The 72,089-nt window shown below is 39.8% G+C and overlaps 1 protein-coding gene and 1 pseudogene across 1 annotated transcript; both read left to right on the top strand.

Moving 5' to 3' along the window:
- Positions 1-4,275: 4,275 nt before the first annotated feature.
- LOC149501177 (uncharacterized) lies at positions 4,276-4,923 on the top strand. Its single transcript, XM_089734473.1, has one exon. It carries the CDS (start codon positions 4,276-4,278, stop codon positions 4,921-4,923), a length of 648 nt encoding a protein of 215 aa, XP_089590599.1.
- Positions 4,924-32,337: 27,414 nt separating this feature from the next.
- LOC149501176 (uncharacterized) lies at positions 32,338-71,882 on the top strand (annotated as a pseudogene).
- Positions 71,883-72,089: the final 207 nt, after the last annotated feature.

Here is a 72,089-nt window from a genome sequence, read left to right as displayed (position 1 = left end):
TGTTAAATGAAGACTTAGGGCTTCGGGCATATCGAAGAAAAACAGGTCATCGTTTGAATGCTCATCTAATGGACCTGAGACTGAAGAGATGCCCCGCTTTGTTGAAGCGGTACGCGGGAAAAAAATATCGGGAAATTCTTTTATCGGATGAAAAAAATTTTACCGTAGAAGAGAGCTACAACAAACAAAATGATAAGGTGTACGCACACAGTAGTGAAGAAGCGAGCAACCGTATTCCGCGTGTCCAACGAGGTCATTTTCCATCATCGCTCATGGTATGGTTGGGAGTTTCTTATTGGGGCTTAACAGAGGTACATTTTTGTGAGATAAGTGTAAAAACGAATGCAGTTGTGTATCAAAATACAGTCCTGACGAACCTTGTGGAACCTGTTTCTCATACCATGTTCAATAACAGGTACTGGGTATTCCCACAAGATTCGGCGCCAGCTCATAGAGCGAAGAGCACACAAGACTGGCTGGCGGCGCGTGAAATCGACTTCATCCGGCACGAAGACTGGCCCTCCTCCAGTCCAGATTTGAATCCGTTAGATTACAAGATATGGCAACACTTGGAGGAAAAGGCGTGCTCAAAGCCTCATCCCAATTTGGAGTCACTCAAGACATCCTTGATTAAGGCGGCCGCCGATATTGACATGGACCTCGTTCGTGCTGCGATAGACGACTGGCCGCGCAGATTGAAGGCCTGTATTCAAAATCAGTGAGGTCATTTTGAATAAACTTTAGTGTCATAAGAATCTATGTTTTGTTAAGTTCATTTTGGTATATGAATGGTTACATAATGAATAAACTTGTTTCAATTATTTTACATTAAACATGTGACAGAATTTATGACCTGACTAGGTATATTTTAAACTGGTGGTAGGACCACTTGTGAGTCCGCACGGGTAGGTACCACCACCCTGCCTATTTCTGCCGTGAAGCAGTAATGCGTTTCGGTTTGAAGGGTGGGGTAGCCGTTGTAACTATACTGAGACTTTAGAACTTGTATCTCAAGGTGGGTGGCGCGTCTACGTTGTAGATGTCTATGGGCTCCAGTAACCACTTAACATCAGGTGGGCTGTGAGCTCGTCCACCCATCTAAGCAATAAAAAATAAATAAAAAATATATTTTTAAAGTGATTACATTTTTTAGTATTTCTACATAATGGTTGGAGATTAGCTGCGTCATTATTTGAACCCCATGGAAGCCCAATGGCTGACGTAAGGGAGACAAGTTTTAAATTCAAAAGATTCTTGAATATCAAGCTCATCGTACCACAAATAAGTTTTAAATTATATATTTGCAAAATTCGATTTGCTGAGTATGATTTGTGTGATTTTCATATAAATAAGTTATTCGAAACATCTCGTTCAGAATTTTGTGGTTGGTTTTATTTTGTCTTAAAACGTTCAGAATAAAGTCTTTTGAATTTAAAAGGCGTTTGTCGTCGCAAATATAATAATAGTTACCGGCATTTTTGCATTATAAAATGAGGTTATAAAATTAGATGGTACAGTATTCCATTGTTGACGATTATCATTATGGTCGTCTGTGAGCTTTGACAAATTGTAAGGTATTCGAAATGTCCGATTTGTTTAAATTTTTTTATTGCCCTTGAAGGCAGACGAGCATACGGCCCACCTGATGGTGCGTGGTTACCATCGCCCATGGACTTCAGCAATGCCAGGGGCAGAGCCGAGCCGCTGCCTACCGCTTAATACTCTCCACAAGCCTCTGTTAAAGAAAGACATGACAAATAGTAACAAGAACGCAATAACCCAACGTAAACAGACATTTTGGAATAATGAACTGAGCTGGAATAAAGTCTGCTCTGTCCGCAGATGTGATCAAGTACATATCTGGTCGTTAATTGTGTCACAGGACATATGGACTACGATTAATGCTTGTAGCTGTATGAAAAAAGAGTTAATAAAACCCCACTTTAATAGAACTCATATTTGAGAACAATAAGAGATTAAAGTGACAAGGATTTTATTTGCGTATCGTCGTTGTCAAATCAAAATCTGCTATGTGCACTTTTTGAGATTTTTATTTTTTTTGTGACCTTTTCGTATAGTTCACAGCCCTATCTATCTACCGTATAAAAAAACTGTTATGTGTCTATAGCTTTAATATTTATCTACAGCTGTCATTTGTTATAGTTCTTAAAAATTTCCCTTCATATATATATTTTTTTATTGCTTAGATGGTTGGACGAGCTCACAGCCCACCTGGTGTTAAGTGGTTACTGGAGCCCATACTCGTAGACATCCACAACGTAAATGTGCCACCCACCTTGAGATATAAGTTCTAAGGTCTCAGTATAGTTACAACGGCTAACCCACCCTTCAAACCGAAACGCATTACTGCTTCAAGGCAGAAATAGGCAGGGCGGTGGTACCTACCCGCGCGGACTCACAAGAGGTCCTACCACCAGTAAAAAAAATGTCATATCATATAAAATTTGATACGAAAATGTTTTTACTCGTTAATTCAAAACAGAGTTTTGCACCTAGCAGATTTTGGTTTGACAGCGACGATATTTTATATTCTATTCTATAGCAATGATTTTTTATACAGCAGATATGTTATCTTCATAGTAACTGACTCTTCAAATCTGATCGCGCCATATATGTACCTATATATCTACATACCTACCGATATAGTGCACACACATGTTGACAAGTAGCATTAATGAAAAGTACAAAAGATGGGATAAGCGCGTGAGTAAAAAAGATAACTATAATTGGAACGATTGCACTTGTTATATTATTATTGCATTTGTTTAGACGCGACTAAAGACGAAACGTCCCAATTGGCCTGTTTTCGAGTCTTCACTTGACGTGTGCTTGAAACATATCTGCTTCTTTTTACATATAAAATATCATTGTTCTATAGCTATATATTAAAACAAATTGTCATTACATCAAAAGTTTTCACTCACTACTAGGCAATTAGTTGTAAGTTACTAGCTTCATAATTTCCACTTGAAGTGAAGTAGCGGTAATGGTACTGAGCTCCGAACTAGCTCCAGACTAAAAGCAGGCTAGAGTGCTTTATGTTTCAAGAAAGGTAAGTTTATATTCACTTACTAAAAGTTCTGTTTGGTGTTGTATAAATTGAATTGAGCCTTACAAATTGTAATGCAGGTATTGTTACTAACATCGCCTGCATGCGGAGATCACCAAACATTTCGAATCAATTAATGAGATTATCTAAAACTACAGTAAATGCGGGAAAGGTTAATGTTGCTATCCTTTACTATGTGAATCAGAAAGTCCTGGATTTAACACACAAATAAGTAAATCTGTCTAGGTAATGAAAAAAAAACACCTATTCAGAAAGCAGTTTCACCAGGGACATGCATTGGCAAGAAATTAACTTCTTTCCATATACATAAATGTACATTGTAACACATCATTTATAATACATTATTAAATCTTTACATATAATAAAATTAAGATGACATAGACAAGACGAAATAGGTTTTTTTTTGTTGTTTAGATGGGTGGACGAGCTCACAGTCCACCTGGTGTTAAGTGGTTACTGGAGCCCATAGACATCTACAACGTAAATGCGCCACCCACCTTGAGATTTAGGTTCTAAGATCTCAGTATAGTTACAACGACTGCCCCACCCTTCAAACCGAAACGCATTACTGCTTCACGGCAGAAACAGGCAGGGCGGTGGTACCCACCCACGCGGACTCACAAGAGGTCCTACCACCAATAAAATGCATTATCTCGTGCTTTTCCTATGAACGAGGATCTAATGCCACGATCTGTTGCCACTTCGAGCCCAAATTTGAGTCCATCAGTATTAAATTTGATTTATGTGGATACACTAAACTGCATGATACACAGTTTGGATTTTGTGCTGGGCTATCTACTGAGAGTGCCATTTTTGCACTGAAGCATGCTGTCAAATACTACACTGATAGGAAAACACCAGTGTGTGCCTGTTTCCTGGACCTATCAAAAGCCTTTGACCTTGTTTCCTATAATATCTTGTGGGAAAAGCTACTGGGAGAGGGTGTACCTCCTTCATTAGTAAATATATTATCTTTGTGGTATGAGAAGCAGAGGAACTTTGTACGGTGGTCCAATGTACTGTCGGACCCTTACAAACTAGAATGTGGTGTAAGGTAGGGTGGTTTGACCTCCCCGAGGCTCTTTAATATATATATAAATAAGCTACTTGAGGGGCTCAGTAGCACACACGTTGGTTGTCATATAGATGATTTGTGTCTTAATAACATTAGCTATGCGGATGACATGGTGCTGCTGAGCCCATCAATATGTGGGTTAAGAAAGTTGCTTTCCATATGTGAATCCTATGCTGAGGATCATGGCTTAGAGTATAACCCTAGTAAAAGTGAGCTGTTGGTGTTCAGAGGTGTAAACAAAAGTCCACCTCATGTCCCGCCACTAATGCTCGATGGCTTACCTGTACAAAGAGTAACACACTTCAAATATCTAGGGCATATTGTAAATGAGGAATTAAAAGATGATATGGACATGGAAAGGGAACGCAGGGCATTGGCTGTCAGAGGGAATGTAGTGGCACAAAGATTTGCAGGTTGTTCAGTGCCGGTCAAAATTACCCTCTTCAAGGCTTACTGCCAAACCTTTTACACAAGCGGTCTTTGGGCTACTCATACCCAAAAAACGGATAATGCCCTGCGCATACAATATAATAATGCCTTCAGGGCGTTGTTGAGGCTTCCACCTTATTGTAGTGCATCAGGCATGTTCGCCGATGCGCACGCGGATGACTACTTCGCGATAATGCGCAAAAAGGCGGCATCCATTATGCGTAGAGTAGGAGGAAGCACCAACAACGTCTTGAGGGTACTAGCTGAAAGACTGGATGGACCGACCCTGGGTAGGTTCATCAAGTTGCATGTTCTACATGCTGCTTGATGGGGCTGCCAGGGACGGAGTTGATTGATTTATTTAAATACTAACATAGTTCGTAAGTTATTTGTAATACTAACACAATATGAGACTTTTGTCTTGAAATAAAAGTTTTTATTTATTATTTATTTATTAAAGGGGCTGTAAGTACAGATCACGAACAATACACGACAGTTGGCGCACGAATATGCAAAAATGAATTGCTGTTCGTTAGTCTCGCTAAAACTCGAGAACGGCTGAACCGATTTGGCTAATTTTGGTCTTGAACTATTTGTGGAAGTCCAGAGAAGGTTTAAAAGGTAGATAAATATGAATCGGAATTCAATAAAAATAACAATTGCCCCCGTCGGACGGATTCCTTTTTTTATACGAAAGTTTAGATCTTTTATTTATCGATTGAGGCATTACGAAGTCTGCCGGGACAGCTAGTAGTTTATAAAAATAACGTTTTTATACAAGGACAGCCGTTTGATTAAACTGTAGCTATGGGTGATTTAAAACAAGTAACAATCGACTCCCTAATATGTTAAGGATGAATACGTGCGTCAATGAACTTTACGATTCGCCCACATGTTCTTCAGACATCACTTACTTGAAGTATTTTCATTTGCGCCTGTGTGTATTCATAGAAACACAAAACGTAAGCCTCACCCGCTAATTGTTTTTTATCAAACAAAGAGCCCCCCGGTGGAAATTTTAACGTAATTCAATATGACGTAAGCCACGTGAAATGTATAGATTAGACTTTGAACAAAAAAAAACAATTCCACGTAGCATCTGACCACGTAGCGTTTTAACGAAAATATCTACACATTCTATTGAATTGTATCAAAGCACGTTTAGTATCGGACGTGTTGTATTAACAAACCTTCAAATGTTTAGGTGGTTACGTGAAAAAAAAAACAGTTTTCTGAAGAACTCGCGTTACCTCATATTTTCGTGACATGAATTGGCAAACCACGACGTCTTTAACGCTGCGACGGACTCTGATTATAGTTTCTTCTAAGATTTAGTAGAGATTCTTCTTATACTTGGTTTGGTTCAGGATCAAATATCAAACGATTCAAAACTGTCAGGACCGTAACAGTAGCTTTTGCCTCTTATAATGTATTAATTTTTTTTTTTTTTCCCCACAGGAGAAAATCGCCGGATCCCCACCCGCGCGGCAGGTGGGGTATGTGGGAGTTGAACCTCACTAAAAATTCCTGCCGCTCACAACCGGCACCCTACCTCGGACCGGGCCGGAGCCCAGTCGGGGCTATTGAGACGGCGGGACAGGGTTGACGCAGAGCACATTACACCGTCCCACGGACGCCGGACCGGCGGCCGCCAGCGACACGACCACCGGTTCCCTCGTTCAGCGGGCCGAGAGCCCGCTTTGATGGCACCGCGTTACACCTTCCCCCAGAGCGGTCGGGCGAACGCGGTCTACCATCACCCGGCTTCCTACTGCGGGTGAGCGTAATAATATAATAATGTATTACATGATGCATCTTAAAAACAGATAAGTCATTGCACCTTTTTGTATTAGGGTTTTGGTGGTAGGACCTCTTGTGAGTCCGCACGGGTAGGTACCACCACCTTGTCTATTTCTGCCGTGAAGCAGTAATGCGTTTCGGTTTGAAGGGTGGGGCAGCCGTTGTAACTATACTTGAGACCTTAGAACTTACACCTCAAGATGGGTGGCGTATTTACGTCGTAGATGTCTATGGGCTCCAGTAATCACTTAACACCAGGTGGGCTGTAAGCTCGTCCACCCATCTAAGCAATAAAAAAAGGCGTAAATACATTTTTACATAATTTTTAATCGTTTATTTAATCGTCAACATAGCTATTTGGTCGATGTAAAAGCTTCATAAACTTCATTCGTAATCATTTTAATTACTAAATTAGGTTATAAAGGATAAAAAAGATATTAATGTCGTCAATATCAGCTATCTCGAATTCTGAATTACCCTAAATAGCGTTCGAAAGCTCCCACAGAAATCTATCCGGAGCTTTAGATAGAGCATTAAGTTCAGTTCGCGGTTAGAGGCCGCAAATTGCATCCCAGTCCCGCGGAGGGTAACTGGTTAATTGGTTACTAATTGGCACCCGATGCAATTTGAATAGAGCTTTCCAAAGCTTGATGAATTCAAAGCTTGCGTGTCGTTTTGTGAATTACGCTTAGTCAGGACTTTTAAAGCTTGACGTTTGAAGTTTAAACTGTAAGGTGGCCAACTAAAGGTAACTCAGTGGTAATTAAAAAGTTTCATTACTCTTAATCAGTGATTTTAGTTTTGATATCAGAGCTGGCTTCTTCGCTGCCCTACTGGGGCCCATAGACAGCATATGATGCCCATCTTAAGACATATTATAAAGGTTAATTTACACTTTGAATCGGACTGTTTGATGTCTTTATAACATGAACAGATAGACGATTTGGATTCTGCATAAATAGAAGTTACTTATACTACATAAGAGAGAAAAAAACGAAATGCGGAGAAATATTCGTTGTAGACGCATTGTAGACTGACTCACTGACTTGGAATGACACAGACAATCTGTCATGACTATAAACACATCGATATACAGGCTATTTGTTGTGCACGAGTGGATTTATAAAACTACCCCGAAAATGATCGTAGTTAAAATATTCGGATCAAAAATTTCAATTTTCAAGTATTTACTTTGAATTGAATCAAATATTTACATTAGCAAAACTCTTAAAAGCCATTGTAAACAGTCAATAATGGATCCGTATAATTGATATCGTTCAATTTAGTTTGCCTATTGAAACTAGATGAGAGATTTACTTGTGGCAGGACCTCTTGTGAGTCCGCACGGGTAGGTGTTAACACCCCGCCTGTTTCTGCCGTGAAGCAGTAATGCGTTTCGGCTTGAAGGGTGGGGCAGCCGTTGTAACTATACTGAGACCTTAGAACTTACAACTTTTTTTTTATTGCCCTTTTAGACAGACGAGCATACGGCCCACCTGAGATGAGTGAGTGGCTACCGTCGTCCATGGACTTCACCAATGCCAGGGGCAGAGCCAAGCCGCTGCCTACTGCTTAATGCTCTCCACAAGCCTCGTTTGAAGAAGGACATCTCAAAGTGGGTGGCGCATTTACATTGTAAATGTCTATGGGCTCCGGTAACCACTTAATAGTATGACGTAATTCTAATCAGAGTAAAGTGATTGAGGAGTTGACCGTTGTATGATGCAATCGTATCCCCAATACAGGCTTTTATATATAGCCTTCGGTATTAAGGTACTTTTCATTCTTATTTGAATTGTAAACCAGTAAATCCGATTGATCCCGTTGTGGAGTCACTTCGATCGTGGACACAGCCTCTACTAGAAGCACGCTGAAAAACAACATAATAATATCACTCTCTGTGTTCTCGAGCAATTGAAAATAGTAACGATGCCGCGAAATTAATCAAGCCTACTCTTGTATTTACTGCTTATTTGTGAGGACTCTTCTTCAAACTTTATATATTTTCAATTAATTTGCAAACGTAGAGCCCTTAGAAATGCTTGAAACAATTTATTAATCTTTGCGCGTGTTATGAGTCTGGAAAATCGGAGCCGTTTCCCGTCTATTTCTGCGGCACAGCAATAAAGCCTACTGGTTCAAAAGGTAAGGTAGTCGTTGTCTGAAAGCAATAAACAACCGCATGCCACTAACAAAAATATTGAAACAATAGTTACTTAGGTCGAGAGGTAGGATTAAATTAAAACAATTATTTAATTACTGTTTTAAAAGTGAAACTTCTTTAAGCACGTTGAGAGTAAAATATAACTCGCGGCAGATTCGTTACGGCTAGAGAGAAAAGATACAATTTAGGAAGAGCGAGAGTGAGAAAATAGACACAGCGTCTCGCGAACCACACGACCGTGGAGAGAGGGAAAATACAAAGCGAGCTAGGTCGTTTCTTTTATACACATTTTGTTTACGGGCGTCGGCCACTAGATGGCTTGTTATTAGTTTCTTATTGCTCCTGTAGATGGCAGTAACATATTAAATATCTTGTGTTTTATATTCATAATAATTTGTATTTAAAATTACTGAAAACAATCTCATTATTTATGTCCTTATATAAGAAAACTGACAAAGAGTTCAGTATGTTTTTCACGCTTATTTGTCAACCCTTTTCGTCTTTTTTTATCAGTAGCCATTAACGAGCTTAAGTTTTTTTAAATAAATATATTATGTATTTTATTTATTCCACCTCTAAAATGGAAAATTGTTGATTACAAAACATAAAAGAAAATGGAATACATGAATTGAAAAATGGAATGATTAATTTTTTTCAGTACTTTAACCTCGAGAATGCTCCATTACTATAATTACGAATTTTAATAACATTTAAAAGTAATTTGCTTAATTTAGTAGTACAGGATAGCTAATTTGATTAAACATAGTAAATTAGCACCAAATCTTCACAGCAGAGGACGAAATATTAGAATACAAAATAAATGAACAATTTTGTCGATTGGACATATCGCTTTAGTAAATAATTATTATATATTCTAACATAATCCACATTAAGTTGTGTTAAAGTAAAGGTATTTAATTAAACTTTATACTATATCGTCTCGCAAATTATCCACACTACACTAACACGATGAGATGTTTTAAAATCTTCTATATAGTTATTTATAAAAATGAGTTGCTGTTCGTTAGTCTCGCTAAAACTCGGGAAGGGCTGGACCGATTTAGCTAATTTTGGTCTTGAATTATTCGTGGAAGTCCAGAGAAGGTTTAAAAAGTGAATAAATATAAAAATGCTCGGAATTATATAAAAACAAACAATTTTGTTTTTCATTTGATGTGTCCCCTGTCGGACGGATTCCTTTTGTTTTTTTTAAGTTTATTTTATACAAAAGCTTAGGTCTTTTCTTTATTGATTGAGGCACTACGAAGTCTGCCGGTGCAGCTAGTTTTCAATAAAAAGGCTTTAGGCCAACCTTAAATAGCGACTTCGGAATATAAAGCCACGTACTAAATAAGTAATTACACAAAACGTACTGTACTAACGCTGCGCTCGTAAACATAGATGGCAGCACTAACGGAGCCGGATTTTATAGACCCACGCACTATTTCTCCGGGTAAGTTGTTAGGATGTAACCCATGTTGATCCCAGGTAGAGTTAATGTCACTATTGAAAGCTTTTAGTGACTGTTTTGTTCCGTTTAGTATATGGTCAGCCATATCAGAAGTTAACCAGTAAGGCTTTAATATTAAACAAGCCTTCTCATTGTTATTATTGTTACGCGCTGGGGTTCGGGATAAATAAAAATTCTACCGAAGTATAAATTGAAACCATATTAGCACGTAGAACACTTAAAACACTTTAAAATTTTTAATTCAATTCTTCCGCTTCGCTTCGGGTGATCCGTTCGCTGTTTCGCTTCGAGTAGTTCCGGTTACTAACTGATTGCGTAGCATTTCTGCAACGCTTTTATAGTGGATACGACATCCCTAGAATCGTCGAGAGCATTTCTCACAAGTCGAATACCTTAAATGTGTGTTTCCGCTATCTGACAATAGATGACGTTGTACTTCTCGAGCGTTCTAGATGTTACTAGACCGATATTCGTTCGGCTATTTGGCAATAGATGGCGTTACTCTTACCGGCGTAACATTATTAAAAAAATGGGAAACCACTTTTTAACTTTGTTATTCAAAGAGACACGAAGGTAGCTTAAGCTTAATTATTTTTTTCGGGCAGGTGTTTGGCCCAACCTCCTACAAGGTTTCCGCGCTTTAGGGCACACGTGGGTTATGACGCAAGGTTATGATAACCCTGTCTATGTCCGCATTCCTGTTTGTAAGCTGGGACAACCGTTATACTATATGTATATTTTTTATTGCCCTTATAGGCAGACGAGCATACGGCCCACCTGTGAGTGGTTACGGTCGCCCATGGACTTCAGCAATGCCAGGGACAGAGCCAAGCCGTTGCCTACAGAAAATTGTGGTCTGTGGATTGTTAGATCTCGGGTCTCATGGTAGATCGTGGCATTCATTTTGGAATGTCAAATAGAAATGGAAAATTAAATAGACAACCTTAAAACGTTTGGCAACCCTGCGGGCGGAACCTTCGTAAAATAAACATCATTTTTACAGCATGTCGGGTACACGAGCACACCAATCTCCGATTTTTATTGTTATGTCATTTTATTGCAAACGAGTTTTATTTTTATACAGATATTGTTTTATCGCAGATCAAAATAAATAATTTCGTTTTTGTCTCTTATTATTAGTTTCGGTTAGGGTTGTCCAAAATCGAGTATAATGTGAATCCCGTTCATGAAGCGATGTCATCAATAGCAAGCTCATAATGAGTTTACGTCTTGGCCCCTAGTTTACTTGCTCACAGCTCACTTGATTTTAAACTGTTACCGGACGCTAGCTATTCTATCTTTCCAATGACTTTCAGCATGAGTCGGCATGACTTTTTCACAGCAGAAGTAGGCTGGATAGTGAGGCAGGATAGTGGGATCGAATAATGACAGTAAAATTTTGAAAACGAATTGTCAGTAAAAATAGATCTTTTGTAATATAGTGGACTGACAGATTTTGAATTAAATCGTTGCCTATTGGTAAAATATATCGCTATCGTCCGTTAATTTGAAATTGAGCATTTGTTTTTTTTTTGACAATTTTTTTTAAAGTCCTATATACATATTTAATTATCAAAATCTAGCAAACAAAATAAAGGCGTATGCATACTTAAACTTTAATGGTTCATTAGAAAATAATACTGCGTTCTTCAATTGCCAGTTATTCTTGTATTACCCATATCACAGGATACACACCTCATTGCAGGATTTTATAAAGAACGTGACCCTATTTTAGTACTTAAAATAATAATTATAATACTCATCAGATTAAACACTACAAAAATGCGTAAATTAATTTACCACAAAATTAAGTAGGAACAAACTTAAAAAAATATCAAACTAATAATTAGTGATGTAAATATTTTAGGTGACTACGAAACATCATTTAATAAACGTTCTAAGAGAACAGTTGAAAGTAAGAGTTGAGTTTTGTAACGAGAATCGGTTAATAAAATATCTATTATATCTTTAGTAGTTAAGATGGCATTAAGGAAGAGGCGATGTTAAAGCGTAAGCGATGAGAGAAAACGTATTATCGTATGTTTAAGTTGTACAAGCGTTCTAATGCTCATTATAGGACTGACAAGCATGGGCAGACAATTGATAAATAATTGAGAAGACCTTACATACATTTCTTCTGATTCAAAGTCGAACTGATTGCTGTCTTCTATTCTATAAAATATTTTTAATTTTTTTTTACCCTTGTAGGCAGACGAGCATACGGCCCACCTGATGGTGAGTGGTTACGGTCGCCCATGGACTTAAGCAATGCCAGGGGCAGAGCCAAGCCGCTTCTTACCGTTAAATACTCTCCACAAGCCTCGTTTGAAGAAGGATATGTCATAGCGCTCGGGAAACAGCGTGGAGGGGAGCTCATTCCAAAGCCGGATGGTATGTGGCAAAAAAGATCTCTGGAAACGCACTGTGGATGACCGCAGTGGCTCCATGTAGTACGGATGAACTCTACTCCGGTGGCGGGCGGTGCGAAGGTAAAAACGAGATGTAGGTATTATCTCAAACAATTCCTCAAATCTTCTACTCCTATTCTTTTATTTGATAGAGCATAGTTTACGCGCACCCTAATGTAGAATAGGAGGTCTTCGCTAGAAAGTAATTAACTAAGTCGAAGGCTCTTCGACGAAGGAACAAATACACCCAGTTATCAACTCGCAACAATCCAAGAACACTTTACTTTAGAACTTGTACTGCTTCAAAACTTCAGGGAGTTATCCTAGTAGAATTAGATTAGCCATTCTCAAAGTTGTCTATTTTGGATCGTAGAGGTGGATTTTAGATCAGCTTCGTGAGGCACTGGACTTATTAACTCTACAAAATTAGAAAAACGTTGCAATTATCATAGTGCGTTGACTTTTTTACATTCTATCAGCTTGGAATTAACTAACTATACATGACTAAACGCTTTCGCTTATACTTTAAACGAGGTTTGAAAAGAGTCCTCACAAAAATGTAGCGGCTTGGTAGTGCCTTGATGAGTACCGGTGATTATTTGAGGTTCTCTATTGATGGCTGGAGCGATATGCATTGAGTAAAAGAATCACCTTTGCAATTACTTCAAGAAATTACTTTACTGTTCAGATGAAATGTTCAATAACACTTAAAATTTGTAAAACTTTTATAATATTAATTTTATATATAGATTGGTCGTTAAATACATTATGTATAAGAGATGGATCCATAACATACTGTGAGCTAGCGTTAAATTCACGGCTTCTACGAAGTGAAGTCTAGTGCTTACGGCGGTATCTGTTATTATAATGGAACTTGTAGCATTCTCTTAAGGTTGGCCATATACGTGGGTTGTGAGCTCCACGGGATTTCAGTACTACCAACCACGAACTAGGCAGTGAGTGACTCACCCAAGTACTCAAAATAATGAGAGGCCTGCATGATGCTGGTGGATCACAAGACGCATTATATTTACTGGTGGTAGGACCTGTTGTGAGTCCGCGCGGGTAGGTACCACCGCCCTGCCTATTTCTGCCGTGAAGCAGTAATGCGTTTCGGTTTGAAGGGTGGGGCAGCCGTTGTAACTATACTGAGACCTTACAACTTATATCTCAAGGTGGGTGGCGCATTTACGTTGTAGATGTCTATGGGCTCCAGTAACCACTTAACACCAGGTGGGCTGTGAGCTCGTCCACCAATCTAAGCAATAAAAAAAAAAACTGTATTGTACTTGGTGGGTATTTTATTTTTATTGCATAGATGGGTGGACGAGCTCACAAACCATCTGGTGTTAAGTGGTTACCAGAACCCATAGAATTCTACAACGTAAATGCCGCCACCCACCTTGAGATATGAGTTCTAAGGTTCAGTAAAGTTACAACAGCTACCCCACCCTTCAAACCGAAGCGCATTACTGATTCACGGCAAAAACAGGCAGGGATGTGGTACCTACCCGTGTAGACTCATAAGAACAATCAAAAGAAAGATTATGCAATCTTTAACAATAACAATTCAGAGCTTCTATTATCCTTTTTTATAATATTAATTTTGAGTACTTCATACTCAGGTTTGACTTTTTAAAGTGAAACTTTTATTACATCGTCTGAAACTTTTTCGTCTGTGTGTTGCATGTCGCGTGACGGTCGGCCGCGGAGTAGGGATGAAGTGAAAGGCGCTCGTCAGAGCAGCCAAGGCCAATATGGCGGCGCCTATAGTTCGCAGCAGCTGACCGTGTAGTGTATAGACTATTACTCATTTGTGCCATTGCTCCACGCTATTTTGTTTGTTTTTGTCAGTGTTTAATTTTAATGTAAATGTTGTTTGTCAGAGTTAAATATCTATAATTTGAAAAAAGTTTCACTTGTACCGTGGTTTCATAAAACCACACAATCCTTTTTTACTTCCATGCAGGTGAGGCTCACAGCAGATTACCTACATGAAGACTCTTCACCGTCACTCGTGGATATCAAGAATGCAAGGGGAACAACCATCTGGCTGTTTATAAATTTCAAAGCAAAGTTTTCCGGATCTCGAATGGTTTAAAATTTGATTCGTTCTTTCCGTCCTTAATTAGTATCTAATTTCAAACTCTGTTTTCGCCGTGTCTCAACGAAACTTTGTATAACTCTTCGATGTTCGATGAGATTGAAAATACATTTCACGGATTCCTTACATTGATCCTTCCCACAAGGTGGATGAGGCTGAGGGAGTTTTGGTCGTAACCTAAAGGGTACAGTGTATTTCCGATGTGACTTTCTACTTAAAGGATCAAGCTATCCTATACAATTGATATTTCGATCTCAGAGTTCTTATTTTTTTACAATTTACAATGTAAATGCCACCACCCACCTTGAGATATAAATTCTAAGGTTTCAAGTATAGTTACAACGGCTGCCCATCCTTCAAAACCGAAACGCATTACTGCTTCACAGCAGAAATAGGCAGAGTGGTGGTACCTACCTATGCGGACTCACAAGAGGTCTTACCACCAGTAATTACGAAAATTATAATTTTGCGGGTTTGATTTTTATTACACGATGTTATTCCTTCACCGTGGAAGTCTATCGTGAACATTTGTTGAGTACGTATTTCATTAAAAAAAATGGTACCCGCCTGGAATTTTAACACCGGTGCATCGCTCAACAAGAATGTACTGGGCGCCTTATCCTTTAGGCCGCGACGACTTTTTCAACGCGGCGGAACTACCGCTGCGATGTCCATGAGGTCCAACACCGCTTAAAACTTGAAATATAGGCCATAAGCCATGATAATACAAACGTATCGCGGCGATAGAGACACGAGCGGAATAAAGCTCCACATCAAGCAAATGATGTGATATAGTTTCGGACACTCTGCAGATTTCCAACGTTCTGCGTCTCATCTACGATATGATCTACAAGTAAACAAGTGTGTTTGCAGTCTGTCACGACGTCCCATATAACGTGAAAGTTCTTTAAACGAAAGCTCTCGAAAGTTGGAGTGTTTCCCGAAACTTATGCTCTATTGTTTGTTCCGAATCCAGAGTTTAACAATAGACGAACTACTTCCCATAAGTTTCGTGTCTTTCTTCAAATATTATTTACTCGTTTGTGTTTTTGATAAGCAGTCATTGAGATTTATTAATTGTAGACGGATTGCCGAAATCATTTATTGTACGATTAAATAAGAATTATACTTAGTCTGGCCATAAATACTGTTACAATTAATAATAAACAAAATATTACATTTGAATTTGGAATGTCATTTTTATATAATTACTCATTGAGTTTTCTCATTTTGGCGCCAATACATTGTACAATATTTTGCGATATTAAAATGGAGTGGGGTGATAAAGAGAGCCGAATCGCTGTGATTGCATTACACAAAGTAGGTATGTTTATATTAGTAAAATGTTTGGGTACCGGGCTATTAATAGATGCAATGAGACCTTCTCTGTTTGTGACAGAAAAAGATCTGGCCGTCCACTTAGTGTCCGTACGAAAAAGGTGGTCAAAGCAGTAAGGGAAAGAATTCGAAGAAATCCTGTCCGAAAGCAAAATATTTTATTTCGGGAGATGAAGATAGCACCTAGAACCATGTCGCGTATTTTAAAAGATGACTTAGGAATTGCAGCCTATAAGAGACGTACTGGTCATTTCTTAACTGATAATTTAAAAGAGAATAGGGTGGTAAAATCGAAACAACTACTGAAGCGGTACGCAAAGGGAGGTCATAGAAAATTTTAGTTTACGGAAGAGAAATTTTTTACAATTGAGCAACATTTTAACAAACAAAATGACCGTATTTATGCTCAAAGCTCTAAGGAAGTTTCCCAATTAGTCGACAGAGTGCAACGTGGGCACTATCCGACTTCAGTGATGGTTTAGTGGGGTATTAGCTATGAAGGAGTGATTGAGCCATACTTTTGTGAAAAAGGTATCAAAACTTGGCACAAGTGTATCAAGATACCATTCTTGAGAAGGTATTGAAGCCCCTTAACAACACCATGTTCAATAATCAAGAATGGTCCTTCCAGCAAGACTCGGCGCCAGGTCATAAAGCTCGGTCTACGCAGTCTTGGTTGGAAACGAACGTTTCGGACTTCATCAGAGCTGAAGACTGGCCGTCGTCTAGTCCCGATCTTAATCCGCTGGATTATGATTTATGGTCAGTTTTAGAGAGTACGGCTTGCTCTAAACGCCTGATAATTTGGAGTCCTTAAAACAATCCGTACGATTGGGAGTGAAAATTTTTCCCATGGAAAGAGTGCGTGCTTCTATTGATAACTGGCCTCAACGTTTTAAGGACTGTATTGCAGCCAATGGAGACCACTTCGAATCAGCTTTTTATACTTTAAATTGTTTTATATTTATGTGTTAAACTAACACACTGTAAAAGTAATAAATGTTATTTGCAATAGATTTTTTTTTTCCTTTGTAACAGTATTTGCGCCAATCAACTTGTGTTCGATTGAAACCGATTAACAATAATCACAAAATAAAAACTTAAAATATTAGCACCAACAAAAAAGTTGCAGTCGTTGAGGTTTTACGACCATTTTTAAATTCACAACTGATATTAGCTCGACCTGTATCGATTTATGTACCGGATTTATATAAACTTTAAGATGTCCCGTTCACTTGAAACTTAATTCACCTCCACAAGTACATTTTTATTAAGTTCAGCAGGATACAAAATGATTATTTTATTGAAGTCTTATAGTATACCTGATTTTTTTAAACTATGTTATTTTTTTGGAAAGAAGTTCCTTATGGAACGATGTGGTACCCTAACCGGGAAAAAACGTCCGTAACGTAAGATTTTTATTAGTAATGAATACAGTGTACGACTTAACTTTGTAATAACGTACAAATTAGTAGTGCACATATTGTACGGCTTAACTTTGTAGTAACGTACAAAAAATAACATATTTTTTTATCATTCATTGACCACGATCTCAGAGCGTTCGTTTGCGCGTTTGCGTAAACTCTTATGCAAACAACCGTGAATGAAGTGTACCACAATAAGTTCGCACGTTACCGAATGACCGTGGGTTGTTGCGAAACCTCCAGTTTTATTTTCTTTATACCTCGAATAGAACTTAAAATTAATATTTGTGTAATAAGGATCTTCGTTTCTATCCGGTGTCACCCACACATCTTTTTTTATTTTTTTTGTCTTACTCAATAATGAGAATTAAATAGTTGACTAATATGTAAGTAGATGATAGATATGTGTCGGGCAGATGAGTGAGGAATATCAAATAGCGAAATATTCCGAGATTGAAAAGAACGCCTAAGCTTAAATTTCAAGGTAAATTATAGTTATTATTAAATCTTTGCCTAGTCACAATAAATCATATTTCCAAATCATACTTCATTAGTTGGAGGGGCAGAGACGGTATGAGTATATGAAGCTGAAGATGAGTCTTGATCTTCGTCAAGAGCGCGAAGACATTTCCGTTAAATACCGCTGTTTTGAATAGCTTTGCATAACGGTTGTTACTTCATAGCAGAAACTGTGACCGCTTTGTGAAAGAATAGGTGGGATGGTAGAAAAGGGAAACCTACCAATGCGGTCTTGTAATATGCCTGAAAGCTAGTAAATACGATTTATAATGTCTTGGCGGGTTTCATTTTTATTAAGAGATATTCTTCCTTCATGGTGGAAGTCTTCACGAAAAAATTGTTCAAATCATACATCTTTACTGTTGGTAGAACGTTTTGTGAGGTAGGTTGGGTAGGTATTTTACGTACCTTTTTACCCTGCCTATTTCTGCCGTGAAGCAGTAATGCGTTTCGATTTGAAAGGCGGGACAGCCGTTGTAACTATACTGAGACCTTAGAACTCATACTTCAACGTGGGTGGCGGCATTTACGTTGTAGATGTCTATGGGCTTCGGTAACCACTTAACACCAGGTGGGCTCGTCTACCCATCTAAGCAATAAAAAAATAAAAATAAAAATATTTTGCTTTAGTACTTCAATGCCTTTCGTATCACGTGATACCAACACGGAGATTTCAAAATATGTTCTTAGTATCGAATGCCTATAACACAGCCTTCAATCTAATCAATGATAGTACGAAAATAAACTAGGAATCAAATCCTGGGCCAAGACCAGTCGTGTCACGGGCAAACGTCGTCATTAATTTTTGCGAAGCCAATTTAGGAAGTCTGAATATACAAGTACTGTAAGCCGCTGAATAACAATGAGAAGCATAGAATATAAAACTTATAGAAATGTCACTATTTTTAGTTTTTTTGAGGGTTCCACCTGGTCCACTCTCAGTGGTGTCGGATTCTGCTAGTTCTAACGTAAGATGATGATCTTTTAATGTTGATGATGATGATCATCAACATTAAATGCTCTCTAAGCATGATAGAGTGATGACAAGTCGCGATTCCGAACCGGTAGTAGATTCATTCGCGAGGCAACTACTCTTGAGTTGTTAGGTCTCCCTTGGAGGCGCTTGGGCAGCTGTTAGCAAATCCCGCCCCTTCTGGCTGAGCCCTTGCTCGCCCACCTGTCCTTGTGAAACTGGAAAGGCCTCCGGGCCAACAGTAAGCCTTCAATCATAATAAAAGATGTCGCTGTAGTGGGTTATGACATACACGTCTGTGCTCTCGGCATTACTGGTGTCCACGAGCGATGGTACTCACCCGCCATCTGACAGGCCGTGTGGTCCTTTCCACAAATGAAACAAAGAAAGCAAAATAATAAAATGATGTTCACATCTACATAAGCCGATTCTATGTTTACGACTGACCATGAATTATGATCGCTGTTTGTGAAGGGCTGGTGACAAAACCCTAGGCCATGTTGATATTCCGGTCAGCTTGCCACCCTTTCGTTTAATTAGCGCATTCTTGGTAAACTAGACCTAAGGACTCTTTATTGTTGTTCATTTGGGTTTTTTTTTATAATTAAAAATTAGGAATCTACCTTATTTGAATATATTCATACTGCAAAGCTTACAGACAATAAGCTTAAGTGGTCTCTCTGTGTTGGCACACTGACAGGCAAAATTTATATGTTCACAGAAAATACACGTATTTTTCAAAAACAGCAATCCTTATATTTGGCCAATAAGTTGATTCAGTAATATTAATCTATTTATTTACTATTTCTTCTCCCTCTCTAATTCCGAATTTGAGAACTTGTGGTACCTGTGTTGCAAGTTTTTGCTTTTATTTTTGTTGTTTGGGCGGGTTAACGTTAGTTGGTTACCGGAGCCTATTGACAATAGAACGTACTGACCTCTGTCTATCTTGAGACGTCTTGGTACACGTCTCAATTGTTTAGTAATTACGGAAATTATCAATTTGCAGGTTTCAGTTGCAGCGTAATGAAAGTTATTCGTGAACATGTTTTAAGTATCTATGTACATATTTCATTACAAAAATTGGTACCTGCTATGGGATTTGACCACTGGTACACCCGTATCGCTCGATATAAGTTGACCGGCGCGTCTTATCCTCTCGACTGCGATTATTTCTAGATACACGGGCTTAATTACCAACCCCCAACTCTTCAAATCAATCGCGCCTCATAATTAGTCGTGGCGTAAAATTTATTCTATTACATCCATAATCAGACCCTAATACTACCTACTACTACTACTACTGCGCTGGCGTTCTGACCCCGAGGTGGGGATCTTGCCCTCCGACAATAAACGTTGCCATTCATCCCGGCGCTGCTCCACGCCTTATAAGTCCGACACTTAGAGCTCACGTAAATTCCTTTCCCTCCATATCTTCATCTCCCCCAGAATATTTGATTCACCAAAAAGCCTCTCCACCTCCTTGTGTTTCCGGACCTGCCAAGAACCGTCATCTTTCTGAACTGGTTCTTAATCTATCTGGCAAAGACCCTAATAGTTTATTATAATTATTATTATCTATATGTTTCAGACTCAGATCGCCACACCGATGTCTTAAGTCTAGTTGCGGAATTCACGGCTGTGGGCTTCAGTAGCTGGTTACCGCTCAGAAGAGCTGTTTGTTTATTTGTTCAAGAAACGCATAGCTCATGAACATCGAATCCATCTATCACACAAAGCTTTTTAAATTCCCCTAAAAGAACGCAACAGTAAAAAGATCGTAAAAACTCCCCTGAAAGGGTGTGTAAAAAATATATATATACAAAGATCTCTCAACGCACGGGCGCGTGATAATAAAAATTTGAGTTAGAAAAACACGGGAACACGGGAAGGTGGGCACCTGTAGACTATTTATGATGAAAAGTAAATTCAAATTGCACGTTTGTATATCGCTGTTAAGTTAACCTTTTTTTTTCTTTCACTGTAAAAAATACTTTGCAAGGAAACAAGGACAATGAGAATTGAGAAGGACAATGCTTGTCTTGAAAAACATAGAATCACCTAAAAATACCGAATGGTGGATCCAGACTTCGGGTCCATTGTCTGAGTTATTTCTGCCACGGAGTAGTCATGCTGTCTAGTTTGAACCGAGCGTGATTCATAAGCTGTCCATATTTCGGTGTCTTTATTTAATAGGTTGGGGAAAAAGTCTTTTCGTATTATAGTATGTATGAACTTGTAATAAAATCTCTTTGGCTATTTGTATCTGGCTAGTTTTGGTATCATTAAAAATTTAAATTTTAAAGTAAATTCCAAATTGAAATTAGGAAAATGTGAGATTTTTATTTATTTTTCGTACTGTCAAGACGAGTGAAGCTAATGAAGAAATTCGATACCTTTTAAAATTTTACTACAAAAAATTTGTATAGGAATGGGACCATGTCCCTACCTACAAGATGGCAAAAAGTTATCGAACAAATTGGAACCTACATACTTTAGTTAAATGTAAAAAACTATACAATAAAATGTTGCGAATTTTCTTAAAAAATGCGAAGAAACTTTTTTCCCAACCTATTATTATTAGAGACGTTTCGAATACTCCACAGTTTTCGTGGTCACGGAAGATAATGATAATGTTACGCGCTGGGGTTTGAGATAAATAAAAATTCTACCAAGTATAAATTGAAACTGTAAATTAGCACTTAGAGCACTTAAAACACTTCACAAACATTTTAAAATTCTCAATTCACTTTTTCTGCTTCGCTTCAGGTGATCCGTTCACTGTTTCGCTTCGAGTAGTTCCGATTAGTAACTGCTTCGTGCCATCTCTGTAACGCTTTTATAGTCGAGACGACATCCCCAGATTTATCGAGAACATTCTGGGCAAGTCGAGTAGCTTCGATGTGTTTCCGCTATCTGACAATAGATGGCGTTGTATTTCTCGAGCTTTCTTGACGTTGCGCGTTCTTATAATATGTATTTGTTTTGGCTTTTCGGCGATATATGGCGTTACTCTTACCGGCGTAACGGTACTAAACAAAAACCAAACCGTAAAATTAGTTTTAATTATTTCTACGACTCGCAAAAACCCCAAAAAAATTAATTAAATTAAAACTCAGTCACAAGACAACGCTGATCCGACGTTCGTGTTATATAGCAGAACTCAATTCCTATTATTAAATTCCATGTTTGGGTTTTACAAAACAGGATCTAAACTAATAAAGCAAGATATCAAATCAAAGATTCCCTCAGAACAACGGTACACGCCACAGGCTTGTCACGGTATTGTCTCGCTGACAACGCGCAGAAATGGAAAAAGAACCAGCCTTTGTAGTTTTGAACAAACATGCAGAGCGTTCGGGCCAGATCGAGTCGGCGCGGTCTGTATAGATCTCGGGATTAGAGTGCATCGCGTTCTCGTTATAACGAAAATCGGGTGTACCGTTTTTGATATCTCATTTCAAGGATCAGCGGAAACTACGGAAAGGACTATTGAAATGTATTAAAAGAACTGTTTATTGCTTAGATGAGTGGACGGGCTCACAGCCCACCTGGTGTTAAGTGGTTACTGGAGCCCATGGACATCTATAACGTAAATGCGCCACCCACCTTGAGATATAAGTTTTAAGGTCTCAGTATAGTTACAACGGCTGCCCCACCCTTCAAACCGAAACGCATTACTGCTTCACGGCAGAAATAGGCAAGGGCTGTGGTACCTACCCGTGCGGACTCAGGAGGTCCGACTACCAGTAAAATTTATTAATGTAACCAGTAATGTATTAATTTATGTATTTGGTACGTTTGGTCGCAAGTGAAATTTCTTTGAAATGTCATTTAAAAGTAAATGCCAAAATTTAGACATAGATAGTATGAAATTCGTTGTAAAAGAACAAGACACATTTGACAATTTGCCGTCTGGCTGTGAAGAATTTGAAATCAAAATCTCTGAATAGTAATCGGTCAGAATATAAAATAATACGAAAATTGTATATTACTTTGTAGATTTCGCAATATCAAATACTCTGAAACAAACCTGACTTTAAAGTCCGGTCAAAAGGTTCAACAACGTGGGTCGACTGAACTAAAACTAACAAATAAAAACAAACCCTAAGCCTCAGAGATACAGTTCGATTTGATTGAAATCAATAAGTAAACTGCAAACGTGGCCGCAACAAAATTCTCGGTGCCGGCACTAAAAATATCAAAATTGAACGAATCAACGGGACACCAAGTCCTGATTTCAAAGGAAATCAAAACCGTTGGCCATTTCCAATAGAAGAGACTAGTTCGCATTTATTCGTTTGTACAATGCCTATCGACAATATCAATATTGTTTTTTATGTTTATTTTTTTGTCTTTAATATGTACTTTTGTTTATCGTGGACGCAGTTCTGCCCATTTCTGCCCAAAACAATCTTGATTTGAAAGATGCCCATTTTTTATTTATTGCTTAGATGGGTGGACGAGCTCACAGCCCACCTGGTGTTAAGCGGTTACTGGAGCCCATAGACATTTACGACGTAAATGCGCCACCCACCTTGAGATATAAGTTCTAAGGTCTCAAGTATAGTTACAACGGCTGCCCCGCCCTTCAAGCCGAAATGCATTACTGCTTCACGGCAGAAATAGACAGGGTGGTGGTACCCATCCGGGTGGACTCACAAGAAAAATACAACATATGTACGTATTTGCTTAAAAAAATTGAATTAGGCCTATATCTTTGCGCGCGACGATAACCACCACGGAATAGATTATCTATTCCGTGATAACCACAACCGATCAGAAGTGCCAATAGCATTTAAGTACATATATGAATACCTCGAAAAAAATTCCATAGTAATGTGTAAGCCATTTTTCTACTACGACGCAGTTAGGCTTTCCGGTTTGAAGTACCCGTTAAACATCAGACCGACTCCGAGTCAATAAAAGGCTTTGCGAAGCGGAGCATTAAAACTTAAAAAGTACTTTAAAAACAGTTGTAATCAAATCATAATATATTTTCTAATCGAACAAATAAATTCAAGTATTAAACTCACATAAACTAGATAAAGGTCTCGAAGAACTTCTAAGAAAGCGGATAACGGAGCTTTAAGGGCGAACTTTCTAGGATTTTCTCGAACAAAAAAAAAACGGTCAAAGGTATTTTATTAACTTTGAGGCAGAAACTAAAATTATTCCCGTATTGTGAGTGTTAACGGTAGGCAGCAGCTTGGCTCTGCCCTTGGCATTGCTGAAGTCCATGGGCGATCGTAACCACTTACCATCAGGTGGGCCGTATGCTCGTCTGCCTACAAGGGCAATAAAAAAAGTCTAATATACTAAGCTCTACCGTTGGATACAATGGGCCATATTTAACTACATACATATGATTATATTCATATAGGTAAATTAGATTAATGTACAATGGCTGCTCAAAGCAATTCACTCTAGATAATTGTCGTTCTGTCAAAGACTGTGTACTTGGGTCGAGCGATGCGATTATTCACTGTTCAAATCAAGTGGGTTCCAGTGTGCTCAGTGCGAGTAGTTTAACGTTCTCGATAGCGTAAAAGTTAACTCAAATTTGGAACGTTTGCCGCTAGGGGCGCTGTTCCAACTGCATAAAAATTTGAATTAACTTTATAAGGTGAGGCATATGTTCTGCAGTGGACGAGGGTTGGCCGTTGGTGATCATATATTCAAAGTGCAAGTCAGCTGTGAACATACATAAGTTACGTCCTTAAATAGAAAAATCGATACCTTTTTGGAAGTTTTTTTTATTACTTTCACAGAACTGGATAAAATCTGCACACATAAACATTGAACTTATTTAGATAAAAAAATACATTATATAATTCACCCTTTTGGGTGTGAACACATTCTTGCTTAAGAGTGTTTGTGCTTATTTGTGCTTAAGATAAAAATATCGTTAACTAATATTGAAACCAAGACAAAAAAAACTGCATATAAAAATTTACAAAAAAAACAATCAACAATAAAAAAAAGAAAAAGAAAAAAATAAGGAAAAAAAGATGCATGCACTTATACTTTACATACATTACATACTTTTATATTGTTCGCTATATGAACAACGGAGTGCATCCTGGTTGCACCATGCTATGAACTGTAGATAATTTTTCTATTTTTTTTATTGCCCCTTTAGGCAGCGAGCATATTGCAGCGGCATTTGGGATGGTATGGACATGTGATGAGACGAAATGAAAGTGAGCTTGTTAAGAGAGTGTTAACTATGAATGCGGAAGGATATAGGGGAAGAGGTAGACCTAAGAAGAAATGGATGGATTGTGTGAAAGACGATATGGGTAGGAGGGGAGTGAGCGAAGAAATGGTATACGATAGAAGAGTATGGAAGGAGAAAACATGTTGCGCCGACCCCAGGTGACTGGGAGAAGGGCAGGATAATGATGAGGCAGCGAGCATATGGCCCACCTGATGTTGAGTGGTTACCGTCGCTCACGGACGTCAGCCATGTCAGGGACGGAACCAAGCCGCTGCCTACCGTTTAATACTCTCCACAAGCCTCGTTTGAAGAAGGACATGATATTTGTTACAAATATCATTAAGTACTGCGCAACGGTTGACCATTACTTAATTTCCGAAATATTATTACGATAAAACTTTCAGAATATAATCTATTTTAACGAGGACCCCTCTAATAAATGATGGACATTTCATGTTCCAAGTCGCAGAGATCACGAAGTTGTGGATTGTGGATGATTCAACTAGCTCAATGTCGATGACCTTTTCTTTCAATATGATTTTACTAACTTGATCTGCGAGAAACATAAGCAGACAATATGCGACCTATCTTACAGTCGTCTTTCGAGACCGGGTGATGAAAAGACGCGGTCTTGGCGACAACTAGAACTGCTCTTCTATTTTTCAGGCCGCGGACATTGCTTGCGTGACAATAGCTTACTCATGTATTACTTACAAGATACGGCCACATGATGCCAACATCCACCGATTGAACAATCTCTGTTATTTGAAAATGGTCCAAATCAGGATGAGATCTAGTTTATCAGAACTGTTATTTAAAGTGACAAGACCTTCGAGACAAGACAAATAAAACCCTTTTAATTTAAAACTGAACTTCAAATCAGATACTAAAATCGATTCTGTATCAATATCAATAGAATTGTCATTTTGACATTTTATCTGGTCTGCTTTTCAATTTGAACAATCTGGGCTGCGAAGCGAAGTTCCTCGATAAAACCGTTGGCGCTGCGTAGAACTAAGCTGTGAATTTGTTCGTTTGAACAATAAATTTTATTTGTCCTTCGACCCGAACGGATCCCTGTGACCGGTTTTTACGAGGCGCATACTTTATGTCCATATCATTTTGAGTAACGATATGGACTCTGTGTTTAGGGTTCTGTAGCCAAATTGCATAAAAAAAAGATATGTGGTATCGTGGGAGACCGGATAGGAACGAAGTTCCTTATTATAAAAATATTAATTTTAAGTTCTATTCGAGGTATAAAGAAAATAATTATTCGGGTATACATTTACTATTATGATTTTTTTATTGATAAAAAAAAAACTATTTTGCAAAGTTATCAACTTGATTTTCTTCACAATGATTTATAAAAAAATATATAATAATAATATACAAAGAAACAGCTATTTATATGAATAATAATAATAGCCGTCATCACGTAGACTATACATAAATAATAAAAATCTTACGTTACGGACGTTTTTTACCGATTAGGGTACCCCTGCGCATCGTCCCTTAAGGAACTTCGTTCCAAAAAGGGAGCCTTAATTTCATCATCTGCGTGAATTAGAGCCAGACGACAAGGCAGGCTCTTTATTACTTCGCTGTAAAAATAGACCGGATGAGGCTATGACCAGGCTTGACTGGTGCTGACGATATACAAAAAAAATTCAAAACCAACATGATTTGTCAAAGGACAGTTTAAAAAAAACTAAGTCCTGAAGAGAATACTACAGTTTTAATCCCATAACCCGAACAAATACTATTGTTTGGAAGAACAATAAATTTATAATAACAAACAATTAATCTTCTCTAGGTAAAAACAATCCCCCGGATTAGGGTTCAACGATGACGTATGAAACGTAATTTTTTACTTTTTAATATCCCTTTTTTCGCGACACTTTAAGAGCATGTTTATTAATTGGAGCTTTATTTTTGTAATGGGTGATGATTTTTTAAATTCAGTTTTGTTTGCCTTGTGGTAAATTGGCTGTGCCTTTGACATTGTCATCGCTGTAGTCATCGTACTCTCCATTGCTCATGAGCATCAGCGATGCTAGGGGCACAGTTACGTTGGTGCCTACGGTTGGTTAAGCTCTTATTATCTCTGTTTGAACAAGGATGTGTTCTATCGCTCGATAAGCACTGTGGTAGAGAATTCGATGTTACTTGATAATAAATTTTGAAGTCGGCCTAACGGATAAGATGACAGGTGCATTCGTATCAAACAATGTGACTGGGTGGATGCTCGGATCCCAGAAGCAAGTACCAATTTTTCTAATGAATTACTTACTTCACACTTACTCTAATGTTTGTGAATGACTTTTGTGGTGAAGGAATAACATCGTGTAATTGAAGTCAAGCCTGCTATGATTATTGTGTATCTTACTGGTGGTAGGACATCTTGTGAACCCGCGCCGGTAGGTACCGCCACCCTGCCTGTGCCGTGAAGCAGTAATGCGTTTCAGTATGAAGAGTGAGATAGCCGTTGTACTTTAAAACTGAGACTTAGAACTCACATCTCAAGGTGAGTTAAATAATATAACACCAAGGGCCCCGTGAGCTCGTCCATCCATCTAAGCAATATATACAAAGTTCTCTGGAAACGCAATGCGGATGAAAGCAATGGTCCCAAAATTAAATAATTGTACTGTGCTTCGTGGCAGGCGGTGTGGGGCAAAAAGGAGATGAAAAGATAATCCCGAACAATTTCTCGGAGCACTCCCAAGATACGGTGCCTGTATCAGCTACGGTAGGTTGTAACTCTACCTAGATAGCTCTTACTATATGTGATTTTCAGACGATATTTTTGTAGATATTTGTTCTAAAAATCCCAGAGAATAACACAGATTCCTACCAATATAAAAATGAATTCTATTAAAAGTATATCTGTCCTTTAATGCCAATAAATATTTCTTCAAATGCCGTCGCGTAAATTTTAACTATTGGTATGGAATACAGAGAGCGGTTCTTCTAATACAATTAATAATGAGATCGCATCTCCCAGGGCTGGTGGCAGAATTAGCATTTTGTTAAGCATGAGCATTGACAGACGGCCGTCAACATTGCGTCCATCACTGTTTTCTTACAAGACCGAAACTATAAAATACAAACTTTAACCACGAAACCTCAAAAGTGTTTTGATTGTAATATTTCTTGAGTGTCTCCCGAGAAATCAACTTCGCATTGTAATTTTTTGGGTAAAAACTTATTTATAATTCATAGTACAAATGGCGAAATCCCTTCGAACATAAAATGTTTTAGCACTTTTTAAAGCATTGTCTGTGTGACGGGTAATGGTACCATACCATCTCTTACCGTCCGTGTGTAAAAGGTGATTAAGGGAATCATTGGAAAATGGGCAGCAGCGTTCTTCGATTATTGGAACGAAGTTTCTTATGGGACGATGCGGAGGGGTAACCGGGAAAAAACGTCCGTAACGTAAGATTTTTATTAGTAATGCACACAGTGTACGACTTAACTTCGTAATAACGTACAAAAAATAACATATTTTTTTATCATTCATTGACCACGATCTCAGAGCGTTCGTTTGCGCAATACACTAACTCTTATGCAAACAACCGTGAATGAAGTGTACCACAATAAGTTCGCACGTTACCGAATGACCGTGGGTTGTTGCGAAACCTCCAGTTTTATTTTCTTTATACCTCGAATAGAACTTTTTTATTATTATTTTTATAAAAAGGAACTTCGTTCCTATCCGGTGTGCCACGACACTACGCATCTTTTTTACACCAGCATACTACGATCGCCAACTAATATACACTGTCAGTAGGATGGATTGTCAGCTTCTGTCACCATATTATCTATTTTTCCATATCTTGTGTTTCCTTCACACTTGATATATCTCCTCAATTCAAGATTTCAAGACTTAGTAATCACTTAACATCATTTGGACCATGAGCCCAATCTCAAACAGTGGTCATAACAGTTATGCAAAGCTTTCACGTCAAAACATTCCTGAGTACCGAAATTCATTTCTCTATGTAAATACACGCTTATCTTTTATCTAACCGTGTTCGGGACAAACACGGAAATTGTATTTGCCAAATGAATTTGAGCTTTTTTTCTTTTTCTTTTTAATATTTCACTTTTTAGGAACAATCAGGAAGATTGTTGATTGTATTTGTACTTACGACTGCGGCGCGATATGCAATATCCAATGCTTAAAGAGTTGTTAAGGAAATATTTTTAATGCGATTATTAGTAGTGGACAAGACCAAAGCTTACAAGTAATGGATGTGTAATTTGTTTAGCAATTTTCAAGCAAAAAATAAATTTTATTGATTGAATCTAACAAAGGAAGCTATATAGGCGAACAGACTTATTTCACAGCTAAGTGGCTTCACAAATATTTTATTTATTTAGACCAAAACTTATTTTTATTGTTACGCGCTGGGGTTCGGGATAAATAAAAATACTACCAAAGTATAAATTGAAACTGTATTAACACTTAGAACACTTCACAAACACTTTAAAAATTTTAACTCACTTCTTCCGCTTCGCTTCAGGTGATCCGTTTGCTGTTTCGCTTCGAGTAGTTCCAATTACCAACTGACTGCATGCCGTCTCTGCAACGCTTTTATAGTCGAGACGAAATTCCTAGAATTATCGAGAATATACCACACATTTCTAGTATCGTGTTTCCGCTATCTGACAACAGATGGCGTTGTACTTCTCGGGCGTTTTAGGTGCTATTAGATCCTTCGATATTCATATTACTATTCGGCGATAGATGGCGTTACTCTTACTGGCATAACATTATCTTTGGCTGCGAATTAATGAAAAAATCATTCCTACCATTGAAATTGAGCATACAACCCAACTTAGTGGTTAGTATCACTCATGGACATGAGTCATGCCTGAAGCACAGGGCTTGAAGACAGATTAGTCATAACGCTCAAGAAATACCGTGGTAATAGTTCAGTCACGTGTTACGTGGCAAGGAATATTCTTGGCACTGTGTATGAACACGATAGTTCTGAGTAGTATCGTTGAATTTTACTCTGGAGGCGATTGGCGCGAAGGACAACCTGTCTGTCTTGCGCGGTCTGGTACAAGATTTGCACCGAGCACTTTCCCTTGCAGACTTAAAACTCTCTTGACAGACATTTCATCGGTAGAAGTCCGTGCCCTGATACTGTTGGAAAACAAATCATTAACGTAAATATTTCAATGAACATTGTACGAGATAGCACCGAAACCTTCCAAGTTATACGGAATTTAAGGTCCGTAAACCGAGGTCAAGGAACTTTTCCTATTAAATTCCTAACGGAATGGTATTAGAAGAATTTAATTACCCAAGTCATTTGTGGTTTGTTAGTATTTATTAGATATTATGGACCTTAGTCATAGGGCTGTGGCTGATGCACTGGAGCATGGAGAAATCTAAAAATCTTAAGAAGTTTTCGTGGCCTCACTGATCAGACGCCCGGTGCATTCGTATCGACCGATGCAACGGTGTTCGAATCTCGCCAGGAGATACCCCAATTGTTCTAGTAAAATACGTACTGGACAAGAGTTCACGATTGAGTTCTACAGTGAAAGAATAACATCCTGTAATAAAAATCAAACGCTAAATTATAATTTACGTAATTACTGGTGGTAGGAAGTTTTTTGAGTCCGCACCCTACCTGTTTCTGCCGGGAGTCATTAAAGCGTTTCGGTTTGAAAGATAGGGAAGCTGTTAAAACTAAAGACCTTACAAATCGCGTCTCGAGGTGGGTGGCGGTGTTTATTTTGTAGATGTCTTTGGGCTCCGGTAACCACTTAACACCAGGCGGGCCGTAAGCTCGTTTACCGTAGATCTAAGCAACAAAAAAAAGTTAAGTCGAAGGCCCTGAGCCACACAATGCCATCAAATGTTAATGTCTGCTATGGGGCAGCCGTTATCCTATAGAACTGAGACTTAGAACTCATCTCATCTCAAGGTGGATGGCGGGATTTACATTCTTGATGTCTATGGGCTCTAGTAACCACTTAACATGAGTTAGGCCGTGAGCCCGTCCCGCCTAAGCAATATTGAAAAACAGTTTTACATTTATTATATTATTTTATTATTATATATTTATTATATATATAATAATAATAATAAATTATATATTTATTATATTATATATACATTACAAAAAGTTTTACATTACTTTTTCACAGAACAAAAGCAAAATAATATTGAAATTTTCTCTTCCCGCGCTTGTAGGGGCACCATGATTTTATTTAAATTATTTTAATGCCTGATTTGCCCTCGCCTGTTAGTAATATTTTTGTAGAATACAATGTTAATATAACTAATGCGACTTGATTGGTGTATACCAGTTCTAAAGCCGAAATATTGTACGACTAACTCCGTTGAGTAAACAAAACTCATTCTTCTTTTACTAAAAAAAGTTTATATCATTATACATAGTAGATTTTTTATTTATTGCTTAGGTGGGTGGACGAGCTCACAGCCCACCTGGTGTTAAGTGGTTACTGGAGCCCATAGATATCCACAATATAAATGCGCCACCCACCTTGAGATATAAGTTCTAAGGTCTCAAGTATAGTTACAACGGCTGCCCCACCCTTCAAACCGAAACGCATTACTGCTTCACGGCAGAAATAGGCATGGTGGTGGTACCCACCCGCGCGGACTCACAAGAGGTCCTATCACCAGTCAGTCTCAAAATAGTTGTTCGAATATTCTGTCACATTTTATCGCATCTGTTCCAATTTTTCACTGTGACGACTGAACCAGAATCAGAGTTATTTCCTGGTCGGAGTGGAAGAATCTTTGGTTTTTTTTTTTTTTCTACATATGTTTATTATACGCACAAGAACTGGAAATAGGTCTCGTTAGAAATATAACGGCATATATCATTCCTCACAATATTTATTAGGTGTGTTACATTTAATGGTTTTGTTGAGTCTCTATATAGGGCAATTATTAATAAGACAGGTGTTCAGTTAAGTGACTAAAGTATATTAGGGTTATAACCTAACGTGGTATCGACAGCCTGGCAATCCAGAGGCTGACGTAGTATAACTATAACATAATTATCGCTAACGCATACATATTAATGTGTAAATAGATAACACGGGAATATAGGTAGTCCCTACAGTTTTATACACCGAGTAACATAGCCCTTTAAGGTCAATCAAACACGTTAGTGCACCTTCGTTTAAAAAATTCCCACGTCTTGCGGAATTAACTTTACGGGACGAAGACTGCACCACACGAGTGTGCATGAATTACGCTACACGCTTTATAATAATTTTTGCGCGATTGACCTGTTAGTCGGTCTTTGGTGAGGCGACAAAGATGACGGCGTTCTTTGACAATGGTAGCGGAGTGCGTAAGTTCTGATATTTCGTACAAATTGTTATTGAAACTTAAGCCATTGTTATTATTTAGTTACTGCTATTAAAAGTGATCTATTTTGCTAGTTTATTTTCTGTTGAAACTTACGATTTCAAACTAAAATTACACCTTGAATATCAAAAGTCACGATAATGACATTTAGGCTTAACTCTGTTTTGAGCATTTTTAACTATTGACTAACATTTTTTTAATTTAACAGCTATATTTTTTGTTTTTGTTAGTGAGACCGTTGGACAGCGATTTAATATTACATCTGCTTCAAGACGGAAACGATTCTGAAGTAGAAGGCATCGATGATGATGACGAATTGCCTCTCCAAAGGCCTTGTAACCCTGCTGTCATTGATGTTCCATCACCACAATTTCCAATACCGCCCCCAGCTCAACCTCAACGTAGAAATGTGGTTCAAAACAAAGCAAAAGCCAGAAGAAGACTTTGGAGACAGGAGGCTTTTAGTCAAAAAGAACATGGCTACCCACAACGCGTTCAGCCGGGTGTTATCAGAGAACCCTTAGAATATTTTAGCGACTATTTTAATGATGATTTTTTTGAGTCAACTGCGTTTTGTACCAACAATTATTTCATGCGCCACAATGGCCGTATCTTAAACACAAATGCCATTGAATTAAAGAAACTGGTAGGCATACATTTCATCATGGGATGTATCCCATACCCGCGGTTGTTTATGTACTGGCGAGAAGGATTACGATTGGATATAGTCGCGAACGTCATGGCCAGAGACAGGTTCAAGACTCTGCGTTCAGCATTGCACGTCGTTGACAGTGACACTGCTCCGACAGGAAATACCAATACACTGTGGAAAGTACAACCAATACTTGACCGGGTTAAAAAAACATGTGATCGACTCGAAAGACAGCCGGGATATTTTTCCATAGATGAACAAATGATCCCTTTTAGTGGTGTATGTCCACGTGGGCTGCGACAGGTTATCAAAACCAAGCCTCGACCCCAAGGTTTAAAAGTTTTTGTGGCCACCACACATGATGGACTAATGATTGACTTTGAAGTTTATAGAGGTGCCAGCACTTCAATGGGTGACAGATCTTTGGGAGTTGGAGCGTCGATAATTTTACATCTTTCTAAGTCAATTCCAAGAGGCAGCTGCATTTATTTTGACCGGTACTTCTCGTCAATACCTTTGCTTGAAAAGCTAAGCACTATTGGGCTACACGGTACAGCAACTCTAATGATGAATCGAATACCCGAACGGAAAAACATCGATTTCAAACCTGATCGCCGTATGAAACGTGGTGAATCGCAACAGTTCGTGTGTGACGATGTCGTAGTTGTTAAATGGATGGATAACAAATCCGTGCTAGTTGCATCAAACTGCACATCTGCTGACGATACAACATTTGTACAGCGTTGGGATAAAAATATCTCTGCTTTCACTGATGTTACCGCACCCAAAATAATCGCTAATTACAATAGGTACATGGGTGGTGTGGACATCCTTGATCAATCAATGGAGTACTACCGCACCTTTATGAAGACGAGAAAATGGACTTTAAAGGTCATACTCCATTTCTTTGATCTGGCTCTTTGCAATGCATGGCGCTTGTATAAATTGGAATGTGCAGCAGCTGCGATCCCAAATAGCAAAGTTATGGACTTGTTAGAGTTTCGCATGCAAGTAGCAGATGGGCTTACCAACACGCCTAATCGCCGAAGGAGGATTAGCGAGAGTGATGAAAATGCTGTCGAAAATGTAGTGCAAAATAATAATACAAGGTTTAAGAGAACAAATCAGCCCTCTCAAGCCAAAAAGTACGACGGCTACGACCACCTTCCATGTTTTGAAAGCATCGATAATCCTCGCGCATGCAGAATGGAAAATTGTAAAAGCAGGTCAAAGATTCGGTGTGTAAAGTGTGATGTGTATCTCTGCCTCAAAAGAGGACAAAACTGCTTTGCAGCATATCATACAAAATAAAACCTAGCTATATTATTTGTAAGACTGATTGAAACAATTAAAAAGACTGATTGTTATAATAATGTTAGAAGAAATAAATATTGATTTTGATAAAATTTGGCTCTTATTTCCATTAACGAGCACCATAATATTCAAAAACCCAATAACATCACTATCGTGCTCTAGTTCATTTAAAGCCTAAACATCACTATCGTGCAGAGGTAGTACCTGACTCTGGAGGCATTTTGGATTTTTTATTTTATTTTTTAATGAAGGCATTAAAGCTTCCCTTCCCTTGTATTAGCAAATAAAATGAAATTTTTAGCAAAAAAAATTTTAGACCTGAAAGGGATAGAGACTTGTGTTTGACCCGCGACGACCATTATCTTCTATTATGTATTAATTTCGTGAATTGCTACAAACATAAACATTGAGCTATTGACAGATGATTATGGACAAATCTTGATACATCTGCTTACTGTTTTTCGGTCTAGTGAAACAAAGCTATTACACAAAATGATAACGACGACAAAAAATAATCTTTTTAAAACAAGACAAGTGCAATAAAAATAAATATTAGTTTTTTTCTAAAGCGCGGTTACCCTACTCGGGCAAAGTCAAAGTTACATTTGATTGCTCACAGCTACATACTGTTTCTGAAAGTTTGCTGGATGCAAGCTTAATGATCCATACTTTTTTAAATGGCAAATAGAATGTGAAATGAACGTGAAAGAAAAATAACGCGACTACATTCTGAGCTAAGTTTGTTTTATTCGCGTTTATGTAAATTATTCGTACCTTTATTCAGATAAGATATATGGATTTTTCTATTGAAGGTGGTGGTCGTTGTGTCCCGACATGTATTTGTTTGACGTTAAGAATTACAATAAAACAAATTATTTCTGTAGGAAAAAAAGAGAATGTAGTTTGAAAATTAGAGCCACACTAATAACATATAATTTTTTGGCCCATGGATAAAATTTCTAATGGGTGTTTCCCAGAAGTAAGGCAGTCCGTTTTGAACACTAATAAATAATAGGAGCAATACAATCACACCCTGTATCCTGAAAGGATATATATCTGCGGACTCACTTGTCGGTAGTCTGCAATGACACCAAATACTTTTCTTTGTCCAGTGTCTATAGACGTAATATTCTGAAGTCTTATGTCTTGTCCATTAGAATTTGTTAGTAACAGAACAAGCGGACCTCGCGACGATGCAAATCAGTAGAAACAGTAAAAACACGATCCCGCTAACTAATTCAACGCGAGTTCTACATACGTCTGCGTACACTTGCGACCATTTCAGGATGAACTATTGTAGAAAAATGTATTTCTTGCTGACTGTACTAGATGACCTATTATAACTCGTGGATACTACGATATACTCGTGGATACTTTCGGTTTGAAGGGTGGGGCAGCCGTTGTAACTATACTGAGACCTTAGAACTTATATCTCAAGGTGCGTGGCACATTTACGTTGTGGATGTCTATGGGCTCCAGTAACCACTTAACACCAGGTGGGCTGTGAGCTCGTCCACCCATCTAAGCAATAAAAAAAAAATACTAGTTGTACCAGGGTTCACAAAAATGTCGCTATTTAGCATAAAGGGCCGTTCTTACTTAAATTTTGATTACAGAAAAACACAGCAACATCTAAATGCAAAGTTATTTCCGGATCAATCAGTACATAAGGAAGAAAAAAAAACTTGGGGTCTACGGTCGGATATATTTAATGTTAACTACTTATGGGTATGGCTATGCGAAATACTTCCATCATCCCTAGCTCTCTCATTATATATTGAAGTAATTTTTGGAACTATTTAAAACTATAATCCCAGTCCTTAAATTATCGCAAAGCTGCTCGTTACAGATTTTACTCGTATAAATAAGTATTTTTACGCCGGTAAGGGTAAAGCCATCTATCGCCGAATAGTCGAACGAATATCGAAGGATCTAGTCGCATCTAGAAAGCTCGAGAAGTACAACGCCAAACGCCATATTGTCAGATAGCGGAAACACACAATACTAGACTTTTGTGGAATATTCTCGACGGTTCTAGGGATTTTGTCTCGACTATAAAAGCGTTGCAGAGATGGTACGTAATTAGTTTAGTAATCGGAACTACTAGAAGCGACTGAAGCGAAGCGAAAGAAGCGAACTGAGAATTTTACAGTGTTTGTTGAGTGTTTTAAGTGTTGAATACAGTTATAAGTTGTAATTCGGTAGAATTTTTATTTATCTCGAACCCAGCGCGTAACAATATATACGTAGGTATATAGGTTCGTGGGTAGCACCATTCCTTTTTGTTTTAAAAGTTAGGGGTTTTGACTCCCACATCAAATTGAAATAAACAATCACTCTACCGCCTTAAAATCCAAATATCTGATCCGAAATCTATCAAGGCTGTGAAACATTGAACAGGGAATACACAGTGGAGATACTCTGTCCTTCAGCAGTTAAAGTATATATTGTTACGCCGGTAAGAGTAACCCCATCTGTCGTCAAATCGTAGAAACGAATGTAAAAAGAACTAGTAATGTCGAGAACGCTCGAGAAGTGTAACGCCATCTATTATTATCAAACAGCGGAAATACATATCGAAACGATTCGTCCTACCGGGAATGTTCTCGATAATTGTAGACTTGTCGCGTCGACTATAAAAGCTTTGCAAAGGCGACATGAAGGCAGTTAGTAAGCGATTCTAATTGAAGCGAAACAGCGAACGGACCACCTGAAGCGAAGCGGAAGAAGTGAAGTGTTCCTTAAGTGCTCTAAGTGTCAAATAGAGTTTTAATTTGTACTTCGCTGAAAGTTTTTATTTATCTCGAGCCCAACGCCTAACAATATATTTTTTCTTTCCTTTTGTCTTCTTCAAGTGTTTCGAAGTGTACGCACCCGTCCAGAGAAAAGGTCGACCCTCCCTCGACCTTTTGATAGCAACTTTAATATTACAACGTGTGTACACGTAGCTTTCTTTACACGATTCTGCGTGTTAGTTCTAATGTACTATGAATTAATAAACGCACTGAAATGTTTTACGTTACGTCTTTGAATGGCCGACTTCAAAAAGAAGGATTTTGATTTTTTTTACTACTATACCATTATACCTTCTTGCGTCGATAATCCTCAATGCTGAAGGTCGTGGCCTCATGAGGCTTTCTTGGGAAAATATACATTGTCCCACATCCTTCCAAGACAGTGCATTTGGAAGAGATTTAGTTCTTCGAGGCCGCTGAAGCCTTATTTGGGTCCGGCTTAATAGCCGCCGCCAGACATTCGGAATTGACTGTTTTACGACGTTGATTGTTTTTATGTTTGGCTCACAGCTTACCTGGTGTCAAGAGGTCAGAATCTATGGAAGCTACAACGTAAATTCCACTGCTAATGAGACACCATGTCGAATCTTGAATTGCATTAAATAGATAAGTACTACATTATCTTTCAAGCCGACAATTATGATTTACCGTGGGAAACGTCACGTTAGTGTTTCTAGCCTCCTCTATACCTTACAAATTCGTAGTATGCTGAAATTTGGGTGCTCTCTTCATTACTATAGGTCATGTTTTTGAATGTTTTGTGTTACATTACTAGTTCTTTCTCCTGCCCTTATCCCATTATAGGGGGTAGGCACGGCATGTCCTCTTTATCCATTCTGGCCTATTTTACATCATCTCTGCACTCCACTCAGACCCTTCTCACCCAAATCTTCTTTCGCACAGTCCATACAAGTTTTTTTAGGACGGTCACTCCTAATATTACCTGTATATTTCTAGTTATTTATTTCAATTTCGGCTTAAAGCTTTGTCAGATGCAACTACATACCAATCAGATTATATAATTAAGTAATTTTATCAGATTTATGAAGTTCTTGAACCCACAGTCTCTTCGATGGAGATGGATCATCCTGCAACTATTCTATCAATCTAAAATATTGTACTTCAAATAAAAGTGAGTAAATGAGTAATTTTTAAGCTTAAGAATTAAGAAAAACTTTGAAACAAACTTATAAAATGACGTGTTAAGCTTTTGCAATCAAACTGGACGCGCGTAATGAAATAATAAATAAAATAAAATTGTACTCTTACATTATTATTAGACATTCACGCATTCTTTTCTTTTTTATTTATTTTTTATTGCTTAGGTGGGTGGACGAGCTCACAGCCCACCTGCTGTTAAGTGGTTACTGGAGCCCATAGACATCTACAATGTAGATGCGCCACCCTTGAGATATAAGTTCTGAGGTCTCAAGTATAGTTACATCGGCTGCCCCCCTTTCAAGTCGAAACGCATTACTGCTTCACGGCAGAAATAAGCAGGGCGGTGGTATCTACCCGCGCGGACTCACAAGAGGCCCTAACCCCACCAGTAATTACGCAAATTATATTTGCGGGTTTATTTTTATTACACGATGTTATTCCTTCACCGTGGAAGTCAATCGTGAACATTTGTTGAGTACGTATTTCATTAGAAAAATTGGTACCCGCCTGCGGGATTCGAACACCGGTGCATCGCTACATACGAATGCACCGGACGTCTTATCCTTTAGGCCACGACGACTTCGAAACGCGATGTCAAAATTAAACATATATATTTCGAAAAGTAATTTTTTTAAGTTCTAGATCAATTCAATTTTAATATAACAGTAGATAGAGAATTATTAACGTTTTTTAAATTCTAATTTGACATTTTCGCCTTCAACTTTTGCTAAATGAACCTTTAATAATATATTGATAACAATCAAATATACATCCTTGTAGCAGTTATATTTATCAGTCAATGTTTTACTGCTTTTCTAGACAGCGAGATTATTTACCTTTGGCTTAAATGTTGCGAGTCACAAGGTCACAATATTTCAAAGAGTGTTGTATATTTACAAAATATCGAATTGGAAAAGTTCGCGAAATCCAATGACAATTTTACTATTTGACAGAGTTATTTCCTACAGAGTGCTCTGTATTACCCGGTTCCGAGGATTACCCGGTTTCATAATTTATATCCGTGCTTCGATTCGACCGCCGCGTGACACCCGGTTTGCGCGCCAATCTCGTGTAGTTTCAACCAGTTGAAATTCAACCATTTGTATTCAAGCCGGATAAATTGTGTGTTTACGAACTCTGGCTCTTGTAATAGTAACTTCAGCCGATCCGTATGCACAGATTTGACTAGTATGCCATTGATTTTAAGGTTGAGAATAAATTGAGAGTATTGATGATTTTGGATGTCGGTCTTTATTAAAAATTCAAGTCCATTTGTACAGTATTAAGTGATAAATTTGAATTTATTGTCTTCTGTTGTTTTGAATTACTTATCTTTTTCGCAGCGAAATTATTGAAATATTTCGGTATATGATGGAACCTTAACATTGGAGCCACTGGATTGCATAAGCGATGATAGCGAATCGTAGAGATAACCAAAAACAATTTAATGTTTGATTCTGGTTATTATTATTTCAAACACTATACATATATTACTGATGTAGTTGAATTCAGAGCGCACTGTCTGGACGAAGCAGTAGTGTCGATTGTGAGGTTATTGGTGTAGACATCATCATAGAATGTAATATCTAGAAATTTCAATGGTGCTTTCAGTTTAATTTGGCTCAAACACTTTCAAAATAAGGTACTGAGTTTTGTAACGTTTATTAACCTTTATACGCAATGAGGTCATTCGGGCAAAGACCAAAGTGATCGACATAGCTCGCAGAGTTAGTAAGCTGAAGTGGCAGTGGGCTGGTCACATATGTCGCAGAACTGATAACCGTTGGGGTAGACGTGTTCTGGAGTGGAGACCACGAACCGGCAAACGTAGTGTAGGACGCCCTCCTGCTAGATGGAGCGACGACCTGCGCAAGGCAGCTGGCAGTAACTGGATGCGTAGAACCGAAGATCGGGTTCAGTGGCGAGCTTTGGGGGAGGCCTATGTCCAGCAGTGGACTGCCGCAGGCTGATGATGATGATGATGATGATGATTAACCTTTGCTAATGGAATTCTCGAGAGAGCATAAAGCAATCAAAATTAAGTTATAAATTGTTAATTTTAATCGTTGTGTCCATTGCATCATATTGATTTTGTTTTTTAAATTTCAATAAATAATTGTTTCAAAAACTATAAACAACGTTTTTAAAGCCAGCTGAACTAAAAAGTAGAAAATAATTTCCTATCACCTAAAAAAATTTTGTAAGCATAAAGCATTTTGTTGTAAAAATGCGTGGGTGTTAGATGTCAATTATTGTAGAAAATAGGTCTTTACCTATGAAGTTGCTGTTTTACCACACTATCCATTTAAATTTTAAAGCTTAATTTATGTATGGCTGACAGTATATTCTAAGTTTAAATGAATTGAATTCCAAAAATATAGAATCAAATTCAGTAGTTTTTTTACATATAACTATTTTAGCTTTACTACATTTGCATCATCAATATGGACACGCTAACAATATGAGTAATTATAGGTTAAAAGTTCCGTCGCGGTTGCAATTCCGTACAAACGGTTCACAACATTAATGACTAGTGCGGAGTGAACACTACGAATGAACGGTCTTTCTTTGTTGGTTTGAACGTTTCCGACATGGACGTTTTGATCTAAAAAATTTACCCCTTTGTCGCCGGAAAGCTAAAGTCCACAACGACAAATTAAAGACAATAGTGACAGTTGACGACAATCAAAAAGTTCAGCAATGCTAGCATAAAAACAATATCGGTTCATTTGCGTCAATAGGCAAGGTAACAAATGTTTGTAAAAATTTGGTATGGTTGGTAAAATTTGGTTGGATGGTTAAAAAGGTTATTAAAAAGGTTGGATGTTAAAATTTATTACTGGTGGTAGGACCTCTTGTGAGTCGGCATGGGTAGGTACCGCTACCCTGCCTATTTCTACCGTGAAGCAGTAATGCGTTTCGGCTTGAAGGGTGGGGCAGCCGTTGTAACTATACTGAGACCTTAGAACTTATATCTCAAGGTGGGAGGCGCATTTACGTCGTAGATGTATATGGACTCCAGTAACCACTTAACACCAGGTGGGCTGTGAGCTCGTACACCCACCTAAGCAATAAAAAAAATTAAAAAAAATGGGGTACGAACTGAACGATCGCCAGCGCGACGAATGCGTTAACATAGGCTTGGGTTGCTTAACAAATATAGAAACGAAGGGGTTTTGAACTTTATTGTCATTTGCGATGAAAAATTCATAATCGTAAGCGGTGGGTAATCTGTTGATTAGACCCTAGTTCAGTACCAAGGCAATGCCGTAAATGAAATCTTACCCCTAAAAAAGATGTGTGGCACTCGGGGACTGCCGCGATAAAGCTATTGCAAAGCATTTTTTATCAACTTATGCAATTACAATTAGACGATAACAATTTAATATTAAAACAATAATAAAAATAAGACGACGCTATATTTATAAACATTAACAAAAGCAAAACATTAACTGTCCCCTTCACACTCATAAGCTAGACCGCGTGAGAGAGAGATGGGCAGACTTTTCATGATGCTCATGCAGTGCGACGTCACGCCGCGCGCTTATTCACAAACACTACACCAGCGCAACGTGTGAATGTGTTGAACGCAAGCTACATAGTAGGCGTAGTGGGGGTGTCAGGTTATTTTCGTTACGGAATTTCTTGATTCAGTCGCCGCACTCAAGGCCCGCGATAGAAGCTATACAATAGCTTAAAAATGCCTAGTTTCATTCGTTACCTGTCTGTCTGTCTATTTTTATTACGTTTCTTCTACACCGGATTCTATTTTATGAAATGCATATATTTATTGAAACAACGTCGTCACGTCTCAAAGTGCGCGTGGAACAAATTCTGATGAGCACTTTGTAACCACTTACAGCAACAGACTCACTCAGGCAGACAAACTCATATTTAAAACATACAAGAAAACGTTTGAAGACTCTATCTCTACAATGAGTTTATTTTAAAACAAAAACTTGAAAATTAACTAATACTAATGCCTCTACCAATTAGCTTGGTGCTGTATCAATTAGTTATCTCAATACAGCTGCAATTAATTGGTTATTCAATCAATCAATACCACTCCACTTTGTTAGATGAGATATGAATACTCGAAATTGAATTGTTAGAATTGACTTTTTATTGACATTGAAGGTAGACTTTGCGACCGACTTGTGTGTTAGTGAGTGTTCACTTTTACTTATAGACTTCGACAGAGCTTTTTAGGGCTATTTGTATCAACCAAATTAGTAGTAGGATTTATTTTGCTTTGGTTGATTTTTTTGATGCAAATAACCAATTACCTACCCGATGCTAAATAATGATTGTAGTTTAGAGATATGATAAATAGATGCCTTGTTTAGCTCAAAGTATCGAAGTTTCGGTAACCTTGAAGTAAGAGTTCAAGTGGAAACACATGGTTGGTTCGACACAGCAAGAGGTGTATCTACTTATCAAAATTGTGCAAGGCCAATCGCATACTTTACTATCAGGAATTAGACGAACAATAATACCATTTCAGCGTTTGGATCATCAAGATTGTAGCAGTAGTTAGGTCTCTGACCTGTTTCTTTGAATAATACGCAATTATCTTATAAGACCACCTAGCCTGATACTAGTCTAGTGAAGTCGTCGTGGCCTAAAGGATAAGACGTTCGGTGCATTCGTATCGAGCGATGCATCGGTGTTCGAATCCCGCAGGCGGGTACCAATTTTTCTAATGAAATACATACTTAACAGACGTTCACGATTGACTTCCGCGGTGAAGGAATAACAACGTGTAATAAAAATTAAACCTGCAAAATTATAAAATGCGTAATTACTGGTGGCAGAACCTTATATGAGTCCGCACGTGTAGGTACCACCACCTCGCCTATTTCTGCCGTAATGCGTTTCGGTTTGAAGGGTGGGGCAGCCGTTGTAAGTATACTGAGACCTTAGCACTTATCTCAAGGTGGGTGGCGCATTTACGTTGTAGATGTCTATGGGCTCCAGTAGCCACTTAACACCAGGTGAGCTGCGAGCTCGTTCACTCATCTAAGCAATAAAATAAAAAAGACTATTCCTAACCATTTTGAAGTTATCAGTAACTCATTTCCTTCCAAATCCAATAAATAGTCTCAGAATAGACTTCCAAGCGAATACAGCCCGGATAAGCCGACACGCATCGCTTCTATTATTCGTCTCGAATCGACAACTACCCCACCCTGCTCGTAAACAAACATCTAAACAATCCTCGCAAAGTTGTTGAGTAGAAAACGGTGGTTCCGAATTCAGTCACGTACGTTGAGGTCCATATTAGCCTTATGGGGTCTTGGCTGAACAATGAGAACGTGGAATTGCTTCTTTGAGGCATTTTCGGGGCGCGTGATGAATTGGAATCCTGTTGTTATAGAACAAAGTTGGGGTAGGTTGAGTATGAAATACGTAGTTTATTTGTGTTTGTCGAAGTTTCGATGAGGCTTCGTAGATGACCTGTGACCTGTGAAGAAAAAAAAGGAGGATATTTGCCCAAGGATTCTATCGAGCACCAATTAATTAGGGTTAATTAATTAACTTTCTCGAGGCTCACAAATGTACGTTGTTTATATAACACATGTTTGTTACGTGACCGGCCTTTAGCAAAGAAATCAATATTTTGATAAAATTTAATTATTATTAATCTTCAATTTTCTATGATTTTGGTTGTGTCATAACCCCCTTTGTCCCGATCCTGTGGACCGAATGGTAAATAGTCAACATCGCCCTAAGCACGTCATTACGGATCCTCCCGATCCATTTACGGTGCTTTTAGGTACCACAAGCACCGGTCAGCATCCTCGTCGAACCTGTCGCTTGCGACGAAGGGCTCGACGAATAGATTACCCATAGACATAGCTCGCTGAGCTTGTCACCAGATCTTCTCAGTGGATCGCATTTCCGATCCGGTTGTTTCAGATTCAGTGAAGCATTGCTCTTGCTAGGGCCAGTGTTAGCAACACTCCTGGTTTGAGAACCGTGAACTCACCTACACGTCAAGGAGAAGCTGAAATAGCCTCTCAAGGCTATCAGCATAGGTAGAAAAAAAAACACTTTGAAACATAAGAACCATTGTGCTATAGCAATAACTGCTTAAACATGTTACAACACACCGATTACTTACCACAATCGCACTCCCAAATACAGCTTTTTATTCTATGCCATAGTTAATTCTGTATTCGTAAGTCATTTGTAAAAATGGGACAGACTGAAAGATAAAAAGTCATATTCTCTAAGTTTCCTTTACTTACATGTTCAGATGTCATATCGTTATTCACTTGGACAGTATCGTAGCTATGGCCCCATAACAGCCCCATAGCGGTGACAGATGTATCCTTATTTCCCTTTAATCCCATGAGAATGGACAAAACAAATAGATGTTATCTCTAACAACTACATAGTGGGATCGTAACAGAGAAATATGTATGTTAATGTTGTAGGTATTTTTTGTTTTTTTGGGCTATTATAGGATAGGATACCTGGCTCCTTAGGATATTAAAAGTCGTCGTGGCCTAAAGGATAAGACGTCCGGTGCATTCGTGTGTAGCGATGCACCGGTGTTCGAATCCCACAGGCGGGTACTAATTTTTCTAATGAAATACGTACTCAACAAATGTTCACGATTGACTTCCATGGTGAAGAAATAACATCGTGTAATAAAAACCAAACCCGCAAAATTATAATTTGCGTAATCACTGGTGGTAGGACCTCTTGGGAGTCCGCACGGGTAGGTACCACCACCCTGCCTATTTCCGCCGTAAAGCAGTAATGCGTTTCGGTTCGAAGGGTGGGGCAGTCGTTGTAACTATACTGAGACCTTAGAACTTATATCTCGAGGTGGGTGGCGCATTTACGTTGTAGATGTCTATGGACTCCAGTAACCACTTAACACCAGGTGGGCTGTGAGCTCGTCCATTCATCTAAGCAATAAAAAAAAAAAGAGTTCAAGTAGAAACACATGGTTGGTTCGAAGTGGACACAGCAAAATTAAGTGGAGGCTTTAATTGTAGATCGAAATTCACAAAGCCTTCATAGTAAAATTTGGTTCGATCACAAAATTGTAATGATTGGTTTATTGCTTTATTGTTCTAGGTGTGTGAGAAAGCTCAAAGCTTCCTAGTATTCATGGTGATTGGTGCAAAATACACCTGAAAAGATGAATGTTACGCCCTACCTTGAAACGTGAAGAAAATTTCCTCCTTCTTATGTGCATAGCCCACACTAGCCCTCAAACCAGACATATGACTGATTCTCAGTAGAAACAGGGAGGGTTGTGGAGTGTATCCAAGTTTATTTTACCAGTTCGCTAGTATCCATCCATGTGGGCTCAGAATACGGCTTACCACAAGCGGTTATGCAAATTTACAGATTTTTATTACACTATGTTATTTCCCTACCCTGGAAATTGCTTGTGAACTTTGGTATATATTTCCTTAAAAATGGTACTTAGCTACGGTATTTAAATCCCGGCAACGCTCGGAATGTAACTTATTTTTGAAGCGACGGCGTCACCATATTTTTATGGACTTATTCGGCATTACTTTACTTGGACTGCGATTAAATAAATTATATAAAAAATAATTAAAGTAAAATCGGAAAATGTATCTAGTAAATCAATAGTAGAGACAGATACTGTTTAAATAAAGCTTATCTTATCTGTTAAATAAAGGCATGGTTGCTTGGCGGTAGAAATAATAATATGTAGGTTGCGTTGTCCCTTGCGGGTTCAACTCTTCTTAAGTAAGGGTCAGACGACATTAATGTGCGGAAGAGCGGCAGATAATCAAAAAATACCCTGATCTCTGAATATTTCTACTATTTTACTGTAGTCTATCCATAGTTTCTACTTGCATCTATGCTACCCCAATTTCTAACCGCCGAATCAGAAGATTTTAATAAGGAAAAATAAGTAAATAAACAAGAAAGTCGTGTGGTACTCGGCGACTGCCGCGCTAAAGCTATTGCATAACATTTTTCATCAACTTATGCAATTATAATTACACAATAATAATTTAATATTAAAACAATATAAAATAAAAGACCACGCTATTTTTATAAACATTAACAAAAGCAAAACGTTAACTGCCCCCCTCACACTCCTAAGCTAAACTGTGCGAGAGAGAGATGGGCGGACTTTTCATGATGCGCATGTAGTGCGACGTCACGCCGCGCGCTTGTTCACAAACACTACACAAGCGCAAAGTGTGAATGTGTTGAACGCGAGCTACATGGTAGGCGGAGTGGGGGGTGTTATGTTTTAATTTCGTTACGGAATTTCTGGATTCGGTCACCGCGCTCAAATACCGCGATAAAAGCTATGCAATAGCTTAATTTCATTAAATTAAAGCTACCTTTACATTTTAATCTTGCATCTTTATATTATTTCCGACGTTCCGAATACCTCACAATTTCGGTAGTCGCAAATAACCCAGTCTTAGTTTTAATTACATACATCTTAGACACATGACATCTATCTAGAAAAGACTAATTTTGGTCAATTTAACTTCCTACAACACCTGTCCCGAAAGCACTAAGTAGTTGGTCAATATTAGAACTGTTTCAGCTACAAGAGACTTAAGAGCCCGTGAATTAATTATATCTCCAAATGCAGTCATAAAACACTAGAAATTTCGGTACTCTAAAGCCGAGTTAATTGAATGTGCTCGTCTGATTTATAAACAAGTCGTTCGTCAACTAATCGTGCCACTCGATCGGGACATTACGAGTGTAACGCCGAGCCTCAGAGTTGCCAACTTTGGAGATTATAAATACAATTTAAATGGCACTAGCGAGGCACGCTATGGGGCTGCATCGCGATCCTGCCAATTTCTGTATGTTGGTCATATCATAAAGTCTTTTTATGATTTTCGAACTTACGACATACTGTTTTAAAGGTCAATTTAAGGTTGCTGGGAATTTTTGAAACACATGATTATGCAGTAATATTTCGGCGATTTACTACCGACCATTAACAGATCAATCGTTTTTAAATATCTTAGAGCTTTATAGAAACATGCTTTTCAAGTTACATTAATAATGCAACTAGGAGGAGTCATTACTAAAAGACTATTACAAGCTCAAACTCTTGTTATTGTTGCCTATATAAAACAGATGTATGTGGAGAAAGTTATTCAGCTAGCAACCCCAACTACTTCGATTCACCACACCGTGCGTCCCGACAATCCGCAATCATTTATCGGGGGTCGACTAACCAATCTAGCTTAAACTTTCAGCTGTAAATATACAAGTCTCTCAGAATAGGAATTAATATTCTTTATTTATAGATGTGACTGCAAATTTGCCCGATATTTTGAGGGTACCCAAAGTGTGTCAATAATCGATCCACAAAGGAGAAAGGATATAGCAACGTATCCTAGTTTTTTTATTGCTTTTACGGGTGGACGAGCTCACAGCCCATCTGGTGTTAAGCGGTTACTGGAGCCCATAGACATCTACGACGTAAATGCGCCACCCACCTTGAGATATAAGTTCTAAGTTACACTAAGTTACAACGGCTGCCCCACCCTTCAAACCGAAACGCATTACTGCTTCATGGGAGAAATAGGCAGGGCGGTGGTACCTACCCGTGAGGACTCACAAGAGGTCCTACCACCAGTAAAAAGGTACTAGATCCCTGATGTGCATCTAGGAAGCAAAGAATAGATAACTGCACACCTATGGCTGGGTTTCGGAGTTCCTGGGGACAGACACTTTTGGATGAGCCTTGATTTTATTTTAGTTCGCGAATAATCTACTTTTAATCACCCCTGGTCTTTAAGTTGGCATTTAAAAACGAAGATGATACAGAGAGTCTGTTTTTGATGCTAGTTAAAGCATGGAGAATAAACGAATGCTTCCTAAAGAAACTTTTTTTATTAATTTTCCTTCGTTTCATGAATGCTTTGTTTACAAAGGAACAGAAATTAGTTTTAATTGGTTTCCGACCGACAGGTGTAATTACAATTTTGTTGGTATTGTATTAAAGTTGTGAATGCTAAGGTCGTTTGATTTGATTGTTGGATACGGCTTTAGGTTTTCGTTTCTTGGGTATAAAGATCGGTTCTGCGTGAATTATAATGTTGAGTTATAGCCGTTGGGTTGTTTTGAAGTAACACAAGTCATGTTTTGCGATAACTTCTTTATAAAACAAACGTTTTCTCTCTTAAACTGCTTCTCTGATCATGAAATGTGAAAACAATCACATAATTGTGGTTTGGAAACTAATTAAAATTGTTCTTAGTTTTGTTTGATTTTATAAAGTGTTTCGAATAATTTACGCTATTAGCGATTGCCAATAAATATGTTAATACCGTAATTACTTATAAGGCGTAAGGCTGCGTTATGTATTGAGTAAATATACATATCGAGGGGTGAAAGCTAAGTGGTTTAAGGGACATTTTGCTTAATACGCGACATTTATCTTTGTAATTAAAGGTGTCTTTTATTTGGTACTAGCTGACCCGGCAGACTTCATAGTGCCTCAATCGATAAACAAAAGACCTAAACTTTTGTATAAAATAAACTTAAAACAAACAAAAGGAATCCGTCCGACGGGGGACACATCAAAGGAAAATTAAAATTGTTATTTTTATTTAATTTCGAGCATTTTCATATCTTTTTAAACCTTTTAAACCTTCTCTGGACTTTCACGAATAATTCAAGACCAAAATTAGCCAAATTCTCGAGTTTTAGCGAGACTAACGAACAGCAATTCATTTTTATATATACAAGAGATTAAAGGTGCGTTTTATTTAGTATAAGCATCAACAGTCCGATGCTTTTAATTGAATTTCAATTAAGCTTACTCCGTTGAAATAGCTGAAGAAGTTTTTTTTGTTATGATATTTTTTCCAAATTTTAAGCTTTACATGGCTCTCCTGTAAAGTTACAAAAATGTCGCTTAAGCTAAACAGCCTTTCACCCCTCAAATTATTATAATGTGCTTAATCTTTGAAGACTTGAATGAGTTTGAGCCCGCACGGGTAGTTACCACCGCCCCGCCTATTTCTGCCGTGAAGCGGTAATGCGTTTCGGTTTGAAGGGTGGGACAGCCGTTGTAACTATACTGATACCTTAGCATTTGTATCTCAAGGTTGTAAATGTAAATGTCTATGGGCTGCAGTAACCACTTAACACCAGGTGGGCTGTGAGCTCGTCGACCCATCTAAGCAATAAAAAAAAAGTTTCAATTAATTTTTATAATGAGAGACAGATAATTGGAAATGCGTAACCAAGTATCTGGTTTTCATAGACAGGGTAGCTATTATTTTCACATGCGACCGTTTACGATAAATTGTAAAGATCAAGCCGTACGGAGCTATCGCGACGATAACGGGGCAAAAACCGGATAGTTCCGGGCAGGCTGTGCTCCGGGCCCGGATAACCGGTTATAATTCAACTGCGGATATCTTACACGGTTACCGTACGCCCAACGAGCTTTTACCCGGTTTTATTTGTCGTTTATCCGGTTGCATTGTGTTTTCGTAGGTAGCAATGTTTGACGCTATCTTTTGTTGTTTCTATAAGGTGTTGATTTTTTGGTGGATAGCTTTTCCCTCACAAATTGGTTTAAAAAAATTTTTTATAATTTTATTTACAATTTTTTTTCTATATTTAGAACTTATGTTGAATAAGCGGAATATTCAAACAATGTTTTTGATGTTGTTGCGTTGACGGGCGAATTTGTTTAGGGTTTACTTGATGTTAAGCGGTTACTAGGGCCCATTGATATCAAAACGTGGATGCCCCTAATCATCTTGAGACAAGAATTCGGAGTCTCAATTTTATTGGTTCTATTCTATCAGCCCACAGACGTCCAATGCTGGACATAGGCCTCTGCCCCAAGCTTCGCCACAAAGATCGGTCCTGCGCTGCTTGCAGCCAGCGGATCCTCGCGAACCTCATTAGGTCCTACCCACACTACGTCTGCCGGTCTGCTTGTTCGTAAATACTCAAATACTGGTATATTGATGTTAGCTTTCATTCATTTCATTTTTTTTTTACTGTTTTGATGAGTGGACGAGCTCACAGCCCACCTGGTGTTAAGTAGTTACTGGAGCCCTTGGACATCCACATCGTAATAAATGCGCCACCTACCTTGAGATAATATAAGTTCTAAGGTCTCAAATTTAGTTACAACAGCTGCCCCACCCTTCAAACCGAAACGCATTACTGCTTCACGGCAGAAATAGGCAAGGTGGTGGTACCCACCCGCGCGGACTCATAAGAGGTCCTACCACCAGTAAATACCCAGTAAATTTTACCCAGAAATACTAGTTTAGTATATACTAATATCGGCAGGCTTAATATGAGAAGGCGAGATCGTCTAAGCGAATGAAAATGAATACACAAGTACACAGCTGAAATCTTAAACTTCTTTATCCGTATTCAGATAAAAAAAAACCGTTGATTCTAAGTACGTGCCTACACAAAAATTCCTCGCCATAATCACGGAGGCTCAAGCATTCCCGGACCGAAAAAAAAATACGTAAAAAATCCACGTTTCTCGCAAAAATTCAGACAATTTCCTTCAAAGGCGGAGGGGAGCTCTGTGTTACCAGATATCTAAACATCGCTTTTTATTCGAACGCTCTAGATACGCGAATGTTTCGAGAATTCACCAAGTCTAATTTAATGTTCACGTAGTTTTCAAGATGGTACTTCGTGATTGATGTTAAGCCGTAATTAGAGTATAGAGCGAAGAATCCTAATATAGCCTTTGAATTGCGGGTGAAAAAGGACAGTGATCTTGGTGTTACTGTATCCTGAGTTGCCATAAGCCCTTTTGGATGTAAGCACGAAACGCGCCCCGGGTGAAACCCCCCGGAACATAAAGTCAGTGGTCCCTTTGAACAAATCTTTTAAACATTTTTACTACACTACGGAACCAAAGTTCTTTGGGTGTAATTTAGAGCCCATGACCTAATAGGTGTATTCGTATTGACTATTATTTTAAAGTCGTCGTAGCCTAAAGGATAAGATGTCCGGTGCAATCGTATCTAGCGATGCAGTGGTGTTTGAATCCCGCAGGCCGGTAGGTACCAATTTTTCTAATGAAATACGTACTCAACAAATGTTCACGATTGATTTCCACGGTGAATGAATAACATCGTGTAATCAAAATCAAACCCGCAAAATTATAATTTGCGTAATTACTGATTGTAGGACATCTTGTGAGTCCGCACGGGTAGGTACCACCGCCCTGCCTATTTCTGCCGTGAAGCAGTGATGCGTTTCGGTTTGAAGGGTGGGGCAGCCGTTGTAACTATACTGAGACCTTAGAAATTATATCTCAAGGTGGGTGGCGCATTTACGTTTTAGTTGTCTATAGGCTGCAGTAACCACTTAACACCAGGTGGGCTGTGAGATCGTCCACTCATCTAAGCAACAAAAAAAATGCAATTAATTAAACAGTGGTCGAAATGCTACCACAGCTTCTAGAAACGACTTCAACGAAAAATAGTAGTATATATTACAGAAATCATCATTTTGTAATTACTGGTGGTGAGGCCTATTGTAAGCTTTGGAGGCTATATCCCATGAATTCATAATTTAAAGTGAGCAGGGGTGTGCTTGCTCATTGCGTTACCGATTCCATTTTCGACACCGCTTTCCACTAAATATGCTCAAAACTATTCATCCTTTACATTCGGTAGCGGTGGGTTTTTTGCTATAGTAAACAGCGTGAAAACATGATATCATAATTGAAGTCGTCGCGGCCTAAAGGATAAGACGTCCGGTGCATTCGTGTTGAGCGATGCACCGGTGTTCGAATCACAGGTTGTAACTATACTTGAGACCTTAGAACTTATATCTCAAGGTGGGTGGCGCGTTTACGTTGTAGATGTCTATGGGCTATGGGCTCCAGTAACCACTTAACACCAGGTGGGCTGTAAGCTCGTCCACCCATCTAAGCAATAAAAAAAATATTAATGTAGAATATCAAATTAAGGCATAAATTAAAGCATCATCAAAGTAATAACAGTATTTTCATAGACAGCCTGGTCTAAATTAGTTTTGGTAAAATTATAACTTGGCTTTAAATCAGTTTCGTGTTGAATAATTGATAACTTGATCCTTAATTCTGTGTTAGGTAAACTAAATTTATTAGTACAATAGGGTATGAAACAGTTTGTATCAAAAATCACTTGAGTCAACACTCGACCTTGATTTGGACAAAGCGACCCAGTCCTAGAGAATGCGCTTAAAGCGCCGCTAGTAAGGAAAATTACCACCTTCCCATTGTGCTTTTGAGCTTAAGGTTTTTTTCGGGTCAATTGCCACCGAATGGTTTTTTAGGATTAATGACTATGCATTAATTGACATGCCTAAGCCCTGACGTATCGTTAGTGAATGCTTCGCGTTCCTAATAATTGTTGCTTATACAATGTTTTGATTTACTTCTGAACCATTTTTATTACTGTTACGCCGGTAAGAGTAACGCCATCTATCGCCGAATATTCGAACGAATACCGAAGAATCTAGTAGCACCTAGAACGCTCGAGAAGTACAACGCCATCTATTGTCAGATAGCGGAAATACAATACTAGAAATGTGTGGAATATTCTCGATAATTTTAGAGATGAGGTATCGGCTATAAAGGCGTTGTAGAGATGGCACGCAGTCAGTCAGTAAGTGGAACTACTGGAAGCGAAACAGCGAACGGATCACCTTAAGCGAAGCGAAAGAAACGAATTGAGACTTTTAAGGTATTTGTTGAGTGTTCTAAGTATTGAATACAGTTTTTGTTGTACTTTGGTAGAATTTTATTTATTCCGAACCCTAACGCGTAACATTACTATAGGAAGCAGATGTACGGAAGACGCAACGTGGGACGTGGCTAGGTGGTGTGATGACCTCCGCGCGATGGCCGGCAAGAAGTGGATAAGGAGAGCCGCATACAGGGCTCAGTGGTGTGGATTGGGAGAGGCCTATGTCCAGCAGTGGACGACTGTGGGCTGTTGCTGATGATGATGATGAACATATAACATATTTGATAGTGAGGAGTTGTCGATGCTCATATCAATAATGCTAGAGATACAGCTGAGGTACTACTTAAAAAAAAATTATGGTTTTATTTTCAGTTCTAAGTGACCATGAAATTTGCACTGTATCCTAAATAATGGAATAACAATTTCACAGTATTATCATTTCGAATATTTTTTCGTTGATTGCTCGTCAAACAGTATACAGGCATAGAAGCTACTTTTATCTCGGCTAAAATTTCAACCGTGGATCTCGAGAAAGAAATAAGAAGAGAAGAAATAAGAGATCAATCTATGAAACCGCTTTTTCAATCAAATATTCCTATTTCACTTTACTTTATCAAACTCCCAGTTCAAAAAAAGAACCAATGTAAAGAACGCAAGTTGGTAAAAAAGTCAATACAAGATACGACCTCGTAAAATTAAAACGTTTGAATTCGTGAAAGAAATCGAACACTGAAGAGTTTTCATTCAAAAGGCTTTCGCTTCAGATCGTATTACTGGAGTCCGGTCAACTGTGACCAAACGGGACAGGGATGAATTTGAGGCAGAATTTTTGGAGTCAGCGGGTGAACGAAATTAAGGTACATCTTGTGTTAAGACATGACTGCTGCAATTTAAATGATAACCTTGAGTTCTTGAGTGTAAATTTCAAAGCTATACTATGGGGAATCAATAATGGATTTGCTGAAGAAGCTTGATAAGATCAATTAGGGAATTGAAGTATGATGTATTTCTATGCCTAAGGATAATAGTAATCCCATAAGCTAGCTCTAATAAAACAGTAATAGGGTCTTAAATGTATATTGGAGTTCTAATTATAATAGTATAAAATGCAATGAAAGACTACTTCAGAACCAAATTCACCATATAATGGAGCAGAGCAAGTGACTGATAAATTAAAGAACGGGCGGTCAGTGTAGTATGGACATGTGATGTGTAGAAAAGAGATGCACGTGACTAGGAGAATGTATGGAAACTGTAGTGCAAGATAGATGGGGAAGAAGTCGACGAAGAAGACATGGACGGAGTGCGTGAATGACAAAATGAGAGAAAGAGGAGTGAGTGTTGAGATCACGGCTGATAATGAAGAATGGAAAAGAAATACTCGCTCTGCCGATCCCAATTAGTATGATAAGGTGGAGACAAAGAAGAAAAATGGACCGGAGCAAAATGTTTGCTGTTAAGACCAATCAATAAGTTTCTGATTGTTAGCAACACAAACAAATCTTGGTAGAAGTCAGTTCATAGATTTGTAGCCCGCTAGGAACTTTTCGGCACTGGAGCCCCACGTCTATGCCGAACTATTACAACCAGTTTCCCACACACTATTGCATGCTGCTGTGCCATGATCCGAATTCGTCCCAGGTTTTAGACGAACTATGCATGTACACGTATACTATACAATATACCGTGGTGCATTCAATCTGAACCTAACTTAGCACGTTGACCTTTGGAAGCTCGCATGAATATCTTTTGAATATTTCGAAATAGGTATTATCAACAGATAGAGCAAGCGCAGGCATTGAAATTTATGAGCATAGGTTCTAGCGTGATTACATGAAACCTCGAAAACATGACATGGCCTTTGTCAGCGTTATAGATGCAGTAAGATTTGATAGTGCTTTACTACAATACTATTGTAGTCGGTGGCAGTAGAATAACTGAATTATTTACTAAGACCAGACAGAACTTAGAAGGGTTTATTTACCGTCTTACAATTTGTTGCAGGTAAGTATACGTTCATGTTTATTTGTAAGTCACTGCTATATACTCAAAATAATTAATTGAACTGGAAAAAATTATGGATATCTGGTTATTACATTCAGTTACTCATATTTCTATTGAATGACAAGATGGAATAGGCAAGGGAGGTGGTGGTTTAATTGTAGTAGGTTCGCACGGGTAGATACCACCACCCCGCCTATTTCTGCCGTGAAGCAGTAATGCGTTTCGGTTTGAAGGGTGGGGTAGCCGCTGTAACTATACTGAGACTTTAGAACTTATATCTCAAGGTGGGTGGCGCATTTACATTGTAGATGTCTATGGGCTCCAGTAACCACTTAACACCAGGTGGGCTGTGAGCTCGTCCACCCATCTAAGCAATAAAAAAAAAAAAAAAGAAGGACGCCCAACCCGCTTGTGCTTTTCAAACTTGGATGAAAGTCATCAAGTTCAGGGCCCGCTGATATGGATAAAAACGTCAATGATGTCTAGGGTTACAACAAAACAGTTTTCATCTGTAAAAACATTCTTAGATATTATATTAACCCCTGTTCAAATTATGCATCAAAGCGTCTACAGCATCTCTCAATTGAGACAAAAATAGGAAAGGAGTATAAATATACATATATTTAAAAATTAATATTTGAATTAACGTTATGCCCTATTGCAATTTGAAATATGCACAAATGCACGTTCTACTAAACCTACAAGAAAGTAACATTTCGTTTGGACGTCTCAAGTATTCCGCTCGTGACCTGCTTGCTGAGGGCATGAATAAATGTTGAGAGAGCTTAGGCTGTATGTAAACTTAACGAATCCTTTGCAATATCGCAGATTAATTAAAAAAAAACAATCCAAGCCCTCTAACAAAAAATGTCCTTCTTTAAATGACAATTAAGAAAGAGGTCTCAAGTTAGTCAGCAGCTTAGCTGTACCCTCGGAATTGCTAATGCTCATGCTTTTCAACAACCACTCAGCATCACGCCGGCTGTGTATAATTTAATAATGTTAACCCAGTTTCGTTGTAATTTGCTAGACAAGTTATTGTATAGTATGTCGGCAGCCTAAAACGTCGAAGCCACGAGACGTGGTTTCCGACAAGACACGTTTAATACAATCTCGAGTTAATACGGTTCTGACTGGTACGTGTAAATATGGTGTCGCTCCTGCGGCTTACGTATTGACATCGAGCGACGTAAATACTTACTAATGAGAAATTTACACACATTTGGGAAATGTTTGAAATTCTATTAATTCGGTTATGTGATGATTTGATCTTAAGCACCTACATGTATACCACGGGCTCTGAATCGCTCTCGGTTGGATGTCCCTTTTGTCTCGCGCGTGAGTTCTCCGTACACGTAACATTTAGGAAATAATAAATAATAGCTCTGTAGCGTTCAAACTAAATCTAAATTAAATTTAACTTAGTTCTAGTCCAACTGGTGCTTTCAACGCCCGGAGAAATTTCACATACATATCTTCATTACATTTCCCCGGAGGGCTGTTGATAGCCTTACAGAGAGATTTCGGTTCTCTGTGAGTTTTAAACCACATATTTCTAGCGAACGGTTCTGTGGAATGGGTTGGGTTGCGCAAAACTTTTTTTATTGCTTACATGGGTGGACGAGCTCACAGCTCTCCTGGTGCTAAGTAGTTACCGAAGCCCATTGACAACTACAATGCGTCATCCAGCTTGAGATATAAGCTCTAAGGTCTCAGTATAGTTACAACGGCTGCCCCACCCTTCAAACCGAAACACATTACAGCTTCATGGCGGAAATAGGCAGAGTGGTGGTACTTATCCGTGCGGAATTACAAGAGGTCCTACCACCTACTGCTGTATTCAGAGGATCAAATTCGCGGTCACCAGTCTAAGACTATTGCGTTTGTTTACGGTGAACCTGTCCCTAGACATCATTGACGTTTTTATTTATGTCAGCAGGTCCTGAACTGAGCTTGATGACTTTCATCTAAGTTTGAAAGGCACAAGCGGGTTGGGCGTCCTTTTTCAGTGTTATTTTCACAAGCGACTGCAGCTCTTACGATCATGTTGAAACTTCAGTACGCCAATAGTTATACAAACAAATCCAAGATATATTCCAGGAATATAGCTTGCTGCCCAAGCGCCTTTTGTTATTTTTATAAGTTAAGTAGGTGAACGAGCTCACAGTCTGCCTGGTGTTCAGTAGTTACTGAAGTCCATAGACATTTACAACATAAATGCCATCACCCACCTCGAGAGACGGGTTGTAAGGTCTCAGCTTTAACAGTTCAACGGCTGCCCCGCCCTTCAAACCGAAACTCATTACTGTCTCACGGCAGAAATAGGCAGGGTACCTACCTGTGCGGACTCACAAGACGTCCTACCACGCAAATTATAATTATTTGATTAGGGTTTGATTTTTAATACACAATGTTATTCCTTCACCGTGGAAGCCAATCGTGAACAATTGCTAAGTATTTCATTAGAAAAATTGGTACCCGTATCGCTCGACACAAATGCATCGGGCGTCTTATCCTTTAGAAAACGACGAATTATTGGTGGCTTCAGTATAACCTCCTCAATGGTTTCTTTTTCATCGTTGAAAATAGTATTTTCTTCCTAACTCAGCCTTTGAGTAAGTTGAATGGATAAAGATTTTCTTTAGCATAGGGGTCGACGACCCATATGGTGTTAAGGTTTCACTGAAGCCCATAGATACTACCGCGTTATCGCCACCACCTTCCTCGAAACCTGAAGTCTCAATCAGTACAAAGACTGCTCTACCCTTTGACTCAGACCTCATATTGCCTACTTCTACCATGAAGCCATCACGTAGCCCGGTTTCTTTCTTGCTGTTCAATCTTAAAATTAGATTTCTGTAGCCTCCAATAAAACTTTAAAGATACAACGCGATTGAGATGTCGATTTTATTTTTTAATAAAAGAGCGACCACACTCAGGCTGCGTGTAGAGCTCCGGTATCAGTTTGCTTGGTGCGAGTTTTTTAACGTTCTCGATAGCGTAAAAGTTAGCTCATGGGATCGTTTGCGTACGTTTGTCGCTAGGGGCGCTGTTCCAACTGCATACAAAATTGGGCTAACTTTTTAACTCGCACTAAGCACACAGAACTAATGAAATGGGCTCCGAACTCGGCTGTTATAGCGCAATAAAATCATTTTTAAGACGTGCTCGACCTTAAAAGTACTGTTAATCCTTAAAAAACGAAGTTTTAATATCAATTCTATACAATATCTTCTTTTCAATACATCGATTTGGATAACCACAACCAAGTTGAGAATATCCAGTCCCGCCAATATTTATGTCGCTGATATTGTAATGATGTATTCCTTCTTATATTACCCGTTGCTCACCTCAGAGAGAAACATCTGGCGTTTGGCTGTAATGTAATTGTATTTTTCTCAACATCGCGGTTGTATTGTGATGTACTAGTTTTCCTGTTGCATACTGGAGTTATAAGTTATCGAAAGAGAATGTTTTTATTTATTCGAACACAGATGGAAGACTAAACAAAAAGGAATGAAAAGCCCGCGCTATTTCTTACTATAAGATCATTTTTTTTATTTTCAACTAGCCGACGCGGCAGACTTCGTAGTGCCTCAATGGATAAATAAAAGATCTAAACTTTTGTATAAAATAAACTTGAAACAAACAAGAGGAATTGGTCCGACAGGGGACACATCAAAGGCCATTCCGATAGAGGCACCCGTCACGTGCGGACGTGCTCATCGTCCACTCGATCGCCCGGTCTTTGTTCGCCCGGCTTTTGTTAGCCCGGCCATTGTTCGCGCGGCCTGTGTTCGTGGTACATCTGCCGACTAAGTGCTCTTTCTGGAAGTTTTTATTTGTTTTGTTTCCTTTTGTTGTTTCTGTGTTCGTGGTACATCTGCCGACAAAGTGGTTTCCTGCAAGTATTTTTTTTGTTTTTGTTTCTTTTCGTAATTTCTGTTTTGTTGTGCTTTTTCTTTGTCCTGTAGTAATCGCGCCGCATTGCCACCTGTGTTCAATAGAACCGCTCAGGTCCGAGAAGTTGGGGCCTCGCCGCAAGGCGAGTGTTTTCAAGACCCGGGGCCGCCCCACCTGGGTACTCAGCGATCATGGACGCTGTATTCGCGGAATTCCTCCGACTTCGCCACCCACAGCTCGCCTCGGAGTTTTTGGCCTTCAAGGCCAATCACACTGCGAGCCCTCTCGAGGACTCCGCCGCGCTCGCTGCTCCTGCGTCGCCTGTACCTGCGTGCAGAGCTTCTGCATTGAGCACCGCAGCCTCTGTCGTGCCTGCCGCTCCCGTGTCGCCTATACTGGCGAGAAAAGCTGCTGCGTCGTCCGCCGTGACCATCGTTTCAGCTGAGCGATCATCCGCGGCCTCCGTCGCGCCCTCTAAAACACCTACACTTGCTCGTAGGTCGCCTGCACCCGCCTCCTCGTGCTCCGACTCTGACTCGGACATGGAGGTCGACCTCGCCCCCGCCTCATCGACGGATGGATTCACCCTGGTACAGAAGGGTAAGAAGCGTGCCGCGGAGTCTCGAGCTCCCGCGGCCGCTAAAATTAGCAAAGCCGTGAACGCGTCGCGCCCCCGCCCTCAGACTCCCGTTGCGCCCCCAGCCCGTGCCACTCCGTCGCCGCGTCCGGTGGCACAAAATAAAACCCAGACCCCTCCCCCGGTTATCCTTCAGGAGAAGGCAGCTTGGGATCGAGTTTGCCTGGCCCTTAAGGCCAAAAATATAAATTTCACGAATGCCCGTAACCTCGCGTCCGGCATTCAAATTAAGGTTCAAACACCCGACGACCATAGGGCCCTCTCTTCTTACCTCCGTAAGGAGCGTATAAGTTTCCATACGTATACGCTCCAGGAGGAGCGCGAACTCCGCGTTGTAATACGCGGAATCCCTAAAGAGTTAGATGTAGAGCTCGTAAAAGCCGACCTGTTAGAACAAGGCCTACCAGTGAATTCTGTGCACCGTATGCACACTGGTCGCGGTAGGGAGCCATATAATATGGTTCTAGTCGCTCTCCAGCCTACCCCCGAGGGTAAGAAAATCTTTAACACACAGACCGTCTGTAGGCTCTCTGGTATCGCTGTCGAAGCCCCCCATAAAAAAGGCACTCCTAGCCAGTGCCATAACTGTCAATTGTACGGGCACTCTTCCCGTAACTGTCACGCGCGCCCCCGATGTGTTAAGTGTTTGGGCGATCACGCCACGGCCCTCTGCGCTCGCGACCAAAAAACCGCGACGGAACCGCCTAGCTGCGTCCTGTGTCGAACACAGGGTCACCCCGCGAATTACCGTGGTTGCCCCCGAGCCCCTAAAATAAATCGCCGCGTCGCCCGCCAAAACCGCCTCCGAGCTTCCGGCCCAGACATCAAAGCCTCGGCACCCTCTGCGTCGCAGGCTAAGCCAGCGTTCGTTCCGGCGGCGGTGCCCAGTGTCTCGGCCTGGGCAAAACCGCTGCCGTACACGAACACGGCTACAACTTCCTCCTCCGCGATTCGTCCCGCCCCCGCGACTCGTCCCTCTCCCGCGACTTGCCCTCCGACCGCGTCCGACAATCTCGCTTTAGCGATCGACTTCTTTCAGTCGATCAACTTTGAGCGCGTTAACGCTTTGGGCGACGCCATTCGCGCTGCCTCCACTGCACAACACTTTATCGCCGTTGTGCAGGAATACGCCGACGTATACGCGTCATTAAATACGTACGTCCTCCCCTCACTCCGCCGGTAATCAATGGCGTATATAAGTAGAATAAAGCCCCTATCCGTAACGATAGGATTTTTTAACGCTTACGGTCTCGCAAATCAACGTGATCAGGTTTCTGACTTTTTGCGTGACCACCAAATTGATATCTTTTTAGTGCAGGAGACCCTACTTAAGCCCGCGCGCCGTGACCCTAAAATCGCGAACTATAACATGGTCAGGAACGACAGGCTCTCTGCCCGTGGTGGTGGTACCGTCATTTACTATAGAAGAGCCCTGCATTGCGTCCCGCTCGATCCTCCCGCGCTCGCTAATATCGAAGCATCAGTGTGCCGAATCTCACTGACGGGACACGCGTCGATCGTTATCGCGTCCGTTTATCTTCCACCGGATAAGATCGTTCTAAGCAGTGATATCGAGGCGCTGCTCGGTATGGGGAGCTCTGTCATTCTGGCGGGCGACCTAAATTGTAAACACATCAGGTGGAACTCACACACCACAACCCCGAATGGCAGGCGGCTTGACGCGTTAGTCGATGATCTCGCCTTCGATATCGTCGCTCCGCTAACCCCGACTCACTACCCGCTAAATATCGCGCATCGCCCGGATATACTCGACATAGCGTTATTAAAAAACGTAACTCTGCGCTTACACTCGATCGAAGTAGTTTCAGAATTAGATTCAGACCACCGTCCCGTCGTTATGAAGCTCGGTCGCGCTCCCGATTCCGTTCCCGTCACGAGGACTGTGGTGGATTGGCACACGCTGGGCATCAGCCTGGCTGAATCTGATCCACCATCGCTCCCTTTTAACCCGGACTCTACCCCTTCTCCTCAGGATACCGCTGAAGCCATAGACATCTTAACGTCACACATCACCTCGACATTAGATAGGTCATCGAAACAAGTTGTAGCGGAGGACTTCCTTCACCGCTTCAAATTGTCCGACGATATTAGGGAACTCTTTAGAGCTAAGAACGCCTCGATACGCGCCTACGACAGGTATCCTACCGCGGAAAATCGTATTCGAATGCGTGCCCTACAACGCGACGTAAAGTCTCGCATCGCCGAAGTCCGAGATGCCAGATGGTCTGATTTCTTAGAAGGACTCGCGCCCTCCCAAAGGTCTTACTACCGCTTAGCTCGTACTCTCAAATCGGATACGGTAGTAACTATGCCCCCCCTCGTAGGCCCCTCAGGCCGACTCGCGGCGTTCGATGATGACGAAAAAGCAGAGCTGCTGGCCGATACATTGCAAACCCAGTGCACGCCCAGCACTCAATCCGTGGACCCTGTTCATGTAGAATTAGTAGACAGTGAGGTAGAACGCAGAGCCTCCTTGCCACCATCGGATGCGTTACCACCCGTCACCCCGATAGAAGTTAAAGACTTGATCAAAGACCTACGTCCTCGCAAGGCTCCCGGTTCCGACTGTATATCTAACCGCGTTATTAAACTTCTACCCGTCCAACTCATCGTGATGTTGGCATCTATTTTCAATGCCGCTATGGCGAACTGTATCTTTCCCGCGGTGTGGAAAGAAGCGGACGTTATCGGCATACATAAACCCGGTAAACCAAAAAATCATCCGACGAGCTACCGCCCGATTAGCCTCCTCATGTCTCTAGGCAAACTGTATGAGCGTCTGCTCTACAAACGCCTCAGAGACTTCGTCTCATCCAAGGGCATTCTTATCGATGAACAATTCGGATTCCGTACAAATCACTCATGCGTTCAACAGGTGCACCGCCTCACGGAGCACATTCTTGTGGGGCTTAATCGACCAAAACCGTTATACACGGGAGCTCTCTTCTTCGACGTCGCAAAAGCGTTCGACAAAGTCTGGCACAATGGTTTGATTTTCAAACTATTCAACATGGGCGTGCCGGATAGTCTCGTGCTCATCATACGGGACTTCTTGTCGAACCGCTCTTTTCGATATCGAGTCGAGGGAACCCGCTCCTCCCCACGACCTCTCACAGCTGGAGTCCCGCAAGGCTCTGTCCTCTCACCCCTCCTATTTAGCTTATTCGTCAACGATATTCCCCGGTCGCCGCCGACCCATTTAGCTTTATTCGCCGACGACACGACTGTTTACTATTCTAGTAGAAATAAGTCCCTAATCGCGAAGAAGCTTCAGAGCGCAGCCCTAGCCCTAGGACAGTGGTTCCGAAAATGGCGCATAGACATCAACCCAGCGAAAAGTACTGCGGTGCTATTTCAGAGGGGAAGCTCCACACGGATTTCCTCCCGGATTAGGAGGAGGAATCTCACACCCCCGATTACTCTCTTTAGACAACCCATACCCTGGGCCAGGAAGGTTAAGTACCTGGGCGTTACCCTGGATGCATCGATGACATTCCGCCCGCATATAAAATCAGTCCGTGACCGTGCCGCGTTTATTCTCGGTAGACTCTACCCCATGATCTGTAAGCGGAGTAAAATGTCCCTTCGGAACAAGGTGACACTTTACAAAACTTGCATAAGGCCCGTCATGACTTACGCGAGTGTGGTGTTCGCTCACGCGGCCCGCACACACATAGACACCCTCCAATCCCTACAATCCCGCTTTTGCAGGTTAGCTGTCGGGGCTCCGTGGTTCGTGAGGAACGTTGACCTACACGACGACCTGGGCCTCGAATCAATTCGGAAATACATGAAGTCAGCGTCGGAACGATACTTCGATAAGGCTATGCGTCATGATAATCGCCTTATCGTTGCCGCCGCTGACTACTCCCCGAATCCTGATCATGCAGGAGCCAGTCACCGTCGACGCCCTAGACACGTCCTTACGGATCCATCAGATCCAATAACCTTTGCATTAGATGCCTTCAGCTCTAATACTAGGGGCAGGCTTAGGGACCCCGGTAACCGTACTCGTCGAACTCGACAAAGAGGTCGACGTGCAACCTAACCCATGCATCAGCCCGCTGAGTTTCTCGCCGGATCTTCTCAGCGGGTCGCGATTCCGATCCGGTAGTAGATTCATTCGCGAAACAATTGCTCTTGAGTTGTTAGGTCTCCTTCGGAGGCGCTCGGGCAGTTGTTAGCAAATCCCACCCCTCTTGGCTGAGCCTTTGCTCGCCCACCTGTCCTGGTGAAACTGGAAAGGCCTTCGGGCCACCAGTAAACTTTCAATCACAAAAAAAAAAAAAAAAAACATCAAAGGAAAAACAAAATTGTTATTTTATTTAATTCCGAACATTTTCATATTTATCTACCTTTTAAACCTTCTCTGGACTCCCACAAATAATTCAAGATCAAAATTAGCCAAATCTGTCCAGTCGTTCTCGAGTTTTAGCGAGACTAACGACCAGCAATTCATTTTTATATATATAACTAATCAGGTCATAAGTATTGTCACACAGTAAAAACTTTTCTTTTAGAATGCTGGCCACAAAAAAGTTTATTGAATTCGAATCTCGAATTGTTCATGAAAATAAAAATGTATACTTTTAGAATTTTTACTCATTTTTAAATATGGAGTGGACGCTTAAAGAAGACCGTGTTGCAGTTATTGCGTTGCATCGTTGCGGTTACGCGCCAATTCAAATTTTTACCATACTGAAAATTTTGAATATAACCAAAAGATTCGTTTATCGTACCATCAAACGATACAATGAAGACTCTAGTGTAGATGACAGGTCACGAAGTGGTCGCCCTCGGTCTGTTAGGACTCCAGCAGTGATAAAAGCTGTGAAGGTGCGAATTCAAAGAAATCCCAAACGTAAGCAGAAACTGTTGGCCCTTCAGATGGGGTTAAGCAGAATCACGGTGAAAAGGGTGTTAAATGAAGACTTAGGGCTTCGGGCATATCGAAAAAAAACATGACATCGTTTGAATGCTCGTCTAATGGACCTGAGACTGAAGAGATGCCGCGCTTTGTTGAAGCGGTACGCGGGAAAAAAATATCGGGAAATTCTTTTTTCGGATGAAAAAATTTTTACCGTAGAAGAGAGCTACAACAAACAAAATGATAAGGTGTACGCACACAGTAGTGAAGAAGCGAGCAACCGTATTCCGCGTGTCCAACGAGGTCATTTTCCATCCTCGCTCATGGTATGGTTGGGAGTTTCTTATTGGGGCTTAACAGAGGTACATTTTTGTGAGAAAGGTGTAAAAACGAATGCAGTTGTGTATCAAAATACAGTCCTGACGAACCTTGTGGAACCTGTTTCTCATACCATGTTCAATAACAGGCACTGGGTATTCCAACAAGATTCGGCGCCAGCTCATAGAGCGAAGAGCACACAAGACTGGCTGGCGGCGCGTGAAATCGACTTCATCCGGCACGAAGACTGGCCCTCCTCCAGTCCAGATTTGAATCCGTTAGATTACAAGATATGGCAACACTTGGAGGAAAAGGCGTGCTCAAAGCCTCATACCAATTTGGAGTCACTCAAGACATCCTTGATTAAGGCAGCCGCCGATATTGACCTCGTTCGTGCTGCGATAGACTGGCCGCGCAGATTGAAGGCCTGTATTCAAAATCACGGAGGTCATTTTGAATAAACTTTAGTGTCATAAGAATCTGTGTTTTGTTAAGTTCATTTTGGTATATGAATGGTTACATAATGAATAAACTTGTTTCAATTATTTTACATTAAACATGTGACAGAATTTATGACCTGACTAGGTACTTATAGTTGTAAATCCAAGCGAAACCAAAGATCGCATAAAGCATAAAAATCCAAAAAACGTTACCCTCTTTTTGGGGTAACAACATAAAAATAATACAATAAGCGAAAGTCATCTTGTTAGACAATGATTATGCGGAAACCGCCAGCGACACCATCTCGATTTTCGGGACAATGATTTCCACGCGACCTTCGTCATTTTAACGCAGTGATATTTTTTCTTGTGGTATGTATATCCTAGCTTTCCAGAAAAGTACTCCCACTGGGTTACCCTTTTATATTGTTCCTAGCATACTCTATGTTTCTACCAGAGTAATTTTATAAACATTTTCACAGTACAGAATCACAATACATAGGATTTGCTGCTGATAACCGAATGAGACTAGGCGACTTACTTTAGTCACTTGAACGTCAAATTATTTGGGTTCTTTACTTAAGCATAGGAATTCCGTTATTAGCATATGGAGCTAGGAAGTCAATCACAACAGATTCAGATAGCTTTGCATATTTCATATGGACCATTTGCCTGTACTGAAGTTTAAAAAATCGTCGATGACATCTCACGAAAGTTTCGTTATTGGGAACGGCGCTAAAGCCCCCGGTCATCACCCTGACCAGTCATCACCCATGGGTGAATGAGTATATGGAATATATAGTATCGGAAAGCTGTAGAAACTGATTTAACTGAGAAATTAACGAATACGTAAATTTATGATGAAAATTATTTTTTTCAGAAAATCGATACAGAAAAAAAGCTTAAGAAAATAGATCCCACTGATACCTCATGCCGCAGCGTTGCGGTAGCAGCTTTAGGGTTAATGGCCTAACAGGTCAGGCGTCCGATGCACTCAACAAAACTTAAAGCACCAATAATAGGGTTCTGATAAATTAGCGGTTTCGTCTAGACCAGGCTATTGTCAGAACTCAAAACTGTTAGTTTCTTTAAAGCTACGTACCGAGAAACTTATTTATCATCGAAATTATTTTACCAACTTTGAAATGGCACTTGGTCCGATGTTTAATCTTAATACTGGCGGTTACTGTAAATCGTAACCAAAAAACATCGGAAATTGTAATTAAACGTATCATAAATAAGATGAAGCCATAAAAAATATTTTTAACTAGCGACGCGCCCTCGCTTCGCTTCGGAAACATTAAATTTTATTATTGATAGCTGAGTCCCGCGATGCTACCCGCGGTTATTGTCGTAACGCGGGAGAAGCCGCGGGGCGAAGCCAGTTTAAAAAAAGTAGCCTAAGTTACTCCTTATATCATCAGCTACTTATCAGTGAAAGTACCGTCAAAATCGGTTCAGCCGTTCCAGAGATTAGCCGGAACAAACAGACAAACAGACAGACAAAAATTGTAAAAAATGTTATTTTGGTGTATGTACCGTATATATATTCATATGCATGTAGTAAAAAGAGGCTATTTCAATACTACAAACAGACACTCCAATTTTATTTATATATATAGATGACGTCTCATGAATCCACTGCGAAGCCGGAGACGCTTCGACCCCACAACTAATACGGTTCCATTGCGTAAGCGTCACGTATGTTCTCCGTCTGACGGGGATATGGAACGGAACACATGTCGCTTCGAATCATTGTACTAACGTTCGCCTCAAATAACATTTCCCAAAGATAGTGTTACAATATCGCTTGGAGCCTTTTCGTGGAATCACCTTTTGACGCCACACGTCGCCCGCTTCGCTTAAAAACCCTTTGTAAGTATACAGGGCGTTTCCAGCGGGAATATCTCCTGCAAAGCTTTAAGCTCTGGCTCTGTAAATGGCGTTAATGAAGCCCAATTACATGTTCTCCTTTTAATCTTTTCTTATTTTATTGTTGGTCATAGAGAAGTCGGACGCAAGTTTAAGAATATGTGCGATTCCAGACCCCAACACCAACGCCCCAAGAACTGCACTAACAGCAACTTTACTTTCAAATGAGGCCTTTAAAACGGAAGACAGCCCTCTGGACGAGATTTAATAGGCAGCAGTAACTATTTAATATCAGTAAATGAGCAATTTGCTTTGTATATACTGAAATATATGTAATTCTCTTGACCTGAGACCTTAGAACTTATATCTCAAGGTGGGTGGCGCATTTACGTTGCAGATGTCTATGGGCTCCAGTAACCACTTAACACCAGGTGGGCTGTGAGCTCGTCCACATATCTAAGCAATAAAAAAATTAATATAGTTTTTTAAACTACTAGGTTCAGTCAAAGCTAATAAACATGGAAAAAGAAACACAGTTATGATTCGTTTTGTTTAATTATGACATTCAAATATACAACCCTTCACATCAATAAATTATCACTTAAATAAAACATTTGATGTTCTTCGCTAATACAGTATGTGTGCTTTGATAGTTTTTGTCGTCATTAACGATAACTAGTCGATATTTTCAAAGATAGTAACTCGCTAACTAAGCTCAAATTTAAATGCTATTATATATTTAAATTAAAACGCGTTAAGTGATCACTGAGATAAATATATTACAAAAGGTTACGTGAAATAATTAATATATCCATAGAATTCTTTTGAAATTCAGTTTAAAAAATAATAAATAATAAAAACGAACGCGCTGTATGTCACGTCGTAGCGCGTTTCGTAGAGTTCGTAGACAGTTCGTAGCCAGTTCAACAGAGCGTAGGATTTAGTTATAAAAATGCAAATTTATATGAGCTTTGTGATTAATCAAAATTTTTACCATAAGCAGCCACTAAAAGAGCAAAGAGTTTTAATTATCTGTCAAACTTACTACAGTTTTAACAGCAACGAAGAGTAATTGAGTTTTATCATCTTATGACCATTTGATTATCTTGACTAAAACAAATATAACAATTTAAATAAAAACCATAAATTACTGTATTACCGAAAAACCCAAAAAAATAGTAAAATTGACGACATTCACACGACATTACATAATTTATTTAAAACAAACTTTAATTTTTACATACATTTTTACATGCTCATAATTTGGCACATAAATTTAATATTTACAATAAAATATCACACAGCGTCGTATAATAACAATTTATTTTTGTGCACATTTTTAAATATAATTTATACAGGGTGTACATATTATAACTGTCCCTGGAAGCGAAGACGGGGCTTGAGCTGTTTATTCCTGCGAAGACTACAATAGAAAGCGCACCAGGTAACACAAATAATAATGATTTGACGGCCGGGAACCAGTGTAGAGAAATTGCAAGGTGTCTTCGGCAACTATGTTCATTTAACGTTTCTCAACATATAATTATAAAGGCGATTGCATGCAGCAGAGATGCGAATGTTGCGATGGAATGTGGAGTAACGAGAATGGATAGAATACGGAATGAATATGTTAGAGGAAGTCTGAAAGTGGCACCTGTGACAGAGAAGCTGAGAAGTGCGCGTTTGGGATGGTATGGACGTGAAATGAGACGAAATGAAAATGAGGTTGGTAAGAGAGTGTTAACTATGAATGTGGAAGGAAACAAAGGAAGAGGTAGACCTAAGAAGAAATGGATGGATTGCGTGATAGACGATATGGGTAAGAAGGGAGTGAGCGAAGAAATGGTATATGATAGAGGAGTATGGAAGGAGAAAACATGTTGCGCCGACCCCAGGTGACTGGGAGAAGGGCAGGATAATGATGAACATATAATTATAATGATATTTATGATACATTTTTATTCAATGTATATTAAGCTACTTTCTGATAAGACTGTCCAAGTCGTGAGAGCTTTAGCACTTTACCCCAATAGATGGCACTGATCACATCGATGCTCCATGTATTGTAATACTCCTTTCAGTTTTCTAATAAAGGGTACTTAATTGCTGCGTTTAGTTTTTGATTTGACAGCTATAGGGATATAGCGGCATTTCGTCTTCGGGAACAGTCCCCTTACACCCTGTATGTCATGCTGCTCGCCATGATGGCGTGCCCGCCGTGATGGCAGCGTTTTAAAGCGACTGTATTACGAATAATAAATAGATGTTATCAGAATATCTGAACGATATTCGCTGAAGGTCATACAGGTTTACGCTCCCACTCAAACACACCCAGACGATGAGGTGGAGACTTTGTATGAGGACGTTAGTAGGGCCATACATAGCTCCAAAACACACTTTACTGTTGTTATGGGAGACTTCAATGCGAAGCTGGGCTGTAGAAGCAATGATGAGTTGAAAGTAGGGCAATTTGGATATGGGCAGCGGAACTCCAGGGGACAGAGGCTGGTCGACTTTCTGAAGAAAGAAGGACTTTATATGATGAAATGGACCTGGATGAGTCCCGATGGTGTAACAAAAAATGAGATCGATTTCATCATGAGCACCAGTAGACATATATTCAATGATGTCTCTGTGATTCATAGGGTTAAAACCGGAAGTGATCACCGAATTGTCAGGGGCATATTGAGTATCAATGTCAAATTGGAAAGATCGCGTCTGATGAAATCCACGCTCCGGCCGCCGAATGCACATATTCATAACCGCGAGGGCTCGAATTGTCGAATCGCTTTGAAGGGCTAGACAGCAAAGCGTCAGTGGATTATATCAACAGCAGGCTGGTGAAAACTGTCCATACGGTAGGGTCTAAGTATTTTAAAACCCACCACAAAAATAGACCTCAAAAACTATCAGACCACACCCGGAACCTCATGGCTAGCCGACGTGTTATGACACTCCAAACTTCTGAGGACGCTGAGTCATATAGGCAGCTCAATAGACAAATCATGAAGTCCATGCGACACGACATACGCTTCTTTAATACACAACGTATTAAGGAGACTATTGAGCGGAACCAAGGCTCCAAAGTGTTTGCAAGAGTCGCGTCTATTGGGCAAAGCCACTTGACAAAGCTGAAAACTGAAGATGGACGTGTAACGTCGAATAAGGCAGAGGTGCTACGGGAGATAGAGAGGTTCTATGAACAGTTGTATACCTCGATATCCAATGAGCCTGCAAGCTTGGTGGCAGACCCTAGAGCCAAGCTAACCCGACATTATACCGAAGATATCCCGGACATCAGCCTGTACGAGATTAGGATGACCCTCAAACAGCTCAAGAACAACAAGGCATTGGGCGAGGATGGAATCACCACAGAGCTTCTGAAAGCGGGCGGGACGCCGGTACTGAAAGTCCTTCAGAAGCTATTTAATTCCTCCTTGCTCAAAGGAAAAACGCCAGAGGCATGGAACAGGGGTGTTGTGGTTTTGCTTTTCAAAAAAGGCGACAAAACCTTATTGAAGAACTACAGGCCCATAACACTGCTGAGCCATGTCTATAAGCTGTTCTCGATAGTCATCACGAACCGTCTCGAACGCAGGCTTGATGACTTTCAGCCTACCGAACAAGCCGGTTTCCGAAAAGGCTTTAGCACCATAGACCACATACATACGCTGCGGCAGATTATTCAAAAGACCGAAGAGTATAATCGGCCACTATGCCTGGCGTTTGTGGACTATGAAAAGGCCTTTGATTCCATCGAAACTTGGGCGGTCCTTAGATCTCTCCAGCGGTGCCGTATTGACTATCGGTATGTCGAGGTGTGGAAGTACTTGTTTAACATCGCCACCAAGTCAGTCCGAGTACAGGAGCATTGCACGAAGGAAATCACGTTAAAGAGAGGAGTAAGACAGGGAGATGTTATATCTCCGAAACTGTTTACAGCTGCCTTAGAGGATTCCTTCAAGCTCCTGGAATGGTAAGGACTTGGCATCAATATAAACGGCGAATACATCACACACCTTCGATTTGCTGACGATATAGTGGTCATGGCTGAGTCGCTGGAAGATTTGGGGCAGATGCTCGGTGACCTCAATAGAGTTTCCCAACGAGTGGGCCTTAAAATGAATATGGATAAAACAAAAATCATGTTCAATGTCCATGTTAAGCCCACCCCAATAATTGTTGGGAACTCTACTCTTGAAGTTGTAGACGAATATATATACCTGGGACAGGCAGTCCGATTAGGTAAGTCCAACTTCGAGAGAGAGGTCAGTAGGCGGATCCAACTCGGCTGGGCAGCGTTCGGTAAATTAAAAAATGTGTTCTCGTCCAAAATCCCTCAGTGCCTTAAGACAAAGATATACAAACAATGTGTGCTACCAGTGATGACTTACGGTTCCGAGACGTGGTGCTTCACAAATGATCTTTTTATGAAGCTCAGTGTCGCGCAGCGAGCTATGGAGAGGGCTATGCTTGGTATTTCTCTACGGGACCGAATCAGAAATGAGGAGATCCGTAGAAGAACGAAAGTTACTGACATAGCCCGTAGGATTAGCACGCTGAAGTGGCAGTGGGCAGGCCACATAGCGCGAAGATCGGACGGCCGATGGGGCGGAAAGATCCTCGAGTGGAAACCACGTACTGGCAAGCGCAGTGTGGGACGGCCACCTACGAGATGGACCGACGACCTGGTAAGAACCGCTGGGTCACGTTGGATGCAGGTGGCAATGGACCGGCCGCACTGGAGATCACTTGGAGAGGCCTATGTTCAGCAGTGGACAATGGACAGGCTGAGATGATGAAATAGATGTTAATTAGTGGAAATGCGTAATGGATTGCGTGCGCTACTTGCTGTACGTTGATGTTGCTTCTAGTGTGGCTAGATGTGGCTTCGCTAGAAACCTTCAGTGAAGAACTAACAATGGATGTACAAGGCCTGAGCATTATGCACAAATTCTTTGTCACATATTAAGTAACCTGCAAGTGATAACGTTTAAGAAAATTCA

The sequence above is a fragment of the Bombyx mandarina genome, chromosome 17 (genome assembly GCF_030267445.1).
Source record: "Bombyx mandarina strain Sakado chromosome 17, ASM3026744v2".
In the NCBI taxonomy this organism is placed as follows: domain Eukaryota; kingdom Metazoa; phylum Arthropoda; class Insecta; order Lepidoptera; family Bombycidae; genus Bombyx; species Bombyx mandarina.
This window is presented reverse-complemented; position numbering and strand designations above follow the sequence as displayed.

What these genes read in the sequence shown, in the direction of transcription:
- LOC149501177 (XM_089734473.1), top strand. Translation starts at nt 4,276, where the DNA reads ATGGTGCTGCTGAGCCCATCAATATGTGGGTTAAGAAAGTTGCTTTCC.